Source organism: Nicotiana tomentosiformis, chromosome 1 (assembly GCF_000390325.3).
Source record: "Nicotiana tomentosiformis chromosome 1, ASM39032v3, whole genome shotgun sequence".
Classification (NCBI taxonomy): Eukaryota; Viridiplantae; Streptophyta; class Magnoliopsida; order Solanales; family Solanaceae; genus Nicotiana; species Nicotiana tomentosiformis.
This window is the reverse complement of record NC_090812.1, coordinates 145,583,036-145,655,124: the sequence shown is the minus strand read 5'-3', so window position 1 is coordinate 145,655,124 and position 72,089 is coordinate 145,583,036. Positions and strand designations below refer to the sequence as shown.

General features: G+C 38.7%; 2 protein-coding genes across 4 annotated transcripts; both read right to left on the bottom strand.

The window, feature by feature from the left end:
* Nucleotides 1–54,272: 54,272 nt before the first annotated feature.
* On the bottom strand, nt 54,273–58,980 carry LOC104085193 (uncharacterized). 3 transcript variants are annotated; one of them, XR_011412985.1, is made up of 4 exons: nt 57,751–58,134; nt 56,751–57,037; nt 54,815–56,068; nt 54,273–54,490 (listed from the first exon to the last, which is right to left on the bottom strand). XR_011412985.1 is itself a non-coding variant. In XM_070192069.1 (3 exons), exon 3 carries the CDS (start codon nt 55,880–55,882, stop codon nt 55,031–55,033), a length of 852 nt encoding a protein of 283 aa, XP_070048170.1. In that variant the 5' UTR covers nt 55,883–56,068; nt 56,751–57,037; nt 58,846–58,980; the 3' UTR covers nt 54,519–55,030. The 3 variants fall into 3 exon arrangements, 2 of the variants coding, with proteins under 2 accessions (XP_070048170.1, XP_070048167.1); XM_070192069.1 differs by lacking the exons at nt 54,273–54,490; nt 57,751–58,134 and adding an exon at nt 58,846–58,980 and having other exon boundaries at nt 54,519–56,068; XM_070192066.1 differs by lacking the exon at nt 54,273–54,490 and having other exon boundaries at nt 54,519–56,068.
* LOC117273944 (inactive protein RESTRICTED TEV MOVEMENT 2-like) lies at nt 56,477–58,908 on the bottom strand. Its single transcript, XM_070202074.1, has 4 exons — nt 58,803–58,908; nt 56,751–57,037; nt 56,641–56,650; nt 56,477–56,481 (listed from the first exon to the last, which is right to left on the bottom strand). The coding sequence occupies exons 1-4, from the start codon at nt 58,906–58,908 to the stop codon at nt 56,477–56,479; spliced, it is 408 nt and encodes a 135-aa protein (XP_070058175.1).
* Nucleotides 58,981–72,089: the final 13,109 nt, after the last annotated feature.

Sequence of the window (72,089 nt, the reverse complement as noted above, 5' to 3'; positions counted from 1 at the left end):
GGAAATCTCTGCCTGACATTGCAAGAAGTTTCATTAGCTTAAGTGGTGTTTTTTTAGTTTCTTTCCGTCTTCGTTTTAAATTGTCATCAAGATTGATTTTCCTTTGCTTAAGAAATGATTTTGGTATAGTAACAGAGATATTCCAAGGGGCAGTGGTGCAAGGTTCGAAAAATATAGACCCGCTCATCTATCCTTCTTTACTTAAATACTAGGTTATGTACGCCTAATCCACATTTAATGAAAACTCAGTTATTTGCTATTGTTCAAGTTTGGTATTCGTGCGCATTTCCTTCAATTTTATTAATGTGAGTATTTAAAATGTTACTTTGTTAGAGGTGTTGATCTTATAACCTTCTTAATTTAAATGCAAAATAGATTGGAATTTATAGTTAATCTGTAATGATCCGACCGCTCATTTTGCACTCTAGCACGTCGTTCGATGGTTTGAGGCCTTGAATAACTTCACTTCATGTATTAGGACTTGTAGGCGTAGTCAGAATTGAATTTCGGGAAGATCGGAGTTGATTTGGAAAGAAAATTCTAAATTCGGAAGCTTTAGGTTGGAAAAGTTGACTAAGGTTTGACTTTTGAGTAAACGACCTCGAAATCGGGATTTGAATATTCCAATAGGTTCGTATGATGATTTATGACTTGGGCGTACGTTCAGGTTGAGTGTCGGGTGGTCTGGAAGTATTTTAGCGCTAATTATGGAAAGTTAACATTTTGAAAGTTTAAGAATTGCTTAAGTTTGATTTGAAGTGGACTTTGGTGTTATCGATGTCCGTTTGAGATTCCAAGCTTGGAATAGGTTCGTATCATGATTTGTGACTTGTACGCAAAGTTTGGCGTCATTCCGGAATATTTTGGTATGATTTGGACGAGTTCGTCGAAGTTTGGAATGTTTGAAAGTTTAAAGGAAGGTTTCGATCGTCAATTCGTAATTTTGATATTGTTTGGTGTGGTTTGAGGTTTTGACTAAGTCCTCATCGTGTTTTGGGATATGTTGGTATGTTTGGATGGGGTCCCAGGGGCCCCGGGTGCGAATTAGATTGGAAATTGATCAAGTTTGGACTTGGAAGGGTTGCTAAGGCAACTGAGATCTGGTGCAATCGCACCTGCGTAGAAAGGGCCACAGTGCGAGCTCGTAAAAGCGGCCAAAGGGGTCGCAGAAGTGGAGGGGAGTGAGGTTGGCTGGATTCGCATGTGTGAGGAATTTACTGCACCTGCGAGCTCGCAGGTGCGGGCAATGGAGAGTAGAACGGAATAGTGCCTGGGATGAAGACGCGCAGAAGAGGAGAAAAATTCGCAGAAGCAGACCCTTATCCGCAAAAGCGAAGTGCTAGAGGCAGTGGGGTGTTTGCAGATGCGATGGTTGCACCGCACTTGCAGGACCGTGTCAAGTGGTCGTAGGTGTGATGATCGCTGGGCAGAAGGCTTTGTTAAGTACGTGGGTTTGGCTCATTTTCACTTTATTTCTTCCATGGGAGCCAATTTTGGAGAAATTTTGGAGCACCATCTTTGTCGTCAATTCTGAGGTAAGTGGTTCTTTAAAACTTGTGAGTTAAATACATGGTTTATATATGGATTTAAACATAGAAATTAGTAAAAATTTGGGATTTTGGTAGAAACATAGAAATTAGTATTTTTGAATTTTGACCACAAAATTGGACATGAAATTTGGAATAAATTATATATTTGAGTACGTGGTGTTATTGCGTAAAGTTTATCTTTGAAAATTTTTAGAATTCGGGCACGTGGGCTCGATGGTTGACTTTATCGACTTAAAAGCGGAGTTGGAAATTATTATAAATTATTAAATTGTAAGCATTGGAGTATATTTTGATTTATTTGCACGTTGTTTGACTAGTTTCGGGACGTTTGGCTTTGAGTTGAGGTGTTAGAGAGGTGTTGGAGCCAGTTATGGAACTTCGGAGCGAGGTAAGTCTCCTGTCTAACTTTGTGAGGGAAAAACTACCCCTAGGTGATGTAATTGTTATGTGCTAATAGTTGTGGGTGCTACGTACGCATGTGGTGACGAGAGTCCGTACGTAGCTAAAGCATGTTTATTTCCGGGTAGACTTAGGACTTTACCATGTAATACTTGAAATATTTGAATTCATTCTGTTGGCTTAATCAATTGAAATTATAATTGAACTTGATTCAGAAATATATACATATATATATATTAGGCTGAGCCTTATCACCTTAGGCTGTTGGCAAGTTATTTGAGAAACGGTAAAGGTTATAATCACCTTGTATTCATATACTGTATCGTAAGCTCTTATCTCGTAATTCGATAATTCTCTTCCTTTCTTGTAGAGCGGGCCGAACGCCTCGGCAGGATTATATACCACACTCTCATGGGAGCGGGCCGTTTACCTCGACAGTATAATAGATGCATCTATGGTTCGTGTCACTCGACCCTCGACAGTGTACACGTTATGATGGGATCGAGCCGATCGCCTAGGCAGTATCATACTCTTTCTGAGATCTGTTCGTACTACCTCGGTATAATCGTGCGTTATATCGCTAGTAGTCCGAATATTTGCGAGATTTTCCTTCCACTGATGCCTTTTATACGGTAGTTCTTATCCGTTTGTTATTGGCCCTTGATATTTTTCGAGCTGTTGAGATAAATACGAGATTGAGAAATTGATATCGTTAAAGAAAATTTGGAAGATTATGTTGGATACATATTTACCTCACTACTATTGTTGTACTCTTATCTATTTATGATTTACCATATTGCTTTATTGGACCACTAGTAAGTGTCGATGTAGACCCCTCGTCTCTACTTATTCGGGGTTAGGCTAGATACTTATTGGGTACGCGTTGATTTACATACTCATACTGCACTTCTACATTAAATGTGAAGGATCTGAGAGGTTCATTTGATGATCATCTTGGCGTGTAGGCACAACTGTTGAGGAGACTGCATGTGAGCTGCATTCCACGCTACACATCGCAGTCCATAGAGTCTCCATCGTACTATTTATTTTATCTTATCTTATTTATTTTCTAGACAGATGTTGTATTATTATTGTACTCCTTAGTAAATGCTCATGCACTTATGATACCGGGTTTTGGGGTTATACTAGTTGATGCTTACGATTTCGTATATTATTATCGCCTTTCATTTCTTTTATGAACTACAAATATTGTACGTTCCCGTGGATTTAGAAGTGTAAATCTCCTTTCTTATTAAAATCTATGATTTCGAAAGTAATAAAATGAGTAATTAAATTGATAAATCACCGTTGGCTCGCCTAACGGCGGCGCTAGGCGCCATCAAGACTTATAGTGGATTTGGGTCGTGACAACTTGATGTAACGACCCGACCGGTAGTTTTGAGCTCTGGCACATCGTTCCGCAATTTTAGTTCTTGAGTAGCTTCACTTCAGGTATTATGACTTGTACACATGGTCGGAATTGTATTTCGGTAAATTCGGAGTTGATCTAGAAAGAAAATTCTAATTTTGGGAAGCTTTAAGTTGAAAGAGATGACCAAGGTTTGACTTTTGAGTAAACAACTTCAGAATAGGCATTTGAAGGTTCCAATAGGTTCGTATGATGATTTTGGACTTGGGCGTATGTTCGGGTCGAGTATCGGGTGGCCTAGGAGTATTTTAGCGCTTGTTACGGAACATTGGTATTTTGAAAGTTTAAGAATTTTCTAAGTTTGGGTTGAAGTGGATTTTGATGTTATCGATGTCTGTTTAGGATTCCTAGCCTGGAAATAGTTCCGTATGGTGATTTTGGTCTTAGGAACGTGTACATGTGTTGATTTGGAAGTTCGTAGGTCGTTTCGGCGTCAATTGGCGAAAGTTGGAAATTTGGATGATATTTGGGAAGTTTGACTGGGAGTGAACTTTTTGATATCAGGGTCAGAGTCCGATTACGAAAGTGGGAGTAGGTCCGTAATATCAATTATGACTTGTGTGCAAAATTTGAGATCAATCGGACTTAATTTGATAGGTTTCGGCGTCGAATGTAGAAGTTTGAAGTTCTAAAGTTCAATAGGCTTGAATTGGGGTGTGATTCGTGGTTTCGATGTTGTTCGATGTGATTTGAGGCCCTGAGCAGGTTCGTGTTATGTATTGGGACTGGTTGGTGTGATTGGACGGGGTGCCGAGGGCCTCGGGTGTCCAATGATGGTTGTTTTGGCTGCTGCAGTTGCTGGTTTTGTCCTCCGCGAACGCGAAGGGTGTCATGTGTTCGCGAAGAAAGATTTTGGGCCATTGATTTTTATTCATCGCGAACGTGACATAGGGGTCGCGAACGTGGAGAAGGGCCTGAGAAACCTACGCGAACGCGAAGGGGCGATCGCGAGCGCGTAGAAGGAAAGGGGGGAGCTGAGCCTGGAGCAGGTTGGCCTTCACGAACGCGGCTCATGGACCGTGAACACTAAGGGGCAGGGGTCTGAGGCTTCGTGAACGCGGCGTAGGTGATGCGAACGCGATGAGGAATATTGGGGCAGTGGTGTTTGGCCTTCGTGAACGTGAGGCTTTTCACTCGAAAGCGAAGAAGGGTCGCCTGGGCAGTGTATAAGTTTGCAAAAACGGGGTTTGGCTCATTTTATCTCAAATCATCCATGGGAGCCGAGCTAGAGGCGATTTTGGAGGAGCTTCTTCATCACCCATCGCAAGGTAAGTGATTCCCACCTATTACAAGTTAAATACTTCGTTTCTATATGGATTTAAACATGAAAATTAGTAGAAATTTGGAATTTTGAAGAAAAACCTAGAAATTAGTATTTTGGATTTTCACCAAGAAATTGGACATGGAATTTGGAATAAATGATATATTTGAGTTCGTGGTGTTATGGGTAAAGTTTATTTCCGAAAATATTTGGAATCCGGGCACGTGAGCCCGAGGGTTAATTTTATCGACTTTTCGAGCGGAATTGGAAATTGTTTAAATTGATTTATTATGTTTATTAGAACACATTTTGATTAGTTTGCACGTTGTTTGAATAGTTTGGATCGACGGGCAGTGGTTTGATGTGTTAGAGAGGCCTTGGAGCCGGTTATGGAACTTCGGAGCAAGGTAAGTCTCTAGTCTAACCTTGTAAGAGGGAATTTTCTCCATAGGTGATTTAAATAAATGTTGTTTCTAATTGTGGGGGCTACGTACGTACGAGGTGATGTGAGTCCGTGCGTAGCTACTAATTATGCTTATGTACGGTAGTTTAAGACCCAAATCATGAATTACTTGTAATGTTTGCACCCTTTGTTAATTGAAGTACATGAATCATATTAGAAGTTGTTAGAGAAAATAGTAAAAGACATAAATTTCACGTACTTGAAGTTTTGTGCGAGTTACTCGACCGTTAATAGAAATTTTACTTCCTTATGTGTTAGCCTTGTGATATTTTCTCATTCCGGAGGTTCATGAAGTGTTTTCCTTTCTTATGGAGATGGCCGAGCGCCTCAGCAGTATAAATGCATCTATGGATTATGTCACACGTCCCTCGGTAGTGTACACATTATTCTGGATCGGGCCGTACGATCTCGGCTGAATCGTGCATTATACCGCTAGTAGCCGAATATTCACGAGCTAGTTTTTCCATCGATGCCCGGCATTTCATGGTATTTATTATTTATTTGGTATGGATACCTAGTATGTTCTAAGATATTAAGGTAGAACACGAGACTGAGAAAAATAATTTATGTTTTAAAAAGGAATAACTGGAAAAATTATGAAATTACAGATTTACTCCACTATTTCCGTATGCTTCATATCTGCTCACGCTTTTATTATATTTCTTTATTGGACCTTTAGTAAGTGTCGATGTCGACCTCTCGTTACTACTTCTTCGAGGTTAGATTTGATGCTTACTGAGTACGCGTTGATTTACGTACTCATGCTGCACTTCTGCACAATATGTGCAGGATCTGAAAGGTTCATTTGATGACCACCTTGGCGTATAAGCGCACCTGTTGAGGAAACTTTATGTGAACTGCATCCCAGGCTACGCATCGCAGGCTACCGAGTCTTCATTGTACTATTTTTTTTACTCTGTCTTATTACATTCTGGACGTATGTTGTATTATTATTATTGTATTCCCTAGCAAAAGCTCACGCACTTGTGACACCGGGTTTTGGAAAGTTTCCTTCGGGTTATTTATTATTGTGGTTCGTGTAAATATTGCCATTTACCTTGTATATTCTATTCTGTATTGTTCAATTAAGGAAAATTTAGATTTCAAAAATATTAAAATGAGTAAGCAAATTGGTAATTTACCGTTGGCTTTCCTGGCGGCTGCGTTTGGCGTCATCACGACCTGTAATGGATTTTTGGGTCATGATAGCTTGGTATCAGAGCGTTAGGTTCACTTAGGTCTCACGAGTCATGAGCAAGTCTAGTAGAGTCTTGCTGATCGGTACAGAGACGCCTGTACTTATCTTCGAGAGGCTACAGGGCTGTTAAGAGCACTTCCCTTCTTGATTTCCTCATCGTGCGGTTTGATTTCATTGAGGCTTGTGCCTTTATTTCCTTCCTAATCATTCTTATACGATGTTGAGCGCTCGTGTCAGTTGGGCGTCGAGAAATTGTAGTGGTACTACAGACATGGTGCAGGAAGTTTTCCCTGCGTCTTCGGGTAGGCTATTATCATCGCCTTGCGGAAGGATGTTCTTTTGTTCCAGCTCAGTATCTGTATTTTCAATGGTTTCGAGACTATGCACTAATTGCTACGATGTCTATGCGTTGTTGTCACACAGTGTTGGTGTAATGGCAAGGTGCTCAGTTGTGCGTTGAGGCAGTGAACGGCTCGAAAGAAGGGCTTTTCAGTTCATGATTTAGAGATTCAGTATTTAATTCCAGCAAAGGAAAGGCAATTTGACTAAGAATGTTTAGGTTTGGGTTGATGGAGTAACGAGACTTGGTATTTTCGAGCGTGATGGAATTTTTGTGGTGATGCAGTGTCGTCGTCCTTGTTTGAACGCATTACGGTTCGCTAGTGTTATGGTCTTCTTTGATTTTTGCCTTCGGGGCAGGGTGTGGTGAAATGGTGTCTGAGGGGCGATTGTCAAAAATAGCGGTGTGCAGCGATCAGGGTTGAATTGGTATTTTTAATGTGACGGCTCGAGGAAGAGGATCTTCAAGGAGGCTTAAAGTTAGTAGTGATTTATTAACTCAGGTGCTACAGAGATGGAGTATGATTTGATGCAACATATGGGTAATGAAGAATGAGAAAGGATATGTGGGAGGTGTCTTGTGGTGGTTGAATTACTAGTAGGTCAAGTATGAGAATCGGAAGTCGATAAGTTGCTTAAAGGAGATGGTTTGACCAAAGTGGGAGAGGCAGAATAGCATATGGGTTCTGTGGTAGGATAGCCACGTACCTTGAGAAAGTGTAGAGCGGTTTGGGAATCATGATGGAAGGTGATTTGGTCTACGTATTTTATTTGGAATGATGGTTACTGTACATAGAGAGATTGAATATGGAAGAAAGGAGTTTGCTTGAAATGAAGAGGGGTGTGAAGATTTGATTATCGTTTTAGATGCAATATGACTCGAGTTCGGATGACATTGTTGATCTCTCAGTTGATGTTGATGGGGAAAGAACGGACTTATACAGCCAGTGGGTGAGCGTCATTGGAAGATGTCGGAATGAAATTTCACGGATGGGTTATCTCCTGTGAACATGATAAAAGTAATGTGATGTTGATGAAGCTTTTACGAAGAATTTTACTTGCTACCTGGTAAGGGGTCGGATATGAGACTGTGGATGATGATTCAGAATGTTAGTGAGAAATTAACAAAACACTTCGAGAAATTTGGCGTGTTAACGATGCGAGTTCATGGTAAATGAGAATGGAGGAATCATTGTGGGCTTTACATTATGTGATGATAGCTTAAAGCTAAGTGGGGGAGCCCCACCATCTACGATTAGATCACGTGGTTGTCTTCTTGTGTGGTTTCTAGCTATCAGTGTATTGGTGAACTATTTTTGACTAAGAAAAGAAAAACATCAAGAGTAATTCGGGCAAGGAACTTAATGAATGTGTGCTAAACTTTGCCTTATCAACTCAGGTGCAGGTTTTGGGAAGACTTAGAATCTATGCTTCTTATGTAGGTTGGTGGTATGGATGTGCGGACTTGGATACCTGGGCGGAAGGTCGTGGGAGCGTGCCCTACAGGGAAATTGTATGAGTGTGACATGCTAGTCACTTGATTGTTAAAGATCGAAACCAAGTGCGGAGATTTTTTTGTACTATCGTTAATGAGAGAGTTATGCCTAGAAGGCGCTCTATTCCTTGGTTGTGAAATGTGGGGGTTGTGCCGGATTAAGACGACTTGATTGTTCGCACATGTGTTGAGGTTCCGTGTAGCTTGTGGTGTCATATGAGCAGGATGGCTCTCGATATGCGATCATTTATTGCACCTTAGTCGTGCTTGGGTTTTCTGGCACATGGCGCTATCCGTCTCCCCAGAGTTGTATTTTTGCACTTGGCATGCTTATGGTCGATATTCGGGCATTTCGTAGGTATAAAAATTATGGCTTGATGGGTATTTCCTTATTTATTGTTATGTGTAGATCAGGTGGCACGCCGCCACGGGTATGTTGTTTTGATCAGGTTGCGTGCCGCAACGGTATTATGTGTGGATCGGGTTGCACGCCGCAACAGCGAGATATTGAGTACAGTTTCCTATATCTGTTCTTGTGCATTTTGTTTCTCATCCTTTAAGAAAGGTTCGTAACACCTTTTCGGTTGTTTGATTAGTTACGTGGGCTGGATAGTTCTTTTCCAGATTCATTTTTCCTTATACATCATATTCAAGTTACAGCTTGTTGGCGCATTAATGACGTCACATAGGATCTTGGTCAGTGTTTGAGATAGCTTATTGCCTGAGTAGCTTGTACTCGGTGAGATGGGTTTTTGGGCCTAAAATTAATGCAATCAGATCTGCATAACGAATATTAAAGAACACTTATCGTTATTCAGTTCAGAATGAGGTAATGGTTCCTGTCAGGAGGGGAGACTCCAGGATTTGTTGATTCGGAAGGCTGTTATGAGTTCTACACATCTCTTCTATCGTGGCTGTATTGAAGGATTGAAAACCGAGCTTATATGTGTTATGAGATATTCTTCGGGCTTGGGGTTAGTGAAATTTCAGTTGTTGTGCTTGGAGGAGGTTGCCTTGGGCAAATGAGTTATGCGGTGCATTGTATGATGTCAGGATGGGTGCACGATTGTGAATGGATTCAGTGTGTAGTTAATTGTATGGTGTTCGTACGTTGGAAATAGGTCTTGTAAAGAAATTCGGAAGTCGGAATTTGATTTTAAGGCTTATTGGCTAGGGAAAAGGGAGGACCTTCAGTCCGACGCGAGCTAATGTGCCCAATTGGGTTGTGGTGGCACGGGTAGGTGCACAGGGTGTTGAAAAATAATTTTGGATAAATTGGGAGCAGTTCCTAGCACGTTCGAGGATGAACGTATATTTAAGTGTGGGAAAATGTAATGACCTGGCCGGTCGTTTTAAGCTCTAGCGCGTCGTTCGGCAGTTTGAGGTCCCGAGTAACTTCATTTCAGGTATTATGACTTGTACACGTAGTCAGAATTGAATTTCGGGAAATTCAGAGTTGATCTAAAAGAAAATTATAATTTCGGAAGCTTTAAGTTAGAAGAGTTTACCAAAGTTTGACTTTTGAGTAAACGACCTTAGAATCGGAATTTGAAGGTTTCAATAGGTTCGCATGATGATTTTAGACTTGGGAGTATGTTCGGGTCGAGTATCGGGTGGCCTGGGAGTATTTCAATGCTTGTTACCGAAGGTTGGCATTTTGAAGGTTTAAGAATTTCCTAAGTTTAGGTTGAAGTGGATTTTGATGTTATCGATGTCCGTTTGGGATTCCGAGCTAGGAAATAGTTTCGTAAGGTGATATTGGTCTTAGGAGCTTGTCCGGACATTGATTTGGAAGTCCGTAGGTCATTTCGACGTCGATTGGCAAAAATTGAAAATTTAGATGATTTTTGGGAAGTTTGACCGGGAGTGGACTTTTTGATATCAGGGTCGGATTCTGATTCCGGAAGTAAAAGTAGGTCCGTAATGTCAATTATGACTTGTGTGCAAAATGTGAGATCAATCGGACTTGATTTGATAGGTTTCGGCATTCAATGTAGAAGTTTGAAGTTCTAAACTTCATTAGGCTTGAATTGGGGTGCGATTAGTGGTTTTACCCTCTCATACCAAACTTACCCTTTTTCCACGAAAGCCATATTGTTCGATGTGATTTTAGGCCCCGAGCATGTTCGTATTATGTATTGGGACTGGTTGGTGTGATTGGACGGGGTCTGGATGGTCTTGGTTGTGTTTCGGGGTGGTTTCGGGCCAATGCTGGCTATTTTGGCTGCTGCTATTGATGGTTCTGGTTTTGTCCTACACGAACGCGAAGGGAGTCCCGCGTTCACGAAGAAGGATTTTGGGCCATTGATTTTTGTTCATCGCGAACGCGAAGGGGCGATCGCGAACGCGAACGCGTAGAAAGAATAAGCGAGCTAGGTCTAGAGAAGGTTGGCCTTCACGAACATGGCTCTCTCAGGTGCAGGTTGGTGGTATGGATGTGCGGACTTGGATACCTGAGCGGAAGGTCGTGGGAGCGTGCCCTACAGGGAAATTGTATGCGTGTGACATGCTAGTCACTTGATTGTTAAAGATCGAAATCAAGTGCAGAGATGTTTTGGGACTATCGTTAATGAGAGAGTTTATGCCTGGAAGGCGCTCTATTCCTTGGTTGTGAAATGTGGGGGTTGTGCCGGATTGAGACGACTTGATTGTTCGTATATATGTTGAGGTCACGTGTAGCTTGTGGTGTCATATGAGCAGGATGGCTCTCGAGATGCGATCATTTATCGTGCCTTAGTCGTGCTTGGGTTTTGTAGTGCATGGTGCTACCCGTCTCCCCAGAGTTGTATTTTTGCACTTGGCATACTTGTGGTCGATATTCGGGCATTTCGTAGGTATAAACATTATGGCTTGATGGGTATTTCCTTATTTATTGTTATGTGTAGATCAGGTGGCACACCGCCTCGGCTATGTTGTTTGGATCAGGTTGCGCGCTGCAACGGTATTATGTATGGATCGGGTTGCACGCCGCAACAGCGAGATATTGAGTACAGTTTCCTATATCTGTTCTTGTGCATTTTGTTTCTCATCCTTTAAGAAAGGTTCATAACACCTTTTCGGTTGTTTGAGTAGTTACGTGGGCTGGATAGTTCTTTTCGAGAGTTCATTTTTCCTTATACATCATATTCAAGTTGTGGCTTGTCGGCGCATTAATGGCGTCTCATAGGATCTTGGTCAGTGTTTGAGATGGCTTATTGCCTGAGCAGCTTGTACTGGGTGAGACGAGGTTTTTGTTCCTGAAATCAATGCAATCATATCTACATAATGAATATTAAAGAACAATTTAATAAAATACTAAAATGAGTAAGCAAATTGGTAATTTACCGTTGGCTTGCCTGGCGACTGCGTTGGGCGCCATAGCAACCTGTAATGGATGTTTGGGTCGTGACATCTTGGTATCAAAGCGTTAGATTCACTTAGGTCTCACGTGTCATGAGTAAGTCTAGTAGAGTCTTGCGGATCGGTACAGAGACACCTGTACTTATTTTCGAGAGGCTACAGGGCTGTTAGGAGCACTTCCCTTCTTAATTTTCTCATCGTGCGATTTGATTTCATTGAGGCTTGTGCCTTTATTTCCTTCCTAATCATTCTTATACGATGTTGAGCGCTCGTGTTAGTTGGGCATCGAGAAGTTGTAGTGGTACTGCAGACGTGGTGCAGGATATTTTCCATGTATATTCGGGTAGGCTAATATCATCGCCTTGCGGAAGGATGTTCTTTTGTTCCAGCTTAGTTTCTGTATTTTTTATGGTTTCGAGACTATGTGCGGATTGCTACGATGTCTATGCGTTGTTGTCACAAAGTGTTGGGGTTATACTAGTTCGTGCTTACGGTTTTGTATATTATTATCGTCTTTTATTTCTTTTATGAACTACAAATGTTATACGTTCTCGTGGATTTGGAAGTGTAAATCTTCTTCGTTTTTAAAATCTATGATTTCGAAAGTAATAAAATGAGTAATTAAATTGATAAATCACCGGTGGCTTGCTTGATGGCGGCGTTAGGCGCCATCGTGACCCATAGTGGATTTGGGTCGTGACATAATCAGGTTTAAATCATTAGGAATGAGATAATCTTGATACTCTTTTGTGCTATTGAATTCCATTCTGCAAATGTTAGGTTGATTATTAAGCTTTTGCTGGATATTTAGCTTTATTTTTCATGAAGAAATTATTAGTAATAAACTTAATTTGGATACAGTTTTATCCAGCTATAGTGTCATTTAGGACCAAACTTAGACGAGAAGGAGGAGATCTTCCAGGCAAGTTTTCTCTTCCAGAACCTATATTGTTTATATTTAGCCCGTATATTAAGGTAAGAGAACGAGGATATATTGCCTCTACCATCAAATGTTTTGATTTGTGGAGGTATTGATCCGTAATCCCTCTCTGTTACTCTTTGTATTCTTCTTTTGTTTAAATTTCAGCCACTTTTGGGTGATATATGGTCATCATTTCAGTAATAACAAAATCCAAATTTAAAAAACAACTTAAAAAAAGAGAAGTTTTAAGTGGGATTCGCAAACCTTCTTCATAGGGTTAGGATTAAAGAAGTCATCTTCAAGTAAGAAGTCGTCAATACATTCCATCGAGCTCTGGTGGCTAAAGCCATCGTAATCCATGCCCTATAAGACAATTTACAGAAGAAAAAGAAAAGAATAAACATCAGAAATAAAATCAATTAATGATTTTGGTTTACGAACTAACTATCGTGTACATGAAGATTTATTGATAGATTTTCAATAGAGGATAAAACAAAGAAAAGAATTTCTAAGACATCAATGAAAGATGTAGCATTTAGGAAATCAGAAACTTATATCTTTTGCCATCTCCAATACCTAGGCTATCAAGATTAAGGATTGTTCTATTTGTCATTTACTTTCTATCTGACTTGAATCACATCTTAAGTAAGGTTTACCATGAGGAGAAAGGATTCAGTTTCTGGTTACAAGTATATTTCTAAGATATCATGAATAAGTCAGTAATAATTTTTTATTTGTATTCTATGTCAGAGAAAATGCTTCTTGAGTGAGTTAATATTGTAATTAACAACAACAAAACAAGGTAAATATTGTATAGTTGGTGACAGTAATCTTATTATGAGCAGAGTTGAGGCCAAAGATTCACCTTGTACAGGAATTGATTAATATCATCTCCCTCTTAAAGAAATATAGTGAATATATGGTTTATGCTCTCTAACTCTTGCAGTTGAGTTGTATAAGTTGCTCCATTTATAAATATTGTAGTTCCCGTGATTGAGGAGGATCTACAGGTTCAATTAAGGAACCAATAGATGTTGTTACAATTTTTGTTCTATGTAGTGCTCAGAAAATAAAAGTCAGATATATTTAAGTCTCAGTAGTACTTTTTATTAATCTGATGCTATTCGCTTCTGATGTTACCTCTGCCAGCAAACTATTACTGTTTAATTCGTGTGTTTTAATTTCTATAATTGCAGTTTTGAAGGAATAATAGGTTCTGAAAAAAAAACATGTTTGCTTCGCAAGATCGGAAGCTGAGATGAAACTTAGGTGACATGAAACGTACAAACTAATATCTGCAGAAAAAAAGAAGAAGCACTGTTACTACAACGACGAACAAAAAGACAAGAGTAAAAAAGAAGTAGTCTTTGTGAGAATGTTGCTTTTCCTGGCTCTATTTGTAACTACCCGACCGGTCGTTATGAGCATTTGCACTTCGCCCGGTAGTTTGAGGGCATGAGTAGCTCCGTATGATGTATTATGACTTGTGTGAATCGTCGGTTTTGATTTTCAGGTTAATCGGAATCAATTTGGAAGAATGAATTTCACGATTGAAGTTTTAAGTTGGAAGAGTTGACCAAATTTGACATTTATGAATTTACCCCGTAACGAAGTTTTGAGGGATCCGTTAGGTCCGGATGGTGATTTTGGATTTGGGCATATGTCCAGATTAGCATTTAGATATTTCTAGAAGGATTCGGCGCTAATTGGCAAAAGTTGGAAATTTGAAGGTTTGGAAAGTTCATAAGTTTGACCGGGAGTTGACTTTGATGAAATCGGGTTCGCATTGTAATCCCGGGAATTGGAATAGCTTCGCTATGTCATTTGAGACTTGTGTGCAAAATTTGAGTTCATTCTGGATTGATTTAATATGTTTCAGCGCGAGTTTTGAAAGTTGAAAGTTCAAAGTTTATTCAACTTTGATTTGAGGTGTGATTCGTCGTTTTGATGTTGTTATGTGTGATTTGAGAACTCAAGTAGATCTGTGTTATGTTGTGGGTCTTGTTGGTATATTTAGACGGGGTCCCGAGGGACTCAGGTGAGTTTCAGACGGGGTTCAGATCATTTGGAGCTTTGTTGATGTTGTTGAAATTTTTGGTTGTTGGTGTCTTCGCACCTGCGCATAAGGGACCGCAGGTGCGTGCTCACGGAAATGTGGAGCTGGTCGCAGAAGCGACCTGGGAAAGGCTTGCTGGGGAGGCTTTGAATAAGTGGTTCGTCGTGCGCAGAAGCGCCATCGCAACAGCGAACCTGGTATCGCAGAAGCGGCCACTGCTATCCAAGGCTTTCTCGCATATGCGGCCATGTTTCGCAGAAGCGAAGGTCGCAGGTGCGACCTACAGTCTGAGGGTTGACCATTTTTATCACATATTGTGCTATAGACTTCAAAATGGGGTGATTTTGGAGGCAAACTTCATCACACGGATTGGGGTAAATGTTCTACACTCAGTTTTGATATATTTCGTGATTATATCTTCGTTTTTGGTAATTGGATTATGCATTTTAAAGAGAAATTGGGGACTTTAGCCTAATGTTTCATAGAGTGAATTTTTGAGTTTTGAACATCGATTCAGAGTCGGATTTGGGTGAACTAGTATGGTTGGACTCATATTTGAATGGGTTGTCGGATTTTATAAGTTCCGTCGAGTTTCTAGGCGCGACCTCGGGTTGGACTTTTGGGTTGATTTTGGGCTTTTGATTAAAGATTCGACATTTATCGATTGGGTTTGTTTTCATTGGCATTATTTGATGTATTTGATTTTTTTGGGCTAGTTTCGCGCCATTTGGAGGTCGCTACGCGTGGGATAGCATTTTTGGAGTATCGCTTGGCTTACTCTGTATTGGATTTGGCTTGTTCGAGGTAAGTAACACTTTTAAACTTGGCGCTGAGGGTATAAAACTCTGAATTTCATGTTATGTGGTTGATGTTAAGGTGACACGCATATTGGTGACGGGCGTGTGGGTGTGCACCGCGTGAATTGTGATTTAGTCGATTCCATAGAACTGTGTAGCTATCTTATCTGAACATTTTTACTGTACTCTATGTGTTAGAGCACATGAGATATAACTTATGCCAGAAATCATGTTTAGACTATATGTTGGTACTATTGGGACCCACATCGGCCATTCTTTGATGTTGAGTTATTTGCTTAGTTGCAGTTATGTACTCAGTCACATTTATCATTTCATATCATATCTCAGTCTCTGTTATTGTATATTATCACATCTTTTATCATTTATTAGGGCTGCTTAGCATGAGTATTGTGAGCCCGAGAGACTGGGAGGTTGATGACTGAGTGAGGCCGATGGCCTGTTGTGAGTGACATTTATGGGATCGGGATGCACACCGCAACAGGTTATATTGATTCATGCCAGTATTTGGCTTATTATAGCGCTCGGCCCCTTCGGAGTCTGCACACCTACGGTGGGTGCAATCGCTAGCAATCATTTGCATTGGGTTGGATCTGCCCGTTTCATTTGCATTGGGCTAAATCTACCCTGGTTTATTTGCATTTTGGTTCATTTGCATTGGGCTAGATCTGCCCTAGTTTATTTCCATCTTTGGGATGGATCTGCCTTAGTTTATTTGTATGTGGGCTGGATTTGCCCTATACAGTATTGAGTGACTGAGTATTGAGCATGATGAGTGAGAATACGAGACAGTGAGATTTAGTACTTTGAGAGCGTGAGTACATGAGTTCATCGTTGAGATGCATTGCATTTGACATGCGTACTTGAGATTCAGGCATATAGATGCCTTTCCTCATGCTACCCGATTTTGGTGACATTCATGATTTCATCTGTTTATTGATATGTAGGCATAGTGATGTATTTTTCTCGTGCTATCTGAAAATGAAACATCTTGTTTATTGTTGAAAGGTTTTTGGGAAAAATCACAGTTTTCAAACTTATTCATATGATTTTAGTATTTCGGTGAAAGATTTGGGATTTACTGTTATACTTGAAAAGCATGCCTATTTTTCCGTAACTGTGAACGAGTTGAGAATCTTACCTCTGAGTTATTTTCATGTTTTATTATTATTATTATGGTTGTTGCCGGTTATTGGAGTTGGACTCTGACCCTTATCCCAGCTTATCACTACTTTCAACCTAAGGTTAGGTTTGTTACTTATTGAGTACATGTGGTCAGTTGTACTCATACTACACTTCTGTACCTTGTGTGCAGATGTTGGATGTTGATGTTGATGTGCACGTTAGGAGCTGGATGTGAATATATACCTGTATTCCAGCCATAGTTGCCTCTTGATCTTGGTAGCTTTAGAATTTTAATCTGTTCCTGTATAGTTCAAACAAATGATGTACTTTATCTCATACCAGCTTTGTAAATTCTAAATCTTAGAAGCTCATGATTTATACTACCAACCCTTGGGGAGTTTTATAAAATTCAGTTATCTAATCTTTGATTCACATCAGTGTTGTTATATTATATTATTTTGTTAATTGGTTTACCTAACGGATTGAGTTAGATGCCATCATCACGATGGTTTAGATTTTGGGTTATGACAAGTTGGTATCGAAGCGCTAGGTTCATAAGTTCTACGGGTCATGAGCAAGTGTCTAGTAGAGTCTTGCACATTAGTATGATGACGTCCATACCTATCTTCGAGAGGCTACAAGGTATTTAGGATAATTTTCTATCTTTATGTCCTTATCGTGCAGAATTGATTCAGCTTGAAACATAACAATTTGAATTCCTTCCACGCATTCGTGTGCGCTCAGTATCAGTTGTGCATCGACGACTTTTGATTGCATGAATGATGGGTGAGATGTGATTTCTGTGTGCTAATGATGGACCAGTCTGGAGGACTTGAGGCCGGGTTTTGACCGTAGCTTGAGCACAGAGATTTCAGTTGTGTGAGCATATGCTTTTGGGACTTGTATGTCTGGTAACGTCCTTATGAGCGAAATTTGTGACTCGATGAGTGGTTGGATAGCTATATGATAAGTATGATGTGACTGCGGGATGTGTTCAGATGGATTGAATGTAATGAGAAGAGTTTTCTTGAGATGTAAAAAGGACTATCAGATGCTTGATTTCTGTCTTGATGTGACGTATAGTCTTGAGTTATGAGCGTATTGAAGGATCTTTCATGTTGCTTAATTGAGTGATTGCATAGTAGTTGTGGATGTGAAATGGTATAAAGAGATCTCAGTTTGAGGCTAAGCAGGTGGGTTATAACCTGTGAGGTAATCTATAGATGTGTGATTTTATGATGTTGTATGGAGGCTTTCTTTTCTACTAGTGGGCTATATTTATGCGATTTGATTTTGGATCGGTTGTAATAGTTGACACGACTGTCATGAGGATGAATGTGAGATTTGCAGATGATTTGAAGTATTAGATGGTTTGTATTACATGAGCTTATGAAGGATTTAGTTGAATCTCCCTGTGGTATTATGGTCAGAGTAGAGTATGGGTATTGTGAGTTATCGAGTGTTCTGATCTATGGCTTTGAGCCAAGTGGGGAGTTTGCTATCGACAATTTGATTGCATGGTTACGTGTTGTATTGGTTTTGGTCTGAGGCATACTTGTGGATCGACTTGCAGAGGTTGAGATCGAGGATCTAGTAAAGAAATTTCTGGATTCGGGTTGTGTTACATCTTATCGGTATATGAGAATCCTGGGATGATTGAGTGGTTATTCATGAGGGATGTAGTGCGCATGGAGTAGGTATGTACTCGGTTGTTTAGAGGTGTGAATTACTTCTTTGGGTGTTATTGTACTAATAGGGCACAAGTCGTTCGGCCCGTTTGGGCGGTGCAATTGAGATTTGAGCAGAGTAGATGACTTTCGAGAATATTCTAATAGATTCAAGGTTTATATGTAGCAATCAAGAATTTTCCCGGATTTGTACATGGCTAGGATTTGAGATCTACATTGGATGGTGTCGAGATTCTATATCATTATTGATTATACATTTCAGTATCAGGAAGGTGAAATTAACGGCTTTAGTTTCACAGAAGGTCTCTTTAGAGGGGGTGTCTCGGTTGTGGTACTTTTGGGGGGGGGGTGCTAAAGAGGGAATAAAATGGCATATGAGCTTTAGGGCATGTGGTTTCATGTTAGGTCCTCTTGTGGTGAGTTTTGGGTAAGGATCATGGTGTTCTGGCAAGGAGAAGTATCAACTGGTAGGCAATTTGGAAGGAACTCAGAGAAATAGGGCAGCTTGGTAGTAGGTTGGATCAATATGGCAATGGTATGCTCGGTTCTTTTGGGTTCTTATGAAGTGGTGAGTCTCTACAGGTGTTTCGTGGCAATGCTCTTGGGTTTTGGTGACTTGCGTATCCTAGTTATGTGCAAATGGATTCCAAAGAGTTCTTAATGGTTTCTACCACGGTTCAAGGTGCATATTTCATACTGGCATGAAGAACATGTTGTGTATGGTGATTTTCTCTTGGATGGGATCAATCACGACCCAGAATCCCAACTTGTTGTGATGACGCCATCTCGATGCTAGGCAAGCCAATAATCTCAATAAACCACAATTTTCTTTTAAGTTTGAAAATATAATACAAAATCCCACAAATACTTATACGAACACTCCTCGATACCTGGTGTCGCGGAGTACATGAGCATCTACTATGGATACAAGAAAAGAAAAATGGTCTATAATAGTCTAAGACCAAATACAGTAAAAAAGGAGATAGGGAAGAAAAGACAAGGTTTGTGAAACACGACAGCTACCTCTGAATCTCCGGAAAATCAACTGCGCGAGAGAATCAATGCCCGCTACGTCCAGAAGCACCTGGATCAGCACACGAAGTGCAGGGTGTAGTATGAGTACAACCAACTCATCAAGTAACAATAATAAATAAGGAATTGAAGATAGTGACGAGCTACACAGTTATAGTTCATTTTCAATAATTCCAACAGAGAATAGACATGCTTTCAAATCCAGCAGTTTAAGTCAAATCAATTTATGCAGTTCAAGTTCATGTAATTCGGATATAAAATCTTTTAGAGAATTTACAACAATGACAAATAGCAACTAAGTGCAACAACAAATGAAAAGCAAGTACAGCCTCCCAGGGCAACAGTCACTCCACTCGTCATAACAACTCAACCACTTGGCTCTCAGCCCTCAGCACTCACACTCAATGGGTACCCGCGCTCACTGGGGGTGTACAGAATCTGAAGGGGCTCCTACAGCCTAAGAGCCATAATCCGAACGGACAACTCACGTGATATAGTATCATGCATGGACAACTCACGCGCCATAATATCCTTACCTTACCGACATGCCCTCGGCCTTACTCAGTCCTCAACCTCTCTAGTCTCTCGGGCTCTCAGAAATCACAAAGATCAGCTTAAACAAAGATAACATAGTGTATCAACAAATATCAAAAAAGACTGAGGTATGATGCGCAAGTAAAATCATGACTGAGTACAAGACAACAATTAGCAAATAATTCAACAAGTACGCGACCTCTGTGGGTCCCAACAGTACCATTACATAGCCAAAGCATGATTTCTAACATGATTTACAGTCAAATTTCTTCAATACATAGAGAGCATATAGCTAACAACAAGTTATTCAACTTTACAGTTTCACTTGATGGACAAAGTAACAATCCCCTCGGTGCACGCCCACACGGCTGTCACATAGCATGTGTGTCACCTCCAAAATAATCACATGGCACAAATATCCGGGGTTTAATACCCTCAGGACCAGATTTATAACTGTTGCTTACCTCAAAACGTGAAATTCTTTACTCTGCTATGCCTTTGCCTAGCCAATCGGCCTCCAAACACCTCGAATCTAGTCACAAATAATTTGATTCAGTCAATAAAATTAATTGGAATTAATTCTATAAGAAAATGCAAGTTTTCCACAAAATTTCGAAATTACACTCCAAATATCACCCGTCGGGCCGACGTCTCGGAACCCGACAAAAGTTACAAAATCTGAAAGCTCATTCCACCACGAGTCTACCCATACTAATTTTACAAAAATCCGACCTCAACTCGACCTCCAAATCATCCAATCTTATTTCCAAATCCCTAAGTTTAAATCCCCAATTTATACCTAAAAACATGTAATCTAGTCGGATTATTCGATGATAATTCAATATTATGGAGTGGAAAGGATCACAAGGGACTTACCTCAAATATTTCCCATGATTTCTCGCTCAAATATCGCCTCACCCGCTTTTGGAAATGTCAAAAATGACAAAATCTCAGGCTCCTCTGTTTTTAAAATTCTGACCAGGAGTTTCGCACTTGCAGCTCCATTTTCGCATCTGCGATCAAAGCTCCACTTCTGCGGAAAATCACTTAACCCTGCCTCCGCTTCTGCGATCAAGGGACCGCATATGTGCTCATCGCAGGTGCGGAATTTCCCTCACACCTGCGACCACTGCCTCACAGCCCTCTTTCCGCATCTGCACTTGCCAGGCTCGCTTCTGCGAGCTCGCACCTGCGATGGAATTTCGACAGGTGCGATTGCATCAGATGGCAGAAACTTCAGCTTTTTCTTCTAAGTCCGAATTTGATCCGTTAACCATCCGAAACTCACCCGAGGCCCCCGGGACCTCAACCAAATATACCAACAAGTCCTAAAATATCATACGAACTTAGTTGAACCTTCAAATTACCTCAAACAACGCTAAAACCATGAATTATACCCCAATTCAAGCCTAATGAACTTTGAAATTTCAAGTTTCTTCAAACGATGCCAACCTATCAAATCGCGTCCGATTGACCTCAAATTTCGCACACAAGTCATAAATGACATAACAGAGGTATTCAAATTTTTAGAATCGGATTTTGACCCCGATATAAAAAGTCAACCCCAGTCAATCTTCCCAAAAATTCGACTTTCGCCATTTTAAGCCTAATTCCACTACGGACCTCCAAATATTTTTCCGGACACGCTCCTAAGTCCAAAATCACCATATTGAGTTATTGAAATTATCAGAATTTGAATCCGAGGTCGTTTACACATAAGTCCACACCCGGTCAACTTTTCTAACTTAAATTTTCCATTAAGAGACTAATTGTCTCGTTTCACTCCGAATTCCTTCCGGACCCGAACCAACTAACCCGGTAAGTCATAAAATAACTGTAAAGCATAAATTGAGAAGTAAATGGGGGAACAGGATTATAATACTCAAAACGACCGGCCGCGTCGTTACATTCTCCCCCTCTTAAACAAACGTTCATTCTCGAACGAGTTTAGAATCATATCTGGAGTCTAAAATAGGTGTGGTTATTTGTTCCGCATCTCCTGCTCAATCTCCCAAGTAGCTTCTTCGTCTGGCTGGCCTCTCAGCTGTACCTTCACTGATGCTATGTTCTTTGACCTCAGCTTTCGAACATGCCAGTCTAAAATAGCCACTGACTCCACATCATAAGTCAAATTACCGTCCAGCTGCACTGTACTGAAATCCAGAATATGAGACAATCCCCGACATACTTTCGGAGCAGGGATACATGGAACATTGGTTGAACACCTGATATACTAGGTGGAAAGGCAAGTTCATAAGCCACCTCTCCAATCTTCTTAAGTATCTCAAACGGCCCAATATACCGAGGGCTCAACTTTCCCTTCTTCCCGAACCTCAACACACCCTTCACGAGTGAAATATTGAGTAGAACCTTCTCCCCAACCATGTGAACAATATCATGAACCTTCATGTTGGCATAACGCTTCTATCTAGACTGTGTCGTGCGAAGCCATTCCTGAATCACTTTGACATTCTCTAAAGCATCGTGAACCAAGTCAGTACCAAATAGCCTAGCCTCACCCGGCTCAAACCAACCCACCGGGGACCGACACCATCTCCCATATAAAGCCTCATACGGAGCCATCTGAATACTCGACTGGTAGCTGTTATTGTAAGTAAACTCCGCGAGTGGCAGAAATTGATCCCAAGAACCCCCAAAATCAATGACACAAACACGTAGCATATCCTCTAATATCTGAATAGTGCGCTCGGGCTGTCCGTCCATCTGAGGATGAAATGTTGTCCTCAACTAAGGCTGGTAAGTGGGCCGGTCCAGGCCCGGGACCGCGGGCCAAATGGCTAAACGGGCCAGGACCGTTTGGTCCAGTTTTAGCGGGCCTGGTCCGGTCTCGTAGGCCGGTCCTATGATTTGGGCCCGTCAGGCCCGGGATCGTCTGGCCCGCCAGGGCCCGGGACCGGACCGGTCCCTTAGCGGGCTTAGCGGGCCCAATGGCAATTTTTTAAATTTTTTTTTTTTTAAAAAAAAAAAACGTTGGGCTGTCAAAAATAGCTGTTGGGCTATTTATGAAATAGCCATTTAACCCCTCAACTTCGTTTTAATCCCAAACTTTTTATAATTACACTTTTTCCCTATTTTCAACTATAAATACCCCATCATTATTTCATTTTTTCTTACAAAATCATCAATCTATCACAATCTCTCTCTAATTTACTTCTATAATTGCTACTATTGCTTACTTTATTGTTATAATTTGTGAAACAATTGTGAAGTTGGTGAATTGAAGTCTTCAACGATAATCAATTTCCAACAAGTTGTTCGTCAATTCGGTAAGCTCGTTCCAACTCTTAAGTTTTAATATTATAATTTTGTTTGTTTTATTTACTTTGCTTGATTAATTAAGATGGCTTATTTCTTAAAAAATATGTTTAGTAAAAATAAGAAAAAATCGAAGAGTGGTGAATCTAGTGGCCAATATGTTCCTCCTCCACTTCCCCGGCTCCCCGACCCAAACATGTTACCCGTCCTACACCTCCTATTCTTGATAGCGATAATAGTTTATTACAATTTATCGAGAGTCAATTTTTCCATAATAGTGCACCCGGTGAACAATTAAACCATGAATATATGAATGCTCTTAATGGTAATCCAACTATTGATGAAAATGATGATGAAGAAATAGATTTTGATGAAACGCAACCGGATGATAATACACCCACTAGTCCTGCTCCTGAAGTTAACCCAACTAATAATAATCTAGATGATCCCCCGTCTGACTCTCCTATTAGTGCCCCTACGTTTTCTAGACAACCTCCTAAACGGGCAGAAACATCTCTTGTTTGGCAATTTTTTACTCAACTAAGAGAAACAAAATAGGGCTAAGTGTAAAACTTATGGCAAAGAGTTAGTTTTTTAATATGTTGGAAGTCGGGGGGGGGGGAGGGGGGGAAGTTTGATATAACTATATATATACTATAATATACTATATATATACTATAATATATATACATAGTTTATAAGTCATATTCGATAGTATACATCTTAAGATATACTATATATACATCTTACTATATATATATATATATATATATATATATAGCTTATATATCTTAAGATGTATATATATCTTAAGATGTATATATATCTTAAGATCTACTATACTATACTATATATATATATAGTATATCTTAAGATGTATATATAGTATATTTTAAGATGTATACTATGTATATATAATATAGTATATATATATATATTTTAAGATGTATATATAGTATATAAATCGAATATAGCTTATATATCTTTATTACTATTTTTTTCTCTAACTTCTATAAAAAAAAATTAAAAATACAAAGTTTCTGTTGGGCCCGTTTAGGCCCGGGACCGGCCCACTTAACCCGGGACCGTTAGTTTGTGGTCCCGGTCCCGAGCCGGTTCCAGCAATAAGCCCGCGAAGCCCGGGACCGTTTAGGACCGGACCGCATAGGACCGGCCCCGCGAAGCCCACTTAGGACCGGGCCCGGCCCACTTGCCACCCCTATCCTCAACTGAACCTGTGTGCCCAATTCTCGTTGTACTACTCTCCAAAACTGTGTTGTAAACTGCGTGTCCCGATCTAAAATGATGGACACTGGCACACCGTGTAGGCGAATAATCTTGCGGATATAAATCTCAGCCAACCACTCCGAAGAATAATTAGTACCAACTGGAATAAAATGCGCGGACTTAGTCAATCTATCTATAATCACCCAAACCGCATCAAACTTCCACAAAGTCCGTGGAAGCCCAACTACGAAGTCTATGGTAATACGCTCCCACTTCCACTCCGAAATTTCAAGTATCTGTAGTAATCTGCCCGGTATCAGATGCTCGTACTTTACCTGTTGATAATTTAAACACCGAGCTACAAATCCAACTATATCTTTCTTCATTCGCCTCACCAATAGTGCTGCCTCAAATCCTCATACATCTTCGCGGCGCCTGGATTAATATATTACCGCGAACTGTGAGCTTCCTGGAGAATCAACTCACGTAAACCATCTACATTAGGCACACATAGCCTGCCATGCATCCGTAATACACTGTCATCTCCAATAGTGACTTCCTTGGCATCACCGTGATGAACCGTGTCCTTAGGAACAAGCAGATATGGATCATCATATTGGCGCTCTCTGATGCGATCATATAAAGAAGACCGAGAAACCACACAAGCCAAAACTCGATTCGGCTCCGAAACATCCAATCTAACAAACTGGTTAGCTAAGCCCTGAACATCCAAGGCTAAAGGCCTCTTTGCTACCGGTAAGTATGCTAAGCTACCCAAACTCTTCGCCTTACGACTCAAGGCATCGGCCACTATATTGGCCTTTCCGGGATGATAGAGAATGGTGATATAATAATCCTTAAGTAATTCTAAAAACCTCTGCTGCCGCAAATTAAGATCTTTCTGTTTGAACAGATGTTGTAGATTTGGTGATCGGTATAAACCTCACAATGGACGTCGTACAAATAATGCCGCCAAATCTTCAAGGCATGAACAATAGCTGCTAACTCAAGATCGTGGACCGGATAATTCTTCTTATGTACCTTTAACTGTCTAGACGCATAGTCAATCACAATACTGTATTGCATAAGCACTGCGTCGAGACCAATACGCGGTGTGTCACAATACACAGTATAAGACTCTGAACCTATAGGCAACACACATACTGGAGTTGTAGTCAAAGCTGTCTTGAGCTTCTGAAAGCTCTCTTCACATTCATCCGACCACCTGAACGGAGAAGCTTTCGGGTCAATTTAGTCATAGGCGATGCAATAGACAAGAAACCCTCCACGAACCGACGATAATAACCAGCCAAGCCGAGAAAATTCCGAATCTCAGTAACTTAAGATGGCCTGGGCTAACTCTGAACTGCCTCTATTTTCTTCGGATCCACTTTAATTCCTTCACCGGCCACTAATGTCCCAAGAATGCCACCGAACTAAGCCAGAACTCACACTTAGAGAATTTGGCATAAAGTCTTTCATCTCTCAGCCTCTGTAATACAATACCCAAGTGTTGTGCATGCTCCTCTTGGCTACGTGAGTACACTAGGATATCATTAATAAATACTACGACAAATAAATCAAGATATGGCTGGAATACACTATTCATCAAATGCATAAATGTTGCTAGGGCATTGGTTAGCCCAAAAGACATCACAAAAAATTCATAGTGGCCATAACGAGTTCTGAATGCCGTCTTTAGAATATCTAAATCCCGAATTTTTAACTGGTAATACCCAGATCTCAAATCAATTTTGGAGAACATCATCGCTCCCTGAAGCTTGTCAAATAAGTCATCAATACGTGGCAAATGATATTTATTCTTGATTGTAACTTTGTTCAACTGCCTATAATCGATCCACATCCGCATAGTACCATCTTTCTTTTTCACAAACAGATTCGGTGCACCCCAAGGTGACACACTAGGCCTAATAAGACTTTTTTTAAGGAGTTCCTGAAGTTGCTCCTTCAATTCTTTTAACTTAGTTGGTGCCATACGATACGGAGGAATAGAAATAGGCTAAGTTCCCTGCACCAAGTCAATACCGAAATCAATATCCCTCCCGGGTGACATACCCGACAGGTTCGCAGGATATATATTCGAAAAATCTCGCACGACCGGTACTGAATCAATAATAGGAGTATCTGCATCCACATCTCTCACAAAGGCCAAATATGACAAACATCCCTTTCCAACCATGCGTTGGGCCTTCAAATAAGAAATTACTATGCTAGGACCAAACTCTAGAGAACTTCTCCATTCAACCTTTGGCAACCTTGGCATTGTCAACGTCACGGTTTTTGCCTGACAGTCCAGAATGGTATGACATGGAGACAACCAATCCATACCCAGGATTACATCGAAACCAAACATACCGAGTAATAAGAGATCAACTCTATTGTCCGATTACCCAATAGTTACCACCCACGACCGATGTACACGGTCCACAGTAATAATATCGCCCACCAGTGTAGATACACAAACAGGTGAAACTAAGGACTCACAGGGAATATCCAGATAATGAGCAAAATACGATGATATAGTCAAATAATATAGAAGCCTTCCTGTGGCACACTGAAACAATACTTCTGATCACAACATCTGAAGCAACAACATCTGGCATGGCAGGAAAAGCATAGAATCGGGGTTGATCGCCACTTGACCGACCTCCCCCTCTTGGGAGACCCCTAGCTGCCTGACCCCCACCCCGAGCTGGCTGGGCGGGTGGTGTAACTACTGGTGCTGGAGCCGTTAGTCAAGAACATTGTTGTAGAGCCCCACTCAACAGCCTATGACAATCTCTCTTGAAATGACCCAATTCTCCGCACTCGAAACAACCCCTCATCTGACGGAACTGTTGCTCCTGATAACCCGAAGAATTACATGTAGAACCCTGAGCAGATGAGGCATGATGAGAACTTTGCACTGGTAGTGCACTGAATGAAGACTGGCCTGAGTGAGCACTTTAAGAATCGTGGCTAGCTAATGCACCATGATGAGCGGGATGACCCGTCTAAGTATGTCTGTAAAAATGACCCCTACCGCGGTAAAACTGACCCCCTGAAGGAACACCGCTGAAATCACCTGAACCACGAGGCCTCTTAGCCTCCCTCTCAACCCGTTCTTGACTGCGAACCATCTCAATCTGACGAGCAATGTCGACCAACTCATTGAAAGTAGGACCAGACACTCTCTTTCTAGTCATGAGTAATCGCAGTTGAAAAGTGAGGCCATCTATGAACCTCATGATCCTTTCCCTGTATGTGGGAATCAACCAGATAGCATGACGGGCCAATTCTAAAAATCTCATCTCATACCGTGTCACAGACATATCACCCTGACGAAGCTGCCCAAACTGCCTGTGCAACTCCTCTCTGCGGGACTAAGGCACGAACTTCTCCAGGAATAGACCGGAGAACTGCTGCCAGGTAAGGGGTGCTGTACCGACCGCCCTACACCTCTTGTAAGCCTCCCACCATCTGAAGGCATCCCCAGAAAACTTAAACGTAGTGAATGAGACCCGATTAGTCTCTAGAATACCCGTTGTCCGAAGCATCCGCTAACACTTATCCAGAAAACCCTGAGCATCCTCTGACTCAGCATCGCTAAATGGTGGAGGTCGAAGCCTATCAAATCTCTCAAGTCTCCTCTGCTCATCATCTGCCATAACAGGAACTACCGGGGCCTGAGCAGCTGCAACCGACTGGGCTGGTAGTGCTCCCGGTATATGAAGTCCCTATACTACCTGGTCTGGAGAATAGGCAACAAGGGTATGAGTCCCTCCCCCGGCCTGAGAAGTGGCAGGTGCAGCATGAGCCGAAACCACCTGAGCAAGACCAGTACAAACTGTCAATATATGGGCCAGAGCCTTCTCAAGGACTGGAATCACAATAGATGTAGCTGGTGCTTGAGCTGGTCCCGCCGGCTCAACTGTATCCAGAATCTGCTCCTGAGCTGGAGCAACTGGTGGTACTACAGGTGCTGCTCCAACTGCTGCACGAGCTATACCTTGATCTCTACCTCGACCCCCTACCTCTACCACAGCCCCGGCCTCTCGCGGCCCTAACTGGTGGCACTGGTGGTTGACCATCCGATCCGGTAGTGCGTATCCTCACCATCTGTGAGAGAATAGAATAACAGAAATTTAGTTTACAGAATCAACAATTTCGCACGATAGAATACAAGAAATTGAAGTTTTCCTAAGGGTTCTACAGCCTGTCGAAGATAAGTACAGATGTTTCCGTGCCGATCTGCAAGACTCTACTAAACCTGCTCATGACTCGTGAGACCTATGCAACCTAGGCTCTGATACCAACTTGTCACGACCCAAAATCCCAACCTGTCATGATGGCGCCTATCTCGATGTTAGGCAACCCGATAATCTCAATAAACCATAATTTTCTTTTAAGTTTGAAAATATAATATTTAAATACAATACAAAATCCCACAAATACTGATACGAATACTCCCTATAACTTGGTGTCACTGAGTACATGAGTATCAAATATGGATACAAGTCAAAAGCAAACGGTCTATAATAGTCTAAGACCAAATACAGTAAAAAGGAGATAGGGAAGGAAAGACAAGGTCTATGAAACACGGCAACTACACAGTTATAGTTCATTTTCAATAATTCCAACAGAGAATAGACGTGCTTTCAAATCCAGCAGTTTAAGTCAAATAAATTTATACAGTTCAAGTTCATGTAATACGGATATAAAATCTTTCAGAGAATTTTACAACAATGATAAATAGCAACAAAGTGCAACAACAAATAAAAAGCAAGTACAACCTCTCAGGGCAACAATCACTCCACTCGTCATAACAACTCAACAACTCGGCTCTCAACCCTCAGCACTCACACTCAATGAGTACCCGCGCTCACTGGGGGTTCACAGACTCCGGAGGGGCTCCTACAGCCCAAGCGCCATAATCCGCATGGACAGCTCACGTGTTATAATATCCTACACGGACAACTCACGTGCCATAATATCCTTACCTCACCGACAGGCCATCGGCCTTACTCAGTTCTCAACCTCTCAAGTCTCCTAGACTCTCGAAAATCACAAAGATTAGCCCAAACAAACATAACATAGTGTATCAACAAATATCAAGAAAGACTAAGGTATGATACGCAAGCAAAATTATGACTGAGTACAAGACAACAATTAGCAAATAATTCAATAAGTACGCGACCTATGTGGGTCCCAACAGTACCATCACATAGCCTAATCATGATTTCTAACATGATTTACAGTCAAATTTCTTCAACACATAGAGAGCATATAGCTAACAACAAGTTATTCAACTTTACAGTTTCATGGGACGGACCAAGTAACAATCTCCTCGGTGCACGCCCACACGCCCATCACCTAGCATGTGCGTCACCTCCAAAATAATCACATGGCACAAAAATCCGAGGTTTAATACCCTCAGGACCAGATTTATATCTGTTACTTACCTCAAAATGTGAAATTCTTTACTCTGCTATGCCTGTGCCTCGCAAATTAGCCTCCAAACGCCTAGAATATAGTCAGAAATAATTCGATTCAGTCAATAAAATTTATTGGAATTAATTCCATAAGAAAATGCAAGTTTTTCACAAAAATCCGAAATTACACTCCAAAAATCGCTCGTAGGGGGCCCACGTCTTAGAACTTGACAAAAGTTACAAAATCCGAAAGCCCATTCCACCACGAATCTATCCATACTAATTTTACCAAAATCCGACCTCACCTCGACCTCCAAATCATCCAATCTTATTTTTAAATCCCTAAGTTCAAATCCCAATTTACACCTCAAAAACATGTAATCTAGTTAGATTATTCGATGATAATTCAATATTATGGAGTGGAAAGGATCACAAGGGACTTACCTCAAACATTTTCCTTTATTTCTCTCTCAAAAATCGCCTCACCCGCTTTTGGAAATGTCAAAAATGACAAAATATTCGACTTCTCTGTTTTTAACATTCTGACCAGGAGTTTCGCACCTGCGGCTCCATTTCCGCATCTGCGATCAAAGCTCTGCTTCTGCAGAAACTCACTTAATCGTGCCTCCGCTTCTGCGATCAAGGGATCGCATCTGCGCTCATCGCAGGTGCGAAATTTCCCTCGCACCTGTGACCATTGCTTCACAGCCCTCTGCCCGCATCTGCGCTTGCCAGGCTTGCTTCTGCGAGCTCGCACCTGCAATGAAATTTATGCATGTGCAATTGCATCAGATGGCTTAAACTTCAGCTTTTTCTTCTAAGTCCGAATTTGATACTTTAACCATCCGAAACTCACCCGAGGCCCCCGAGACCTCGACCAAATATACCAACAAGTCCTAAACATCATGCGAACTTAGTTGAACCTTCAAATCACCTCAAACAACGCTAAAACCATGAATCATACCCCAATTCAAGCCTAATGAACTTTAAAATTTCAAGTTTCTTCAAATAACGCCGGAACCTATCAAATTATGTCCAATTGACCTCTCATTTTTCATACAAGTCATAAATAACATAACGGAGGTATTTAAATTTTCAGAATCGGATTTCGACCCCGATATCAAAAAGTCAACCTCCCGGTCAAACTTCCCAAAAATTCGACTTTCGCCATTTTAAGCATAATTCCACTACGGACCTCCAAATAATTTTCCGGACATGCTCCTAAGTTCACAATCACCATACAGAGCTTTTGGAATTATCAGAATTCGAATCTAAGGTCGTTTACACATAAGTCCATATCCGATTAACTTTTCTAACTTAAATTTTCCATTATGAGACTAAGAGCCCGTTTGGACAATACAAAAGTTTTCCTTTTTTCCAAATATTTTTTTGAAAATAATGTTTGGTTATCCCATTCTTACCAAATTTTCCAATTTCAGTTGAAAATCCATTTTCAAATTTGAAAAACTGGTTCTGACCAGTTTTTCAATTGAAAATGAGAGTTTGCTAGTTTTTAGTGTTACAATTTACCCTGTATTTTTAAAATTTATAAAATAACCCCATCAGTAGTTCATATTTATGTTGTTTTTTGCTTAAATTCCTTCTCTGTGTATTAGTAGAATTAGAAAATGTGATATTGATTTTGCATCTTTTGTGTATTGCAGTAAAGTAGAATATGATAACAGTTAAACTATAGCATTTTGATTGTTTATTTCAAGTAGGATAATCAAATTGGGGTGGTTTTGATATTTTATAAGTTATGGGTACAAATCATGTTTTATAGTTTTGAAAAAAACACATCCAAATATGTTACAAATATTATAACCAAGCACAACTTCATCTTCAATTGAAATTTTAGTGAAATTCCAAATTCCAAAAAAAGAAATTTGGAATGTATGTCCAAACGCCTACTAAGTGTCTCGTTTCACTCTGAATTCCTTTCGGACCCGAACCAACTAACCCGGTAAGTCATAAAATAACTGTAAAGTATAAATTGAGAAGTAAATAGGGGAACGGGGTTATAATACTCAAAACGACCGGCCGAGTCATTACATTCTCCCACTCTTAAACAAACGTTCATCCTCGAACGAGTTTAAAATCATACATGGAGTCTCAAATAGGTGTGGATATTTGTTCCGCATCTCCTGCTTAATCTCCCAAGTAGCTTCTCCGACTGGCTGGCCTCTCCATTGTACCTTCACTAATGTTATGTTCTTTGACCTCAGCTTTCGAACCTACCAGTATAAAATAGCCACATGCTTCACATCATAAGTCAAATTACCGTCCAGCTGCACTGTACTGAAATCCAGAATATGAGACGGATCCCCGACATACTTTCGGAGCATGGATACATGGAACACTGGAGGAACACTTGATATACTAGGTGGCAAGGCAAGTTCATAAGCCACCTCTCCAATCTTCTTAAGTATCTCAAAAGGCCCAATATACCGAGGGCTCAAATTGCCCTTCTTCCGGAACCTCAACACGCCCTTCACGGGTGAAAGCTTGAGTAGAACCTTCTCCCCAACCATCTGAACAACATCACGAACCTTCATGTCGGCATAACTCTTCTATCTAGACTGTGCCGTGCAAAGCCGTTCCTGAATCACTTTGATATTCTCTAAAGCATCCTGAACCAAGTCAGTACCCAATAGCCTAGCCTCACCCGACTCAAACCAACGCACTGAGGATCAGCACCGTCTCCCAAACAAAACCTCATACGGAGCCATCTGAATACTCGACTGCTAGCTGTTATTATAAGTTAACTCCGAGAGTGGAAGAAATTCATCCCAAGAACCCCAAAAATCAATGACACAAGCGCATAATATATCCTCTAATATCTGAATAGTGTGCTCATACTGTCCGCCCGTCTGAGGGTGAAATGCTGTCCTCAACTGAACTTGTGTGCCCAATTCTCGTTGTACTGCTCTCCAAAACTGTAATGTAAATTGCGTGCCCCGATCTGAAATGATGGACACTGGCACACCGTGTAGGCGAATATTCTCGTGAATATAAATCTCAGCCAACCGTTCCGAAGAATAATTGGTACCAACTGGAATAAAATGTGCGGACTTAGTCAAACAATCTACAATAGGAATAAAATGCGCGGTCTTCCATTTTGAGTACATTGGTGTTGTTTCTTATTGGTGCACCGATTGCACGGGTTGTGATTCTAGGTAGGATTGGTGTGGAATGTCAATAGGATAGATGTGCTTGATAAAGTAAGGGCATTGGACCTAGAATGGGTGCTATCAGATTTGTTTGTGGTATATTTGAAGGGATGATATCGCTGATCGAACCTAGAATAGCATTGGACCTAGAATGGGTGCTATAATTCTTGTAGAATGAAAGGGAGATCCATGACTTGTTGATCTGATGAGTGGTTATGAGTTTCTGCGTGTTTCTTTCATCATCGGCAGTGTACGAAGGTTTCGGAATGATGTTTTATTTGATACGAGGTTTATTACCTGTATTGGGTTATTTTGAGCAACTATTGTGACCGAAAATTTTCTACAAGTATGCGAGTCGTATGGTATGTCATGTGATTACATATTAGGTTATGGCTTGAAACAACTTGTTCAGACTTATACAGTATGTAGATGTGAGGTTCAGGTTTTGTAGTAATTTTGAATGTTTGAAATTAGATTATGTGGTTTACGAGCTAGGGTTGAAGTAATGATCTTCATTATGTTGTGTTGTCGGGCCTATATAGAATAGGGTGACATGGAATCACCCCCGGGTATGTGCATGGTAAGGTTACATAGTGGTTTGATGGCTTTTGAACGACTCTCGGCATGTTCGAGGACGAACATATGTTAAAGTGGGAGAGGATGTAACGACCCGACCAGTCATTTTGAGTATTTGCACTTTGTTCGGTAGTTTGAGGGCATGCGTAGCTCCATATGATGTATTATGACTTGTGTGAATCGTCGGTTTTGGTTTTCAGGTGAATCAAAATCAATTTGGAAGAATGAATTTCATGATTGCAACTTTAACGTGGAAGAGTTAACCAAGTTTGACTTTTATGGATTTGACCCCGGAATGAAGTTTTGAGGGCTCCATTAGGTCCGAATGGTGATTATGGACTTGGGCGTATGCCTGGATTTGCATTTGGATATTTCAAGAAGGATTCAGCGCTAATTGGCGAAAGTTGGAAATTTGAAGGTTTGGAAAGTTCATAAGTTTGACCGGGAGTTGACTTTGATGAAATCGGGTTCAAATTGTGGCTCCGGGAAGTGGAATAACTTCGTTATGCCATAAGGGACTTATGTGCAAAATTTGAGTTCATTCTGAGTTGATTTGATATGTTTCGGCACAAGTTTTGGAAGTTGAAAGTTCAAAGTTCATTTAAGTTTGATTTGATGTACGATTTGTTGTTTCGATATTGTTATGTGTGATTTGAGGCCTCGATTAGGTCTATGTTATGTTATAGGTCTTGTTGGTATATTTGTATGGGGTCCTGAGGGGCTCAGGTGAGTTTCAGACGGGGTTCGGATCGTTTGGAGCCTTGTTGATATTGCTGAAATATTTGGCTACTGATGTCTTCGCACCTGTGCATAAGGGACCGCAGGTGCGTCCTAGTGGAAGCGTGGAGTTGGTCGTAGAAGCGACCTGGGAAAAGGCTAGCTGGGAAGGCTTTGCAGAAGCGGTTCGTCGTGCGCAGAAGCGAACCTGGGCATCGCAGAAGCGACCACTATTGGCCAAGGCTGTCTTATGCGACCTTGTTTCGCAGAAGCGAAGGTCACATGTGCGGCCTACTGTCCGCATATGCAAAAACACTGGGCAGAATGCTTTATGTTCGAGGGTTGGCCATTTTTATCACATATTGTGCTATAGACTTCGGAATGGGGCGACTTTTTAGGCAAATTTCATCACAAGGATTGGAGTAAGTGTTATATACTCAATTTTTATTATATTTCGTGATTCTATCTTCATTTTTGGTAATTGGATTATGAATTTTAAAGAGCAATTGGGGATTGTAGCCTAAAGTTTCATAGAGTGAGTTTTTGAGTTTTGAACATAGATTCAGAGTCGAATTTGGGTAAAACTAGTATGGTTGGACTCGTAATTGAATGGGTTGTCAGATTTTATAGGTTTTATTGAGTTTCGAGGCGCGGGCCTAGGTTGGACCTTTGGGTTGATTTTGGATTTTTGATTAAAGATTCAACCTTTATTGATTGGGTTTGTTTTCTTTGGTATTATTTGATATATTTGAGTTACTTTTGGCTAGTTTTGAGACGTTCGGAGGTCGGTACACACGAAATGGTATTTTTGGAGCATCGCTTGGCTTACTCGGTATTAGATTTAGCTTGTTCGAGATAAGTAACACTTCTAAACTTGGTATTAAGGGTATGAAACCCTGAATATCGTGCTATGTGGTTGATGTAAAGGGGACGCGCATGCTAGGTGATAGGCGTGTCGGCGTTCACCGCGTGAACTGTATTTTAGTCGATTCCATGGAATTGTGTAGCTATCTTATCTAAACATTTTTACTGTACTCTATGTGTTAGAGAACTTGAACTGTAATTTATGCCATAAATCATGTTTAGGCTATATGCTGGTATTATTGAGACCCACAACGGTCGTTCTTTGGTGTTGAGTTATTTGCTTAATTGTAGTTATTTACTCAATTGCATTCATCATTTCATATCGTATCTAAGTCTCTGTTATCGTATATTGTCACATCTCGTATCATTGATTAGGGTTGTTTAGCATGAGTGTTGTGAGCCTGAGAGACTGGGGAGGTTGATGACTGAGTGAGGCTGAGGGCCTGTTGTGAGTGACATTTATGGGATCGAGCTGCCGCAGCAGGCTTTATTGATTCATGCCAGAATTTGGCCTATTATAGGGCTTGGGCTCGATCGGCCCTCCTGAGTCTGCACACCCACGGTGGGCGCAATTGCTAGCAATCATTTGCATTGGGCTGGATCTGCCCTCGTTCAGTTTCATTAGGCTAGATCTGCCTTGGTTTATTTGCATTTTTGTTCATTTGCATTGGGGTCGATTTGCCCTTGTTTGTTTGCATCTTTGGGCTAGATCTGCCTTGGTTTATTTGCATGTGGGCTAGATCTGCCATGTACAATACTGAGTGATTTTGTGTGCAGAGTATTGAGCAGGATGAGTGAGAATACGAGACAGTGAGATTGAGTACTCTGACAACGTGTGTACATGAGGTCATCCTTGAGATACATTGCATTTGACATGCGTACTTGAGATACAGGCATAGAGATGCATTTTCTCATGCTACCAGATTTTGGTGACATTCAACATGTAGGCATATAGATGTATTTTCCTCATGTTATCTGAAAATGAAACATCTTGTTTATTGTTGAAATATTTTTGGAAAAAATTATAGTTTTCAAACTTATTCATATATTTTTGGTGTTTTTCGGTGAAAGATTTGGGATTTACTATTATACTTGAAAAGCATTCCTATCTTTCCGTAAGTGTGAACGAGTTGAGCATCTTACTTTTGAGTTATTTTCATGTACCATTTTATTATTGTTGTTATGACTGTTGCTAGTTATTGGAGTTGGACTCTGACCCTTGTCCCACCTCGTCACTACTTTCAACCTAAGGTTAGGTTTGTTACTTTTTGAGTACATGGGGTCGGTTGTACTCATACTACACTTCTGCACCTTGCCTGCAAATGTTGGATGTTGATGTTGTTGTGCACAATGGTAACTGGATCTGAAGATGTACCTGCGTCCCGGTCATAACTGCCTCTTGATCTTGGTAGCTTTAGAATTTTAATTTGTTCTTGTATAGTTCATATAGATGATGTACTTTATTTCATACCATGTTTGTAAATTCTAAATCTTAGAAGCACATGATTTGTACTACCAGCTCTTGGGGAGTTGTATAAAATTCAGTTATCTCATCTTTGATTCACATCAGTGTTATTATATTATGTTATTTTGATAATTGGCTTACCTAGCGGGTTGGGTTAGGTGCCATCACGATGGTTTTAATTTTAGGTCGTGACACTACTCCAACTGTAACTGAGTTTCAGCAACAAAATGTTCCTCTTAGGGGCTCCTCTTTTGTTTCAAAAACAGGCCAGAACACATCCATTGTTATTTTATTTTTTGTATAAATGTCCATTCACGCTCTTTGCATGCGAGTATAATTAAATGATGCTAAATGTGTGTTGTGTTCCCCTATTAGCTAACGAGCATCGTGTTGATGCTTTACCAGTTACATTTGAAAGCAAAAGAGTATAATGTATCCCTTCTACTCTTTTGAAGCCGGCAAGTATCGAGGATGCAACATTGACTTTTACATAATGTCTTTATTTATTGCTAATCTATTACTGTTTGGCGTTAGGCTCAACGTCACATGCAGCTAATGAAAACAGTAGTATGAACTCAAAACTGTTAGTATAAAAACGTTGTACATACGTAGGTCAGTTACAATCTGATTATGTTCCCTTTAAGACTGTTCCTAATTGTTAGTTTTGTGGTGCAAAAAAAATTGAATATGAACCACATGAATTTTGCTGTAACAATGATTCGATCAAGTTAGTTTCACATGAGATGCCTGCTGAACTGCAAAATTTATATTTAGGGATTACTGAAGAATGTAAATATTTTCGAACATTTATCAGAACATATAATAATATGTTTGCATTTACTTCACTTGGTGTAAATTATGACAAAGAATTAGCAAAAATAAATTGTGATATTTATACATTTAGAGTTCAAGGGAGGATGTACTATTTTATAAATGATTTACTACCTCCGAGTGGAATAGCAATAAATCTACAACTATACTCTATGGCAATGATAACGAATTAGCTAACAGAATGGCTTGCTCTGAAAAAATCCATGAATCAATAGTCAAAAACTAATGCATATACTGAGAATTAATCCATACTCTATTTTCTTAATATCCCTAATAGATATTCCAAATCTATCAAACTACAATATTGCACTTAAATCTGACTCAAGTTTGGATCAACATGTATATAATCTTCCTACTACATCAGAAGTTGCAGGAATATAGGTTGAAAAAGAAATCACTGAAGTTAATTATGTACCTCATATTCGAATCTACACTCATAGCAACAGATCTCAAAAAGTGAACTACTATTACGGATGTTATGATCCGTTACAGTACCCACTATTGTTTCCATATGGTCAAAGTGGATGGCATTGTGACATTAAAAAATTTATACAACCAAAAGATACTTCTAAACGTCGAGCCTATTATGAACACGAAGAATTACAAAGTATTAGAAATATGTGTTCTGTTGATGGATACCTTGACATGAAAGTGCAAAACTTTGAAAAAGGAAAATGAAAAAGAGATAATATCTATGTTCGTGAATATTATTGTTATAAATTCCAAATGAGAGAAGATGAAACAAATAAAACTTTGTATTGTGGAAGATTATTTCAGCAATATTCAGTGGATGAACACATAAAACTTGAAACACAGAGATTGGATTTTTTTTTCATTCAACCCATATCTCTTAAGAATAGAAATGCTACAGGGACTCATTGATGTTTTAAGACTTGGAGAGAGAGACACTTCAAATATAGGAAAACAAACATTCGTTCGTGTTACTTTTATAGGAGGACCAAGAGACATGCATCGACACTACATGGATGCTATTTCTTTAGTACAACAATTTGGAAAACCCGATCTATTCATAACAATGATTTGTAACCCATCTTGGCTCGAGATAAAAGAGCACTTGCTATCAACTGATGAAGAACAGAATAGACCCGATATAATTAGTCAAGTATTGGTCGAATTGTTAGAGCAAAGATAGAAGAACTAAAAACAGATATATTAAAAATAAATATCTTTGGAAAAGTTGCAGCTTTTATGTATACTATAGAATTTCAAAAACGTGATTTACCACATGCTCATTTCCTTATTATATTTACTAATGCATACAAACTAATTACTCCAGAATCTTATGACAATATTGTTCGTGCTGATTTACATGATTGTAATGCTGAAGAAACCTTATATAAACTTGTTTTCCAACATATGATGCATGGACCTTGTGATAAGTTAAATCCTACAAATTCATGTATGCAAAAGTAAAAAGGTAGTTGCAAATTCAAATATCCAAGAAGCTTTGTTGATCAAACATCAAAAGAAAAAAATTCTTACCCAATTTATAAAAGGCGAAACAGGAGACTTGAATAGTCAATGATCACTATTTCGATAACTCATGGGCCGTCCTTTATAATCCATTCTTACTTGAAAAATTCAATTGTCACATAAATGTTGAAATCTGTTCAGATATTAAAGCTGTTAAATATATTTATAAATACATGTGCAAAAAGGACATGATAAAATCGCATTTCACATCCATGACAATGACGCAAATGTTGAAGTAGATGAAATAAAAGAATATAAATATGCCTGATGGGTATCACAACCAGAAATGGGTTTTAAATTTTATAAATGTGGATCAAAGAAGTAATCCCAACTGAGATAGTGTTGTTGGACCCATGTTAAATTTGCGGGACGTAGAATCACCCGTGAGTATGTGTGGAAGAATACACTCAGTAAATTAATGTCCTCAGAAAGATTATTGGCACGTTCGAGGATGAACGTATATTTAAGAGGGGGAGAATGTAACGATCCGACTTGTCATTTTAAGAATTAACGCCCCCTTCAGTGACTTAAGGTCTCGAGCAACTTCGTAATATGTATTATGAATTGTGTGTTTGGCTGAGTTTGGTTTTTGGAAGGTTCGAAATTTAATTGGAAGAAAACAATCCTTAACTTTTGAAGCTTAAATGAAAAGAGTTGACCGGAGTTTGACTTTTGAGAAAACGACTCCGGAATAGGATTTTGATGGTGTCAATAGCTTCGTATAGTGGTTTCAGATTTAGGCGTATGTCAGAATGTTGATTTGGAGGTCCGTAGGTCATTTCGACGTAAATTGGCAAAAGTTGGAAAATGGAATTTGGAAGTTTGACTGGGAGTTGACTTTATCAATATCGGGGTCAAAATCTGATTCCGGAAGTTGGAATAGATTCATAATGTCATTTATTACTTGCGTGTAAAATTTGAAGTCAATCAGAGTTATTTTGATATAAATCAGCATCAATTTCGGAATGTGGAATTCATAGTTCATATGCTTGAATTTGGGTTGCAATTAGTAGGATCGAGGTAGTTTTGATGTTGTTATGTGTAATTTGAGGTCCTGAGTAAGTCTGTATTATGTAATGAAACTTGTTGGTATATTCGAACGGGGTCCCGAGTAGTTTGGGTGAGTTTTGGGAGTGTGTTATGCGATCACGGAGGTCTGGGACGTGATCGCAAAGAGTAAAGTGCAATCCAGGCCTTGTGAATCGCGATCGCGGAAGGAAGGCCCGCGATCGCCTCGAAGGAACTTCTGATGCGCTGACCCAACTTTGGAAGCTTATTTCTTGCAATCTATAAGGAATTTGGAGTTGATCCAAAAAATAAAAGTTGTAGCCCTTTGTGTATAGTATTACAAAATGTTATGGCTATTACATTAAATGCTATTTGGGAAGGATTTGGAAATCGCGAAGAAGAAATTTATGTTACACAGGGTTTACTTTGGAAGCTTATATCTTGTAATCTATAAGGAATTGGAGATGATCAAAACATAAAAGTTGTACCCTTGATGCCTAGTCTTCCTAAAGTTAAACCATTTGTCATTTGGAGTTTTGTACACAAATATATGGCTATTACACTACATGCTGTCTGAGAAGAGCTTGGCAAGAGTTAATAGAATTTGTTCATCGCGAGGGACAGTGGCTGCGATCACATACAGTAAAATTGTTCTGGAAAATATTTGTGCTTTGCGACCGCAAAGAATTTTCCGCGATCGCAAAGGTTAAATCCCTGGACAGAACATATATTCGGGGGTTTGGTCATTTTCTTTATTTTTGAATTTTTGGAGCTCGGTTTTGGGCGATTATGGAGAGATATTTCTCAAGCTTGATTGGGGTAAATGCTCTATATATGAAAGTGATTATATTTCATGATTATATGGTTATTTTAATCCATTATTAGTGAATCAAATGGAAGAATTTGGGATTTTTGCAAAATATTTCAAAAACAGAAATTTAAGATTTGGAGGTTGATTCGTTATCGGAATTTGGTAAAATTGGTATGGTTGAACTCGTATCAGAATGGGTGTTCGGATTTTATAAAAATATTGTCGGGTTCCGAGAGGCAGGCCTCGTGTTGACTTTTGGTTGACCTTTTAATGTAAAACTTTAAGTCAATGTTTTATTATCTGGAATTCTTTCCGATAAATTTTAATTAAGTTATACAATTAATTTGGATAGATTTGAGCAGTACAGAGGTCAATTCAAGCAAGAAGGCGATTTTGGAATATAATTATTTGTCGAGTTTTTTTTATTTGGAATATAATTATTTGGCGATTTTCGCAGCAAATCCTCTACTTGCCATGCCTCAAATCCTTATTTGTCGAGTTTTTTTTATTTGATAATTTGGTGTGATTGTCACTTGACTTTTATCTGGATTATGTGTTCTGTTGAGTTGCCATTTCATGGAAATAAATTCGTTGGTTAAAGAAGGCGTTGTCCTATGCTGAGTTACTTTTCCATCTCTATTTTTTTTTTGAGGTTTTATATTCATTGTGCGGAGCCTTAGGCTATTTGCTGCGAAATTTATTAATTTTTTGTATCTTTGGAATTGGCTGTGGCCTATGGGCAATTTGTGATATGAATTATTGTATTGTGTTGTTGTGATAATACTCCGTATAAATTGTTGTGTGATTTAGTTACTGTTATGCGGTGTATAAGGGTGGCATTCTATTGTTGATATTATGTGGGTATAAGGGTGGCATTTCACTGTGGTTATGTGTGTTGAGATATTGTCAGGGCGGAGAAAAAATAGTGGCTATTATTATGGACGGATACGGGTGGCTATAGGAGAGATAAGGGTGACAATTGTCAGGGATTATACATGATGATATGGGATTATTGTGTTGGTGATTTTTATGTGATGTTGTGATTTTCCTGGTGTTTAATTTCATCTCTTGTGCAACTTGTTTTGTTGTTTCGGTAAGCTTAAAAATAGACTGATTCATGTTGAAATTGTGAGCGTGTGGCTATTGCCGGGTGGTTTATATTATTGGCACGTGAGTTGTCTATACGGTTATGAAAGAAATATGGGCATGAGGTACCGGAAAAATATGACGATTTAATTATTGGCACGTGAGTTGTCTGTGCGGTTATGAAGGAAATATGGGCACGAGGTGCCGGGAAAATATGATGATTTAATTATTGGCACGTGAATTGTCTGCGTGGTTGTGATAGAAATAAGGGCACGCGGTGCCGTGAAAATATAAAAGTGGGCTGATATAACGACCCAACTGGTCGTTTTAAGCATTTACACTCCTTTAAACTATTTGAGGTCTTGAATAACTTCCTACGAAGTATTATGACTTGTGTAAATTATCAGTTTTGGTTTTAAGGTATTTCGGAGTTAGTTTGGAAGAATAAATTTCATGTTGGAAGTTTAAGTTGAAATAGTTGACCGGATATTGACTTATGGGTAAACGACACCGGAATAGAATTTTGATGATTCTAATAGCTCTGTATGGTGATTTTGGACTTAGGAGCATGTAAGGAAAATTATTTAAAAGTCCGTAGTGAAATTATGCTTGAAATGGCGAAAGTCGAATTCTGGAGAAGTTTGACCGGGGATTGACTTTCTGATATCGGGGTCAGAATCCGATTATGAAAATTTTTATAGGACTGTTATGTCATTTATAACTTGTGTGCAAAATTTGAGGTCAATCGGACTTAATTTGATGTATTTCAACACAAGATATAGAATTTGAAAGTTCAAAGTTCATAAATTTTGATTTGAGGTGCGATTGGACGTTTTGATGTTGTTTGATGTGATTTGAGGCCTCGAGTAGGTTCGTGTTATGTTATGGAACTTGTTGGTATATTTGAACGAGATCCCGAGTGGCTCAGTGAGTTTCGGGGTGAGTTTTGAGCGATGTCCGTGCATTTCAGCAATCAAATGTTGTTCTCAAATTGTTGCAAAAGTGCGGACCGCACAATTTTGAGTGCGGCCGCACTTCAGAGGAAAAGTGCGGATCGCAAAGGACAAGTGCGGACCGCACAATTTTGTGTGCGGCCGCACTTCTGGTGATTTCTGCAGGTTCACTAGTCCGACTTCAGAAACTTATATCTTTTGATCTGCAAGGAATTTGGAGATGATTAAAAAATGAAAGTTGTAGCCCTTCGTGTCTAGTTTCAGAAAGGTAAAGAAATCATCATTTGGACATATTTAGAGAAAGGTATCGCCGAGTTACTGAAGCCTGGTAGTGGAGAGACTGCAAAATGCGGACCGCATAATTTTTGTGCGACCGCAGAAGCTAGGATGTGAGACCTCACTTGAAAATGTGCGGACCGCACATTGGGAGGTCAGAGGGTGTACTATATAACCGAGGCCTAGGGTATTATTTCATTTTTGGGACCTACAGAGCTCGGTTTGTGACGATTGCACGTGGATTTTTCAAGAAATTCATCGAGGTAAGTGATTCTAACTGAAATTTGGTTAACATACATGAATATATCGTTGTTTTCATCATGTAATCAGTATTTTGAGATAGAAATTTGGGAAAAATTGTAGAAATTTCATAAAACATATTTTTGGGATTTGAACACCGATTCAGAGTCATATTTGAGTGAAATTAGTATGGTTGAACTCGTAATTGAATGGGTTGTCGGATTTTATAACTTTTGTCGGGTTCCAAGACGTGGGTCCCACGGGCGATTGTTGAGTTAAACTTCGAATTTTAATGGAAAAATTGCATTTTCTTATGGAATTAATTCTAATAAATTTTATTGACTGAATCGAATTATTTGTGGCTAGATTCGAGGTGTTTGGAGGCCAATTCACGAGGCAAAGGTTTAGCGGAATAAGAATTTTATGGTTTGAGGTAAGTGAAAGTTTTAAATCTGGCCCCGAGGGTATGAAACCCCGAATTATTATATTATGCGAGTATTTTAGAGGTGACGCACATGCTAGGTGACGGGCGTGTGGGCGTGCACCGTGAGAATTGGGACTAGGTCCATTTCGTGAAACTGGAAAGTGAATAAGCTTGTTATTAGCTATGTGCCCTTTTTGTGCTATAGAAATTTGACAGTGAATCATTCTTAGGCTATGTGTTGGTGCTGTAAAGACCACATAAGTCGTATACATGTTGAATTATATGCTAAATTGTTGTTTTGTACTCAGCCGCAGTTTTTTTGTTTATTTTAATTCAATCTCTATTGTTCATTATTGATGCATCATATTATTGTTGTTTGGGTTGATTATCTTGACTATTGAGAGCCCGAGAGACTGGAGAGATTTATGACTGAGTGAGGCCAAGGGCCTGATTGTGAGATATTATACTATAGCATGTGAGTTGTCCGTGCGAATTCTTATATTATACTATAGCACGTGAGTTGTCCGTGCAGATCCAGATATTTATACTATAGCACGTGAGTTGTCCGTGCAGATTATAGCGCTTGGGCTGTAGGAGCCCCTCTGGAGTCTGTACACCCTCAGTGAGCGCGAGTACCCATTGTGTGTGAGTGTTGAGGGCTGAGAGCCGAGTGGTTGAGTTGTTGTGACGAGTTGAGTAGTTGTTGCCCTAAGAGGTTGTACTTGCTTTTCATTTGTTGTTGCACTTAGTTGCTATTTGTCATTGTTGTGAAATTCTCTGAAAGATTTTATATCCGGATTACATGAACTTGAACTCTATAAAATTGATTTGACTTAAACTGTTGGAATTGAAAGCATGTCTACTCTCTGTTGGAATTACTGAAAAATGAACTATAATTGTGTAGCTCGTCACTATTTTTAGTTCCCTATTTATTATTGTTACTTGTCGAGTTGGCTGTACTCATACTACACCCTGCACTTCGTGTGCAGATCCAGGTATTTCCGAACATAGCGGGTGTTGATACTTTCGCACAGTTAATTTTTCGGAGATTTTGAGGTAGCTGCCGTATTTCGCACACCTTGACTCTCCTTCCATATCTTCTTATTTAATGTATTTGGTCTCAGACTGTTATGGACCGTATTTTTCAAACTTGTATTCATATTAGATGCTCATGTACTCAGTGATACCAGATTTTGGGAGTGTTTGTATCGGTATTTGCGAGATTTGTGGATTGTGTTTAAATATTATATTTTCAGACTTAAAATATATGGTGGTTTATTGAGATTGTCGCCTTGCCTAGTATTGAGATAGGCGCCATCACGACGGGTGAGATTTTGGGTCGTGACAACTGAGACCCATAATTTTTATGATTGTGAAATGAGGTGTCACATGGTGACTTTTATTTGAAAAAATTATATTTGAAAGATTTTATTTGAAAGAATTATATTCGAAAGATTTTACTTGAAAGGAATTATATTTGAAAGAATTATGATTGAAAGATATTTGTTTGAAAGTTGATTATTGTTTCTATCACTTCTATTTGTTTTATGTTATTTTTGTATGTTATATTTCATACGTTATTAGACTAGTGAGTGTCTTGACTATACCTCGTCACTACTCTACCGAAGTTAGTCTTGATACTTACTGGGTACCGACTATGGTGTACTCATATTACACTTCTTCATATTTTTGTGCAGAGCTGGGTACTAGAGATATTGGACTCGAGCAGAGTTAGTGTGTTGATCGCAAGAATTCAAGGTAGAGTTGCTTGGTCATCGCAATCCCTTGGAGTCTTCCCATTTAATTTTATTGTTAATTATTATTCGAACAGTATCGTATATTCGATCCTTGAAATCATTTCATGTATTCAGTTAGAGTTCATGACTCAGTATTACCAGTCTTGGGAGGTTGTTATAATTATTTCCGTTGTTGGTTTCAATTATCTATATAAAAAAACGGCTTGAATTGTTATTAAAATCGGCTTACCTAGTCTCAGAGACTAAGTGCCATCACGATACATGTGGTGGAATTTTGGTTCATGACATTCAACTTGTTCCAATTAACCTTTAGATTTTATTATTAATTTTTAGCACTCAAAACATTTATCTAATTAAAAGTTTTATAAATTTTTAATATTATTATTATTAGTCTTTAATGTATGATTTCCGTAATATATCTTTCACTCACCAATCAAATATCAGAAAATATTTTGTAGAACAAAACGTTTTTCATGACAAATTGCTTCAGTCATACCAAACACAGTATAATCAACTCTATAGTATTTTCATGAATGTTTATATCTTTTATGAGTAATTGGACTATTGCACTAGGAGTAACATCTCTTGTATTTTTGAATTTTAATGATTACAAATGGAAAAGAAAATATTGTTAAGGAAGTGATTGAAGCCTTCGATCATCAGAAAAAATCAGTTAGTGTGAAAGTGATTGAAGGAGATTTGTTAGAGTTGTATAATTACTTCACTATTATCACATCCAGTGAAGATCAGTGGACTACATGGACATTTGTGTACGAGAAGAAAACTGAAGACACCCCCGAGCCCCTCACCTTCATGGGTGTAGTCCTTGATTTGACCAAAGATATAGATGCCCACCTTCTCAAGAAATAAAATATCTACGTTGTTATATATATACTGTGTGTTTGTGTTTGTATGATGACTATTTAGCGATATTGGCTAGTTCTAGTTAGCGTGTCACGACCCGAAATCTCAACCTCGGGGTCGTAATGACGCTTAACATCTACTTACAAGGCAAGCCGACGTTACATCATTAACTATCCATTTTTAGAATTTAAAATAGCATAACAGTAATAATTAATTATTGACAAAACTTAATTGCATAAGTTAAATCCATATTATAACACGGTCTAGTCTAATCAAAACAATCTGGTGTCACTGGTACATGAGTAGCTAGAATACTATAAAGTATGATCTGAATGAAATACAACTGTTTGAAATAAGATAAACAATAAAGATAGAGTAGAAAGGGTACTTCAGGAGCTACGAACACCAGAAGCTCTACCTCAAGACTCCTGCGGTAAGTCGATACGGGCAAGAACTCCTCTACACGTTGTTGGGACTAACAATGGTATCTGCACAAGAAGTGCAGAAGTGTAGCATGAGTACAACCGACCCCATGTACTTTGTATGTGCCGAGCCTAACCTCAACAAAATAGTAACGAGGCTATAACAAGACACTCACAATAAACCTGTACGAATAATAATAATAATAATAATAATAATAATAATAATAATAATAATAATAATAGAATACAGAAATATAAATAAGCAGTAACTCATATAAACGACCCCGAAGGTCATCTACCATAAAACCCCAGAATAACATAATCTCAAATCTCATATCATAATACTGAGAATAAACTCTGCAGCCACAACCAACTACAACACATCAAATCCATTGCAACGTGCAACAGATCCCAAGTTTTAACACAATATCTTTTACAGCGTATAACTCAATTCCAATATCATATCATATCATTTGATATTGTGGTGTGCAACCCGATCACCCAATATCAATTATTTTCAGTATCGTTGCGGTGCGCAACCCGATCCCTCAATATCAATTATCAACATAAACAACTCAACACCACTATTTTTTATTACTCATTCACCCCGAAGCTCGGTTATGTGATTTGGTTTGAAATCTGACCTCAATTCGAGGTCTAAATTTTAATTGTACGAAATCCCCAATTTCTACCATTCAATCATGTAAATCTTAGATTTGATGTTAAAAACTCATGAAAAGTAATGGGTAATTGAAAGAAAGTTGATTAGAGTCACTTACCAATGATTTTAGGAAGAAAATCTCTAAAGAAAATCCCCTCTAGAGTGTTTAGGGTTAAACAATGGTGTAAAATAAGCCAAGTCCCATTTTTTTCCTTTTACCTAACTGTAGGTATCACAATTGCGAACTCTTGTTTGCAATTGCAAAATCCGCAAATGCGGTCAGCGCGTCTGTAATGACAAGGCCAGTCGTTTTGAGTATTTCAGCCGCGTTCTCCATTTTCTATTCAATTCACGCTTTGCAGTCGTTATGTGACTTGTCGGGGTAATTGGTTCGGGTCCGGTGAGGTTTTGGAATGAATTGTAATATTTAGTTCCAAGGTTTGAAACTTAAGTTAAAAAAGGTCGATCGGATGTTGACTTATGTGTAAACGACTCTGGAATAGAGTTTTGATGATTCCAATAGCTCCGTATGGTAATTTTGGACTTAGGAGTGTGTCTAGAAAAATTATTTGGAAGCCCATAGATAAATTAGGCTTGAAATTACTAAAATAAAAATTTAAGTTTGGAAGTTTGATCGGGGAGTTGACTTTTTGATATTGGGGTCGGAATCCGATTCTGAAAATTAGAATATATCTGTTATATCATTTGTGACTTGTGTGCAAAATTTGAGGTCAATCGTACTTGATTTGTAGGTTTCGGCATCGAATGTAGAAGTTAAAAATTCTTTGTTTCATTAAGCTTGAATTGAGGTATGATTCATGGTTTTAGTGTTGTTTGATGTGATTTGAGGTTTTGACTAAGTTTGTATGATATTTTAGGACTTGTTGATGTATTTGGTTGAGGTCTCTGGGGCCTCGGGTGAGTTTCGGATGGTTAACGGATCAATTTTGGACTTGGAATTATGTTGGAAATTTTCTGATGTCTGAACCTGGTTTCCTTGTACGCGATTGCATGAACTTGTCCGCGAACGCATAGGCTTGTTTGGGGCAGTGATGATTTTTGTTCTATGCGATCGCGAGTGGGTAGGGCTGCATTCACGGAGAGGAGGTGAGGCAGCTGGGGTTCGCGAGCATTGTTTTATGTGAACGCTTGGGCAGTCCGCGATCGCGTAGGCCTAGGAAGCTCGTGCTTTGCGTGTGTCATGGTGCGGTCGCCTAGAGGAGTTTGGGGGGAGGGGCAGTGTATTTTGGCCTTCATGATCGCATAACATTGTCCGCGATCGTGTAGGGTTATTTTGGGCAGTGGAAATATTGTGCTTCGTGATCGCGGGACTTGGTCCGCAATCACATAGAAGACATGACTGGGCAAAGAGTTTAAGTTCTGTCCCATTTTCCATTTTTACCGATTTGGAACTCGGGAAGAGGCGGTTTTTGTGAGATTTTCAAGAAAAATAACGGGGTAAATGTTCTTAACTCAATATTGATCAAATTACCCGAATCCATGGTTGTTTTTAACATATAATTGATGAATTAAGTTGGAAAAATTAGAAAACCCTCTTGGTTTAATTTGAAGATTTGAGGGTCGAGTTGATGTCGGAATTTGGTAAAATTTATATGGTTGTACTCGTGGTTGAATGGGCATTCATATTTTATAACTTTTGTCGGGTTCCGAGACGTGGTCCCCACGGGCGATTTTTATGTGTAATTTCTATTTTGTGGGAAAATAAGTATTTTGATATGGAATTAATTCCTATAATTTGTGTTGACTGAATCGAATTAATTGTGACTAGATTCAAGTCGTTCGGAAGTTGATACGCGCAGAATGGAATTTCTGGAGCATTGTTTAGCTTGCTCGACATTGGATTCGGCTTGTTCGAGGTAAGTAATATCTCTAATATTGGAGCTGAGGGTGTGAACCCTGATTATACGTGTTATGTGAATTGTTTGGAAGTGACGCACATGCTAGGTGATGGGAGTGTGGGTGTGCACTGTAAAAATTGAGACTCAGTTGATTCCGTAGAGCTGTGTAGTCAATTAACCTGTATTTTTTCATGTATTTTTTATGTGTTAGAGAAACTGAGTTGTGACTCATGTTAGAAATCATACTTAGGCAAATGTTGGTATTATTGGGACCCACTGAGGTCATTTCTACTGTCGAATTATATGTTTAAACTGTAATTTCATACTCAGTCATATTCATTCATTGCATATCATATCTCAGTCTTTATTGTTATTTATGGATACATCAAATTATCATTTTGGGCTAGTTTCATGACATTGTGAGCCCGAGAGATTGGGGAGATTGATGATTGAGTGAGGCCGAGGGCCTGATTATGAGGATAATTATGGGATCGGGTTGCACGTCGCAGCAGGCCATATTGGCTTATTATAGCGCGTGAGTTATCCGTGCAGCACGTGAGTTATCTGTGCGGATCCATATATTGATACTATAGCACGTGAGTTGTCCGTACAGTACGTGACTTATCCGTGCGGATTCAGATATTGATACTGTAGCATGCGAGTTGTCTGTGCAGCATGTGAGTTGTCCGTGCGGATCCAGATATTGATACTATAACACGTGAGTTGTCCGTGCAGCACATGAGTTGTCCGTGAAGACTATAGCACTTGGGCTGAAGGAGCCCCTCCGGAGTCTGTACACACCCCCAGTGAGCGCAGCTACCTACTGAGTACGAGTGCAGAGCGATTGGAAGGATTGAGTGACTGTGAGGACTGATTGACTGGGAGGAATGAGTGACTGTGAGGACTGAGTGATTGGGAGGACTGAATGAATTGATACTCTGAGAGTATGCATATGGTTTTATCACTGAGTTGCATCGCATTCGACATGAACACTTGACATACATGCGTAGAGATGCATTTTTCCTCATGTTGTGCGGTATCATGCCATTCACGGTTGTACTCATACTACACTTCTGCACGTTGCTGCTGTACATGGCGGGAGCTGGATCTAAAGATGTACATGTGTTTCAGTAATTATTGTCTCCTGTTCATGTTAGCTTTAGAATTATAATCTGTTCATGTATATTTCAAACAGATGACGTATTTTTATTTCACAATAGCTTTGTAAATTCTAATCTTAGAAGCTCATGATTTGTACTACCAGTCCTTGGGGAGTGTATTAGAGTAGTTAAATGTTATTTGAATCAGATATTTGTAAATTGTCTTACCTAATGGGTTGGGTTAGGTGCCATCACGGCTAGTCGAATTTTGGATCGTGATAGCGTCAGAAGCCTAGAAGTCGCAAATGCGACACTTTTATCGCAAATGCGATCCCCCCCCCCTTCCCGCAAATATGGATATCCACTTCGCATTTGTGAAGATGCCCTAGATGCTCAGTGGTCGCAATTGTGACCAATTAGTCCGCAAATATGACTTTCCCCAATCAAAAAAGCGAACTCTTCCTCGCAAATGCGAGGTCTCCCAGCCCAAGACCAAGCTCACAAATCGATGGTTTGATCGCAAAAGCGAGGCTCGCATTTGAGAGATATGCAGATCAACGCCATAACCCAAGCACACCAGCTAACTCATATCATCCAAAATGCATCTGATACACACCCGAAATGTGATTTTCAACTTGAAAACTTGAAATCTGATTTTCAACCTGAAAATTCATTTTTATAATTTTTCATATAATTTTTCAACTTGAAAATGCATCTGATACACACCCGAAATCTAATTTTCAACTTGAAAACTCATTTTTATAATTTTTCATATAACGCGCTGAAATGTGCTCGGGTCAATCCGGACCCCAACCAAAAGAGAGTATAAGTCCAAAAACATCATACGAACATATTAGAATTGTCAAAATACTAATCCGGCGTCTTTTACCAAGAATATTGACCGTGGTCAATTCAAGTTCCATCTATTCCAACATCCTTAAGATATTGTTGATTTTAGGTAAGATCTTATTAATTTCATTCTAAAAAAATATTTTCCATTTATAGGAATTATCAACATGTTTCTATGAGCAAGATAATATAGACATGTGAAAACAAATCAAATCATTTTATTCCATGGTATTTGTCATGACCCGGAATTCCCACCTTCGGAGCCGTGATGACGCCTAACATTTCACATGCTAGGCAAGCCAACATTAGAGTAATTCTTTTGCCAATTCTAAACACTTTGAATAATTTAACCAATCCGACATAAATGAAGCTAAAATGAAGTACGAAATTGCAGATAATCTAACATCTAGTACAACCCGGATCTGGAGTCACAAGTACACGAGCTTCTAGAGGTTCTACATACAGAGTCTGAAATACCAAAATGCTAATCTGAGTTGATGCATCTCACGTACAGTTGGGACCAGTACCAAAATCTGCACAAGAAGTGCAGAGTGTAGTATGACTACAACTGGCCCGATGTACTCCATAAGTGTCGGGTAACCTCGACGAGGTAGTTACGAGGCTATGACAAAACATCCACGTAATTAAACCTATATAGACAAAAATATACGCACAACATAATAACAAATAAGGATTTAACATGTACTATTAGGGGGATGTGCAAAAGGGGTGTAGAATACGGTAACCACAACAGGGAATGACAACATGAAATAGTCAATAAACCTTTAGCTAATGAAACGGATAAACATAATGAATATAAACTTCACGGCATCAACCTTCGTGCTTTTACTCTCAACCTCACCGTGAAACAGTAATAATGGCAAAGCATCACCCTTCGTGCTTTTACTCTAAATCTCTCCATAAAATGATAAATACGGCACGACATAACCCTTCGTTCTTCAACTCTCAATTTTATCATGAAATGATAAATATGGCACGACATCACCCTTCGTGCATTAACACTCTCTCACTTACCATGAAGCAATGAATATATAACATTTGGGAGAAAGAATGATCAAGAATAAACTTTATGTTAACAACATTTCCACAATATCGATCCTCAACTTCCAATAATATTCAATTATCACAAATAATTTATAAATGCGAAAAGAATGATCAATTAAGTAATAAACTACTCTAGACGTGGATATCATAATCAAATAAGGAAATAAATCACGAGAAACAAGTTTCAACCGCATGCCTTAACCCAACAACAACGCATAAGTACTCGTCACCTCACATATACGTTGTACCCAACATTTAAACACGTAGCAAATAGGAAAACAAGTCCTAATCCCTCAAGTCAAGGTTAATCATGATACTTACATCGCTTCAAAAATCAACTAAAATGTCAACTACGACTTTGCCTTTCGAACAAGCCTCCGAGGCAACCAAATCTAGCAAATTATCAACCAACGACTCAAAATAAGCCTTAAGAACTATCCACGAATTAGAAAGGTTCAATTTAGGTCATTACTGAAAAAGTCAACAAAAGTCAACTTTTGGGGCCGCTAGGTCTAAACCCGAAATTCGGACCAAAACCCGATTACCCATTCACCCCCGAGCCCCGTTATAGAATTTGTTTCGAAATCCGACCTCAATTTCAGGTCGAAATTTCAATTTTACAAAAATTCTTAATTCTACCCAAATCCCCAATTTCTACCATGAAAATCCTAGATTTTAAGTTGAAATCTTATAAAATGTTATGGATAATTGAAATAAAGTAGGTTAGAATCACTTACCAATAAATTGGGAAAGAAGAGCTCTTGGAAAAATTGCCTCTAAGGTTTCTAGTTTTGAAAATTTGGAAGAATGAACAAAATCTCGTCTAACTCAGCTTAAGTCCAGGCGCAAATGTTACAATTGCGACCTAGGGTTTGCAATTGCGAACCCCGCAAATGCGAAAAATCCTTCACAAATGCGAAGGTCTCACACTTCTGTTGCCATCGCAAATGCGATGGTTTGTTCGCAAATGCGAACTCGGATTCCTCGCAATTTCGATCATTTTGATCGCAAATGCGAACTCTGCTCCCCCTACTTCGCATGGCGAAGTAATTGTTTGCAAATGCGAACCATTAGTTCCCAGCTATTCTTCGCAAATACGAGGAAGTAGCTCGCAAATGCGAACTTGACAGGGAGACTGCCATATCGCAAATACGAAGACTGAGGCCTACACCAGAAACAGTAGAGCACTAGCTATTTTCTTAAGTCTAAACCACTCTGAAGCCTATCCGAAACTCACCCGAGCCCTCGGGGCTCCAAATCAAACATCCACACAAGTCCAAAAGCCTTATACGAACTCGCTCGCGCGATCATATAGCTAAAATAACACCTAGAACTACGAATCGGGCACCAAATCAAAGAAAATTTTCAATGAAACTTTAGAATTTCTATTTTAACAACCGGACATCCGAATCACGTCAAACCAACTCTGTTTTTCACCAAATTTTGCAGACAAGTCATAAATATAGTAATGAACATATACCCTGCTCCGAAACTAAAATGCGGACCCGGTAGCAATAAAGTCAAACTTTTGTCAAATCTTTAAATTCATTAAACCTTTAACTTCAAATTTTCGACAAAATGTGATAACTCGAGCTAGGGACCTTCGAATTCGATTCTGAGCACGCCTAGGTCCCAAATCACGATATGGACCCATCAGGATGGTCAAAACATAAATCCGGGTCCGTTTTCTCAAAACGTTGACCGAAATCAACTCAAATGGATCTTTAAGGCACAATTGCACATTTTATCAATTTTTAACATAAAAAACTCCCGAAAAAAGACACGAACTGCGCATGCAAATCGAAGAAGGCTAAAATGAGATATTTGAGGTTTCAAAATACAGAATTAATGTTTAAAACTCTAGATGACCTATCGGGTGATCATAGTATTGTAATTAGAGGATTATATTCTAATTTTAGTTTTGTTCCAAAAATAAGTCTAAAAGATCAATATGGAGCTAATTAGATCAAAGTATGTTAAAAGCCATTGTAAATCATCCTCACGACATTCTTCTTTCTCTCTCAATATCAATAAAGAGTTATTCTTTGTGTGGCCCTGGAGTAGGCAAAAATTGTCGAACCACGTAAGTCTTGTCTTGTCTTGTGCAATTTATTATTTTCTCTTTTTAAATATTTTTCCCTTCTATTAGCCTGACACGCTTCCCAACAATTCCTCATATGCTACCAACAGGGCAGAGGTAGAAGCCCATACACTGGTTTGGCCAAATTTAATAGCCTTTGATCAAACAGAGCGTATGTGTTTTGATATTCATTACATATGTAGAAAGAAAAAATTTAGACTCCAATTATTACCTATTGAAATTGTCGTTTTAAAATTCAAAACTCATAAAATTGAAATACGGAAATACTAGCTTTGTGCCACGTCATGAGCTTCGCCCAACACTGTGGATTCACCGGCCTGGAAATCACAATGGACGCAGAAGAGGTAATTAATTTCAGAACGATCATCCACTGTATTCTATTAATATATTTCATGATTGCAGGTATCCAAATGCCTTTTTCTCTGATCATAACAAATTGAGAGATTACATTTCAGAATAAACCTTTATACGTTCTATTTACAATCACAGCAAAGGAAATACATAATATCCCAACATTGAAATTTGAATTCCAAGAAAACAAGCTAGTCTCATTCTTTAGCATTCTTGGGAGATTTCATCACATTGATGACATAGCGACCGACACCAAGAAACAACAGAGCAACCAGGGTCATGTTTATCACCTTTGCGAACAAATCACCGGCCGACCCCAACTTGTTTGGAACTTAGGAACTGTTGTTATTGTTATTGTTATTGTTATTGTTATTGTTGTTGTTGTCGTCGTCGTCGTTATCTGGTTTAACTCTTGTTTGTTCACTGGTTCTTGAACTAGTGATCCTTTTTTTTTTCTTAATTAATTATATCCAAGCAGCTTAATGTAGAATTAACACAGGGGTTTATCAATGGGACCGGTAATAACTCTCCATCTTAGATACAATCGGATTCTTAAGCTCCTCGCTTGCTAACCCATTGTATAAGATAACATTCTCCTCTTTGGAGGGACCGTACAGCATTGCATTGATTGCTTTTCTATCTGACAAGACACTCTTCTTTGTCAGATTTAGCTCTTGAATGGCGACATTAACAAAAGTATCCTCTTCCTCTGAGAAAGCAAGTCCAGTTAGATCAATATTCTCTAACTTATCAGGAGTTATCAATGGCCTGATGTCATCCATTGATTCACGTTTATTTTCATGTATTGGATGGGACTTAATAGTGGCTGGAGCGCGATAGGGTTCACTAGCAGCTGGTTTTCCGACATCAACTTTCCCAAGAGTACTCGAAATCACCTCCCCCCTGTCTTCCCTTTGCTCGTACGGATCATATTCATTCTGTCTCAGGATAGTCTCCTCTATCACCTCGGGAATCTCAGATGAGAGCTTTTCTATAAAGGATATATTCCCTGACTCTACCTTGAGTCTTGTCTCTTCTATCTGTTTCTGAATCTTAACAAGTTTAGAGATTTCCTGAGATAATGATGACATGGTCTCTCTCAAAACTTGCTGATTACTATACAATTTTTCTGCTCTCACTCCAAGGACAAACATCCTTAGGCCCTTTCTCGTTAGTGACCCATCTTGAGTGCTCATCTCTCTTATCAGTAGGTCTTTATATTCATTAGCTGGGATAATACCTTCATCCTTGCACATCTGAGTCAGCATCTTTACAAGCTTGTCGGGGGATGAGATGCCTTCTTCGTTATTGCCCTTGGGTTTTACCACAAGGGAGCTAGATGCCTTTTTATCTGCCATTATCTGGACCTTAGGTTTCCAGTCATTCCCTCGAGGAAATACTGTCTGATATGTGGTAAATGAACCTGTTGTTTTTCCATCTTCTGAGGTGCTTTTTGGTTCTGTTTGTTCATTAGTTTTTGGACTATTTGTCTTTGGTTCTTCTTTCAGTACTGGCTCTTTTGCAGGAGCATTCTCAACATTATCCTGTTTAGTAAATTCATCTCATTAGGATGTGTTTCGTATGAAGAAAGTCATTTTCCACGAAATACCAATGATTTTTATGGAAAATTTTCAGGAAAATGTTTAGTTGGTGAGTAGAAAACATTTTACAAAAAGAAAAAATAAACTATACTATATTAAACACTAATAGCACTTAACTAGTAAAGTTGTTTCCATGTGACTAGGAGATCATGTGATTGAGCCGTGAAAATAGCCTCTTACAGAAATGCAGGGTGAGACTGCGTATAATAGATCCTTGTGATCCGGCCACGCATAACAGGAGTTTAGTGCAACAGACTGCCTTATATATATAAAGACTAATAACAATATTAGCAAATTGAAGAGTGTATTGATGAATTTTTTGAGTCTTAAAGATTAATACACAATACTTTCTTAAACTGAATAGGAGCAAATAATTTGAAGTTAAAAGTTATGATAGTGATAAGGATTTAAGAAAAATGATTTCTGCCGATAAGTGAGGATGTTATTTTCCACCTTTCGGTGTATTCCTTGAAAAATATTTTCCTGAAAACTAATTTTCGTCGTGCCAAACTCACCTTTTTGATACTGGTACCAATATATTAAGAAAAGAAAAGCACTAAGGCAGTGCAAAGCCATATGTACAAGGGGAAGATCAAATCTGAACCACCAGACGTACCAAACTCACCTTTAAAGTGGTCTTTTGGCTTGTAGCTTGTTCTTCCTTTTTCTGCCGTTCACTAACTGAGGCGGGCAACTTTTTATCCTTTTTTCCTTCTGAAGTGATTAGTTTTGGATATTTAACACAAAGAATATTGCCATTTACAAACCTAGCACTTATATTGCTTTTGTCACAATTTTCTGAAACAAGAATGTCCTTCTGAAACCTCTGCCATTTATAAACTGGCCTTTGTCCACTAATCTTCAGAATTCCTAATTTGCACAATTGAACCTTGACTTGTTCTTTCTTGAAACCTGCAGAATTCCAATTTCATTAGGATATTTCAAAGTATATAGTCAAAAGTTAAAAGCGCAAAACTAGAGAGCATTGGTGAGCTTTATTAAGCGCAAAGGCGCCAATGAAGAAAAATAAAAAGGTAGAAATCTAATGCAAGAAAATTTAACTATAAACACAAACAATAAGTAATTGGGGAAAAGAATGGGAAAATTATAATTAAGTTATTTTTTATATATGTTGTTGTGCTCTTAAAGACAGACTATTGGTGAAGGTGCACATGCCTTATATATTAGCACGCCTACAGTAAAGCGCCAGTTAAGTGAGGCAGAGCGCATAACTTGGGCTTTACCGAGTTTCAGGGTTTACGCACTTTAACCAAGCCTTTAACAACACTGAGGCAACTATACATGAAAACCACTCAAAATTTATTTTTTATGTGCTCGCGAATTTTCACATATTCTTCGGATGAAAACATTATCTCCTTGATGTTTGCATGAACTTTGTAAGTTTTCATTTATTTTCAAATTTACGCTTTTCGTTGTTCTTTTGGATATTCTAACTAGCATCACATTCTTCCTAATTCCACTGTATATTTACTACTTTAGATCAGATATAGGAGCGCCCTTCCTTAACAATTCTGACTACTATCTAGTCTGTTGCTAGTTATTAAACGGATAGCAAAGATTGAAAAGTTATTAAACGGAAAGCAAAAAACTCATAGAAAACTTACAAGTTTTTAACAATTGTAACCCTAAGAAGAGGAACTTCCCAGTTGAAACTGATGTGCACCAGACCCAAATAAAGAGGTTTTTGACTTTTGAGAAGACCAATTAGAAGAAATTAAGCATCTCCATTGGCAATTTTCACAAAATCTACCCTAATCTTCTTAACTAGATGAGTAGAGCCTGTTTTAGGGAAGAAGAAATACGGAAGTTTTCATATAATTTGGGTAAAAGTTAACTTAGTGGGATAGTTTTGGGCATAATTATTTTTTTGGGGGAGAAAAGATTTAGGGGGGAAAAGGATTTAGGGAAAAAGTCTTAGCTGGAATCTTTAGGGAATTATTAGGAGACGCGGGGTAGCTTATACAAAGTTAAATTACCACGCCCAATAAATATTGTATTACATTTGTGTAAGCGTAGATAATGAAATTAAGCATACATGACTTCTCAATATTTGATCTGATTTCATTGATTTTTTGAGAATTTTATGGTGAGAATAATAAACTTTGAATTTGGAATTTGCCTTCATATATGAAAATATGTCACATAGACAATATAGTAAAATTTTCTCTTTTGAGTCAACTATAATTTATCAAGAATAGTTAATATCACTCTCCCATTCATGAATTGCCAAGTAATATTTCACACTCCATTTGTTCTTATTATTTGTTTTTCTTTTTTTCTTTGGGGGAACATTGACAACCAGGACAGTCTGGTGCACAAAGCATTCTGGGTTCACGTAGGGTCCGAATAAAGACCGCACCCAAAAGCGGTGTAGCAACCGGAATTTTGCGTAATTGGTGTCGGCCTATTGTTACAATTCAACTTGTAGGCATGTTAGTGTCTAGAGTTCTAAGATTTTATTTCTTGTTCATAAAATAAAATATGCATTAAGTTTTTTCATGTTGTCGTCCTATAATATATATATATATATATATATATATATATATATATATATATATATATAAAATAAAAAATATTTTCGACGAAGCAGAGTCAGATGACACCAATTGGTTTAAGGCGTTACTGCTACCGGACAAAAAGAATGAGAAGAACTCGCCTGAAAGATTAAAGAGAAGAGTGTCATAGTCTTTTTCACGAACCATCATTGATGTTGGCACAAAATCTTCATATTCTTGAGCAGCTGCAACTCTCTTTATATCCATTTTCTATGTTTCTTTTCTTTCCTTTGCAGATATTTATAATATTTCCTTTTAAGGCTTTTCTTCTTGTTGAGATATAGAGAGGATGGAAGTTTGTTGATTATATATATATATATATATATATATATATATATATATATATACAAGAAAATCCTCACAAAGTATTTTCTTGAGATGCTTTCTGTGTTTACTTTCGAATTAAATATTCCTTAAACATAATTCCATGCCTTTCTTTTGGTGAACTTTTGACTACGTATTCTTTTCTGCATGGGAATGAGATATAGATTCCTTTGAAACATTATTAAGAATATATTCAATTGTTAACAGAGAAGTTGGGATAATTATATTCAAATGTGAACTGCATGTCTCGTTTCTACATCCTATTCTAATTTAATTTTACAAAAAAGAATTAGCTTGTTCTTCTGTTTAACATAAGTTGCACATTTAAAATTATTTGAAGTTTATTAACTCTGAACTAGCATCGAAATTATAATTCGTTTTAGTTATTTGTAGTTAAATATTTATATATGTCTAATAAATTTCTTAATACAAATACATAGTCTAAGCAAAAGTGTCACGACCCGAAATCCAACTAGTCGTGATGACACCTAACCCAACCCGCTAGGTAAGCCAATTGACTACAATCCAATACCAATGAGACTTACTAAGAGAAATTAAGATAATAAATCAGACTTTAATACACTTCCCAAATACTGGTAGTACAAATCATGACCTTCTAAGATTCAGAATTTATAAAGCTAGTGTGACATAAAATACATCATTTGTTTGAAATATGTATATGAACAAATTAATAATTCTAAAGCTACCAAGAACAAGAGGCAATTGTGGTTGGATCGCAGGTAAATCTTCAATGCGAGATCCCGCCATACGCAACAACATCAGCATCCAAAATCTACACGCAAGGTACAGAAGTATAGTATGATGTCAGGACCCAAAACTCCCACCACATGCTTCGTGATGATACCTAGTCTCTAAGACTAGGTAAGCCGATTACAATTACATTTCGAGCCATTTTTTTTAAACATATAATTTAATACAAGTGTCGAAACCAACATCGAAAATAATAATAATAACCTCCGAAGACTGGTAATACTAAGTCACGAAGTCTAAGTGAATACATGCAATGATCACAAGAATCGAATATACAATACTATTCGAATATGAGTTGACAGTACAATAAAATGGAAAGACTCCAAGGAAAAACGATGACCAAACAGCTCTACCTTGAATCCTTGCGATCAACATACTAACTTTGTCCGAGTCTGATATCTCCAATACCTCGCTCTGCACAAAAATGTGCAGAAGTGTAGTATGAGTATACCATAGTCGGTACCCAGTAAGTATCAAGACTAACCTCAGTGGAGTAGTGATGAGATACAGTCAAGACACTCACTAGTCAAATAACCTGTCAATATAGGAGTATACAATAGTACTAAAAAATAACTAGCAGTGATAGCAACAAAAATCAACCAGTGATATAAACAACAAGGCAACAAAAATACCATAAATATTGCCAAAACGAATAATGAACACGGCACAACCAATTAATCAAGTCCTTCAAAATATATATCTTTTATCTATAAGTCTTTCGAATAGAAATCTTTAGAATTTAATCATTTCAATTAAATATCTTACGAATATAATTCTTTCAAATAAAAGTCTTTTGAATATAATTCCTTCAAATAAAACCGTTCGAATATAGTTCTTTTAAATAAATATCTCCGAATATAATTCTTCAAATAAAATCTTTCGAATATAATTCCTTCAAATAAAATATTTCGAATATAAATTCCTTTCAAGTAAAAATCTTTCGAATATAATTCTTACAAATAAAATCTTTCGAATATAATTCTTTCAAATAAATATCTTCAAATATAATTCTTCAATAAAATCTTTCGAATATAATCTCTTTCAAGTAAAAGTCACTATGTGACACCTCATTTGATAATCATAAAATTACGGTCTCAGTCCACTTTTATATTTTCACGACACCCCGTACCCATATCTCTATCACACGGACAACTCACGTGGCAGAAAACAAAATAATATAATGGAATGGCTGAGAAGTGAACAGTGAGAAATTACAGAAATATAACAACACAACAAATAGAGGTAAACAACAGGGGTTCTCCTGAGGTATCACCTCATAGTCCCAAAAGTAAATACGCAATAGGGGGATCTCTCGAGGAACCGCCTCGTAGTCCCAAAACTAAATATGCAAACAGTGGGATCTCCCGAGGAACCGCCTCGTAGTCTCAAAAGTAAATATGCGAATAGGGGGATCTCCCGAGGAACCGCCTCGGAGTCCCAAAAGTAAATATGCAAACAGGGGGATCTCCCGAGGAATCGCCTCGTAGTCCCATAAGTAAGTATGCAACCGCAAAGATGGAAGGATAACTCAACAAGAACAATATTTTCTTATTTTTTTCCTCTCTTTTAAACCCCTCCCGAATTAGGAGGAACTATAGTGTTTCCACACTTCCCCTCCAGCGTGACTCGAACCTAGGACCTAACAGAACAACCTCTTCTTAAATCCAAATTTTTGATAAATATATTAACGTCTCAATTTAAACTTATTTAATTTATTATTTGCATATGAAAAATCCATAATGTAATTATTTCGAGAAAATGCCAACTCAACAAGTACATGGAATTCACATAAAACTCAATGTAGCAATTACAGCAAATTATCATATAAAACAAATTCAACAAATAAAGAACTGGATATGACAAATAAGGATTTAATAAGAGCCAGTAATTTTCAATTTAATATCTTAAAAAAATGCCTACGACCTTAAACCAATAAAATTTGCACATATAAGACTGAGTACGTACTCGTCACCTCGCGTACACGACTTTCACATTTTACAAATGGCACATATGACTCAATGCCTAAGGGGTTATTTCCCCATTCAAGGCTAGGCAAGATACTTACCTTTTTGAAGTTATGCTGATATTCCAAAATAGCCTTCTTGCTTGAATTGACCTCCGAACAGCTCAAATCTATCCAAATTAATTGTATAATTTTATTAAAATTCATCGGAAATAATTCTGGATAATAAAACGTCAACTTAAAATTTCACATTAAAAACTCAACCAAAGGTCAACGCAGGGCTTGTCTCTCGGAACCCGATAGAATTTTTACGAAATCCAAACACCCATTCCAATACGAGTTCAACCATACCAATTTTATCAAATTCTGATACCAAAATCTCGATCAAAACCTTAAAATTCGGTCTAAGAACTCAACACATTTTTCCTTCAATTTCTCAACTCAATTCCTTAATTAAACGAAGCAATTAATGATAGATTAGTAGAATATAATAAAATATTAGTCAAAAATCCTTACCCAAATGTTTCATCTGAAAATCCCTCCAATTCTCGCCTAAATCCGAGCTCTCAAGGTCTCATAATGAAAATGGGAGAAAACCCTCATTTTTGAAAGTTAATTTGCTGCCCAGGTGTTTTCTTCTTCGCGAATGCGGAATGTGCCTCGTGTTCGCAAAGCATAAAAATTTGTAGTTTCCCGATTCCTTTTCGCGAACGTGAGCGCCCTCCCCCCCACGAACGAGATGCATGTTGAGCCCAGGCCTTCACGAACGCAACCCCTCATACGCGAACGCAATGAACAACTTCCAACACCTTCGCGAACGCATGTCCATCTTCGCGTAGATGAAGAACAAACCTCACCTGCCTCCCAGTTACCCTTCGCGAACGCAAAGCCTCTCTCGCGAACGCGATGAAGGAAACCAGACACCAGAATCTGTAGCTTCAGCTAATCTTCCAAGTTCAAATTTTCTTCCGTTAACTATCTGAAATCCACCTGAGGCCCCCGGGACCTCAACCAAACATCTCAACAAGTCTTAAAACATCATACGAACTTAGCCTAGCCTTCGAATCATATCACACAACGCTAAAACCACGAATCGTACCCTAATTCAAGCTTAATGAACTTTAAACTTCTACATCTGATGCCGAAACCTATCAAATCAAGTCGGTTGACCTCAAATTTTGCACACAAGTCATAAATGACCTAATGGAGCTGTTCATATTTCCGAAATCTAAATCCAACCTCGTTATCAACCAATCGACTTACGTTCAAATTTAAGAATATTTAAGAACTTTATTTTCCAACTTTTCACTGAAATGTGCCGAATTGTTCTGCGGACTTCCAAATCCTGACATATGCCTAAGTCCGAAATCACCATACGAAGATATTGACATCATAAAAATTACTTTCTAGAGTCGTTTGCTCAAAAGTCAAATTCCAGTCAACTCTTTTCATTTAAGCTTCAAAAAATAAGAATTGTTCTTTCGATTTAATTCTGAACCTTCTGAAAACCAAACTCGACCTTGTACGCAAGTCATAGCACATATTACAAAGCTGCTCGAGATCTTAAGTCATTGAACGGGATGTAAATTCTCAGATTGACAAGCTGGATCGTTACATATGAGTACAACCGACCCCATGTACTCAATAAGTAACAAACCTAACCTTAGGTTGAAAGTAGTGACGAGCTTGGACCAAAGTCAGAGTCTATCATCAACAATCAGGAAACAATTTATAACAACATAAATAAAACAATACAAGTAATAACTCAAGATATGATGCTCTGTTCATTCACAATTTTCGGAAAAATAGACATTGTTCTGTTTTCAAAGATGACGGTAAAACTCATATCTTTTCATCAAATCGTCAAAATATGAGTGAATTTGAAAGCTTTGGCTTTTTTTGTCCAAAACCTTTCTTCCACCATAAAGAATTTCATTATCAAATGTCATGAGGAAAGTACATCTCTATGCCTGCATATCAATGTACATGTCAGACCATGAATGTCACAATACCACATAGCATGAGGAAAAATGCATCTCTATGACTATATGCCAAGTATGCATGTCAAATAAATGATTTCATGATGATATTCCCAGGCACTCTCTCCCTCGACACACTCAAATTGTCTGCCTCAAATGCCCACTTCGGCACACATACACACATAATCCCTCAGAACTTTATAGGTGTCTGGCTCATAAGCCCCTCACTAAAGCAAGTGTGTGTGTATATATATATGTCATAGTGTTTGCACTCACTGCTGGTATGTTAGACTCTCGAGAGGCGGATCCTGCCCAAGCTCTAATATAAGCCAATTTGGCTTGCTGCATCGTGCACCCCGATCCCCTAATAATAAAGCCTATAAGGCATGTTGCGGTGTGCATCCCGATCTATATAATAATAGCATATATAAATCCAATATGGCATGCTACGGGCATGAGCCGGATCCCATCAATATCACTCATAATTCGGCCCTCAGGCCCCAACTCAATCATCAATCTCTCCAGTCTCACGGGCTCACTATGTCATGAATCATTCCAAAATGATGATATGATATATCAATAAATAGCAACAGAGACTGAGATATGATATGCAATGAATAAATATGACTGAGTATGAAATTATAATTTAAACATAAAATTCAACAACAAAAATGACCTCAGTGGGTCCCAATAATATCAGCATATACCTAAGCATGATTTCTAACATGAGTTACAACTCGGTTCTCTAACACAGAGAAAAATACATGGAAAATAACAAGTTATTTGACTACGTATCTCTACAGAATCGATTGAGTCACAATATATACGATGCACACCCACAAGCCAGTCACCTAGCATGTGCGTCACCTCCGAACAAATCACATAATACGTATAATCAGGGTTCATACCCTCAGCTCTAAGTTTAGAAGTGTTACTTACCTCAAACAAGCCGAATCAAATGCCAAGCAAGCTAAAAATACTTCGAAAGATTCCATTTAGTGCGTATCAACCTCCGAACGCCTTCTTATCTCCTCAATTCTAAGCCAAACGATCTGAAACTAGTCAAACAACGTGCAAATTAATCAAAATACACTCCAATGCTTACAATTAAACAATTTATAAAAAATTTCAACTCTGCTCGAAAAGTCAACCAAAAATCAACAGTGGGTTCCATGCCTCGGAACCCGACGAAACTAAAAATATTCAACAACTTATTCAATTACGAGTCCAACCAAACTAAGTTTGCTCAAATCCGACTCCGAATCTATATTCAAACTCGAAAATTCATTTTATGGAATTATAAAATATTCCTCCAATTTCTCTTGAAAAATCATTAATCATACGCCAAAAATGAAGATTAATTCATAAAATATATTCAAAATCGAGTTAAGAATGCTTACCCTAAGTCGTGTGGTGAAATTCCTCTCCAAAACCGCCCAAACTGAGCTCCAAAATCCCAAAAATGAGAAAATGAACCAAGGCCTCAAAATTATAGGTTCTGCCTAGCGTTTGTTCGCATTTGCGAACCAGTTTTCGCTTCTACGGAATCGCACGTATGGCCTAGCCTCCGCTTCTACGAACAGGACCAAAGTCAGCTGATATCGCACCTGTGATCATTTTCCCACTTCTGCGGTCGCGCTTCTGCGCAAAATCTCCACATTTGTGATCCCTCACCAATAGCCCATTTCCGCTCCTACAATGAAGTGTCTGCATATGCGCCTTCGCATATCGGACGAAAGCTCTACATTTGCAGACTCCTGCCCAGCAGTGCTCTTCGCTTTTGCGCTTATGGGCTCGCTTCTGTGACCATCGCACATGTGCAATACCAGTCGCATGTGCGGAATACCAGAACCAGCAAGCCCTCAAAATTCAACTTAGTCCAAAAATTATCCGAACGTCGTCTGAAACCTAACCGAGCCACTCGGGACCTCGTCCGAATATACCAACAAGTCCCATAATATAATACGAACTTACTTGAGGCCTCAAATAACACATAACAACATTGAAATGACAAATCGTACCACAATTCAAACTTAATATTTTTTTTTCAATCCTTCAGTTTCCAAAACTCGTGTCGAACCATATCAAATCAATTCGGAATGAACTCAAATTTTGCGTACAAATCATAAATGATGTAATGGAGCTATTCCAATTTCCAAAACCACAATTCGAACCTGATATCATCAAAGTCAACTTATGGTCAAAATTATGAATATTCCAAACCTTCAATTTTCTAATTTTTGCCAATTAGCACCGAAACCTTCTAGAAATATCCAAATGGAATTCCGAGCATACGCCCAAGTCCAATATCACCATCCGGACCTAACGGAATCATCAAAACTCCGATCTGAGGTCAAATACTAAAAAGTCAAACTTGGTCAACTCTTCCAATTTAAAACTTCAAACATGAAATTCATCCCTCCGAACTAATTCTGCAACACTTAAAAACCAAAACCGACGATTCACACATGTCATAATACATCATATAAAGCTACTCAAGACTTCAAATAGCTGAACGGAATGCAAATGCTCAAAATGACCATTCAGATCGTTACATTCTCCCCCACTTATACATATGTCCGTCCTCAACGTGCCAAGAGTTGTTCCTAGGCCTTCAAATCACTATGCCCACTTACCATGAACGTACCTTGGGGTGATACCACGTCACCCTTTTTAATATAGGCTTGAAAAAACAACATAATTGAATATCATTAATTCAACCTTAGCCTATAAGCCTTGGAATCCAATTTCCAACATCCAAAATTTCTTTTCAAGACTCGAATCTCACATCTACACACTGTATGAGTCTTAACAAGATGTATCAAGCCATAGCCAAACCCAAAATATAATCACATGATATACCACACAACTCGCATACTCGTAACAATAGTTTCTAATCACCGTAGCTGCTTAAAAACAAACCTGATACCGGTGATAAACCTCATATCAAATAAAACCTCGTTCAAAACCTTCGTACACTACCGATGAAGAAATAAACACGCAAAAACTCATAAACCACTCATTGGATCAACTAGTCACGGAGCTCTCTCGCCCCAACCCAATTATATTTACTTTCTAAGCCGACTTTCGATATTATCCTCTCAAATATACTGTAATCAAATCCGATAGTATTTATTACAGGTCCAATGACCTCATCTCATCAATCACAACCACTTTATTTACATGCAACCCCAACACAACCTAAGCCACAAACCATGCAATCCATGCACCAATAGGCAACAATTTAAATGTATTTAAACATGGAAAATGGCTCAAATGAAAGAACTGTCCCACAAGTTCAACAAGCACCACCACAGCCAAAATTCTACGAACCCATCATATGTAGTAGAACCAAGACACACAAGTCTAACACAAATGATAATATCACAACACAAATTTGTTGCAATGTGTGACCCTTCCAAGCACCGATCTAGTAATGGTAACCATCTCTCCTAGAGCTCACATTAACATCAACCTCAAGGACAACTCATGTGCTATAGTATCAATATCAGAACCCACACGGATAACTCATGTGCTAATAACATAATCTGCCCGATATAGTCCCAAACATCCAGTCCAATCATATCATACATGAGCAATTAAACAAGTACACATGTATATGATCATGGAATAAGATTCTCATGCACCTGGACTAGTATATATAATACGCCATAGTATAGTCATGTGTAAAGTGTGCTATCACAGCTCAAATCGGCAAGGTATCGTAGAAATAGTAACTACCAAGTTTATTCAGGGAATTAGCCTCTTCGTAACCTCAAGTATGGCTCAGATAGTTCTCAACAAAGGTATGAATATGAAAACGTTATAACGTTATGCTTAACAGTCAACTCTAGGCATATCATAGCCTAATCATTTTTCTCAAGCATGAATAATTGCCTCGGTGCTCGCACATGGCTCAAATGTAATGACTCGGCTTGTTGTTTTGAATATTACAGCCTTGTTTCCCCTATTTACTGCTCAATTAGTGCTTTAGAGTTGTTATGTGACTTGCTGAAGTAATTGGCTCGGGTCCGGTGAGGTTTCGGAATGAATTGAGACACTTAGTCTCAAAGATGAAAACTTATGTTGAAAAGGTTGACCGGATGTTGACCTATATGTGAACGACCCTAGAATAGAGTTTTGATACTTCCAATAGCTCTGTATGGTAATTTTGGACTTAGGAGTATGTCCAAAAAATTATTTGGAAATCCATAGTTAAATTAGACTTGGAATGGCGAAAATAGGAAATTTAAGTTTGAAAGTTTGACTGGGGAGTTAGCTTTTTGATATGGCAATTGGAATCTGATTCTGAAAATTTGAATAGGTATGTTATGTTACTCATGACTTGTGTGCAAAATTTGAGGTCAATTAGACTTGATTTGATAGATTTCGAAATCGAATGTAGAAGTTGAAAATTGTTAGTTTTCATTAGGCTTAAATTGGGGTATGATTCATGTTTTTAGCGCTATTTGATATGATTTGAGGTTTTGACTAAGTTATTATGATATTTTAGGACTTGTTTGTGTATTTTGTTGAGGTCCCAGGGGCCTCGGGCGAGTTTCGGATGGTTAACGGACTGACTTTTGGACTTGGTGTTTTGCTGAAGTGTTTCTGGTACACAGGTCCAGTTTCCGTCTAAGCGATCACATGAGAAGGTCCGCGATCGCGTAGGCTTAGATGGGCATAGGAGAATTTTATTCTACATGATAGCGAGAATGTAGTTGCGATCACGTAGCTTTGGACGCTAGTGCATCGCGAACGCGTTAGGCATGTCGCGTTCGCATAGAGTATAGAAGGCAGAAGCTGGGGCCACGCGCTTTGTTCTTTGCGATCGCGTAGGTTTGTGGAGTTGTGCTTCGCGATCGCGTAGGTCTGTGGAGTTGTGCTTTGCAATCGCGTGTAGTTATCTGCGATCACGTAGGGTTATTTTTTGCAGTGGAAAACTTGTGATTCGCAATCGCGGGATTTGGTCTGCGATCGCCTAGAGGAAATGACTGGGCAGCAGATTTAAGTTCTGAAAATGGGACTTCATTTTTAACGATTTGGAGCTCGGGGAGAGGCGATTTTCGAGAGATTTTCAAGGGAAGCAATGGGGTAAGTGTTCTAAACTCAATTTTGGTCAAATTACACGAATCTATTTCTATTTTTAGCATTTAATTGGTGTTTTAAGTTGTAAATATTGTGAAATCCCTTAGAGTTAAATTTAGGATTTGAAGGTCGAGTTGATGTCAGAATTTGGTAAATTTGGTATGGTTAGACTCGTGGTTGAATGGGCATTCATATTTTGTAACTTTTATCGGGTTCTGAGATGTGGGCTCCACTGGCAATTATTGAGTGGAATTTTGGATTTTGTGAGAAAATTAGTATTTTTATATGGAATTAATTCCTATAATTTGTATTGACTGAATCGAATTAATTGTGACTAGATTCGAGGCATTTGGAGGCCGATTCGCGAGGTAAAGGCATACTGGAATAAAGACTTACACGGTTTGAGGTAAGTAACATTTCTAAACTTGGTTCTAAGGGTATGAATCCCTGAATTACGTGTTATATGAATTGTTTGGAGGTGACACACATGCTAGATGACGGGTGTGTGGGCGTGCACCTTAGAAATTATGACTTAATTGATTCCATGGAGTTGCATAATTAAATAAATGTCATTATCCACATATTTTCCACGTGTTAGAGAAATTGAGCTGAAACTCGTGTTAAAGATCATGTTTAGGCTACGCGCTGAAATTTTTGGGACCCACATGGGTCGTGTTGCTTTTGAATTATTTGTTTAAATTTTAATTATGTACTTAGTCACATCCTTCATTTGCATATCATATCTCAGTCTCTGTTATCATTCATTGATACATCATATCATCATGTCGGGTTGACTTTCATTTCATTGAGAGCCCGAGAGACTGGAGATTTTGAGTGATATTTATGGGATCGGGCTGCACGCTGCATCATATTTTATTTATTTATGCATGGATCTGGCTTATTACAGCGCTTGGGCTGAAGGAACCCCTCCGGAGTCTGCACCCTCTACAGTGAGTGCAGTTTTCTTTATATTTGGGATGGAGTTCCCTAGGAATGGAGTTTCCTTATCTATTTATATTTGGGATGGATTTCCCTAGGCATAGAGTTGCCTTATTTATATACATTTGGGGATGGAGTTCCTTGGGGCGGATTGGCCTTTACAGTACTAAGTGACTGACTGTTATGTGTGTGTGTGTGTATGTGTGTATATATATATATATATATATATATATATATATATATATATATGTGTGTGTGTGTGTGTGTGTGTGTGTGTGTGTGTGTGTGTGTGTGTATTTGGGATGGAGTTCCCTGGGCTGGATTAGCCATATACAGTACTGAGCGATTGAGTATTCTGAGAGTATGAGTACACGAGGTTTCTATTATGGTACATCACAAATAACATATGTTTTGGCATATAGATATAGAGATGTCATATTCCTCATATCATGCAGAATTTATCTATTTTACTTGTATTGAGTTTAACTGTTGAACTTGAAATCATTCCTACATTTATGTACTGTTATTTCTATACTAGACTGTACATGTTGACCTCATCACTACTTTCAGCCCCAATGTTAGTCTTGTTACTTATTGAGTTGGTTGTACTCACACTACACCCTGCACCTCATGTCTAGATCCAGGTACTTTCAAATATGGTAGTTGCTAGATTTGGGGATCCATCTGTTGGAGACTATCGAGGTAGCTGCTTGGCGTCCGCAGACCTTGACTCTCTCCCCTTTTCTGTTATTGTATTATACTATATTTTCAGATAGTATTTTTATTTGTTAGACTATGTTATCATTTAGATGTTCATGTACTCAGTGACACTGGATTTTATGAGTGTTCTTTTAGCAAATATACCACTAGGTTATTCACCTAGTAGATGTTATATATTATAAATCCCAAATTGAGTCAAAGTTACACACCGTTCAAGTGAAACATAAAAATACGACAAAGAAATCCAAAGGCTATTTCTACCAAATACATTGTAGCAGTAGCAAAATGAAAGATGAGAAGTACAAAGCAAGAAATTTGAAACGTCAAATTGTTGTTGATGACAATTAATTCACACACCAATTGCAAACAGTTTGTTGTAGCACCTACAAAGCTCTCACCAGGCACCATTTGTTGCAATCCAAAGGAATAGGCATGTATAAATTTACTAGTTGCAAAACAAAGTTCGGACATCTTCACTTTGGGGCCGATGAAATGAAATTCCAACTTCAATGTTTGTGGATAGTACAGGTGTATGATGTTGTTTTGATTGCGACATATTATGTAGTGACTTATTTCCCCTAACCAAACAGTTAAAACCAACAGTCGATCCCTGAACATGCCAAGCAATTCCTTTCCAGTAATCTGGGAAGTTCCAGTGAAAGGATATGTCCTAACTTTTTGCAATTGTTATATTCCTGAAGCTTCCTTGTTGAGTTGCTGTTGAAAGTTGTTGTACAGCCCCGAGAATGAGCGTGGTAACATGCTAATACCACTAGAAAGTTGAACGTCAATAATCAAACAGAAAGCATCTTCAAAATCAAACATGTAACAATAAGGTTTTGTGCCTATATAGTACAGCCTGATCAAGCTGTGAATTGTTGGTCTGTTATTGCCTTTGTCAAATCACTGTTGCAGTTGTAGATTAAATGAGAACGTATGTATTTGGGCTGCTAAAATCAACCATCAGAGGAGGATCTCATCGATGTGTTTCTGCAGATGCCTCAAGTGTATGAGCTTATCTCTGGAACCTTGATGACGTTGAATAAGAATAGAAGTTATTCTCCAGATTTGTTGTTGCCAATGCACGCTGCCCCTCGAACCAATTTTGATTTCTCTCCAAATGATCTCCAGTTCTGTTGTTGCCAATGCACGCTGCCACTCGAACCAATTATGATAGATTTCCAGTTATAAATTCCAATTTGTCAAACAACTGTTGGTCATGTGCAGCCTGATTTTTCTGTGGAAATATCCTCAGTTGATGTATTTTGAGATGCTCAATTGCAGTTGCGAAATGTCAAAAGGATCCACTCCATGTAGATGCATTAAAAACTGAACCTATATCTAGAACCTGTAAAATGTAGCAAACATGTTAGGAGGAAAGATTTTGCTTCCAGGTTCTTGTGTGTTCTGGAAGCAGTGAAGAATATTGGTTTTTGAGTGTTGAATGAATGTTGTGGATGTTGTCTTGTTGGTATATTATTGTTGTATATCACCAAACCATCCCCAGAATGAGCATGATGTTATGCTAATACCACTGGGAAGTAATTAGATGGCAAACAACCATGCAATACTTCCCAAACCACAGGATCAGTAGTCCAGCTGTA

What these genes read in the sequence shown, in the direction of transcription:
- LOC117273944 (XM_070202074.1), bottom strand. Translation starts at nt 58,908, where the DNA reads ATGGATATAAAGAGAGTTGCAGCTGCTCAAGAATATGAAGATTTTGTG. An exon ending in TCTTCTCTTTAATCTTTCAG is followed by an intron (nt 57,038 to 58,802) that starts GCGAGTTCTTCT and finishes GGAATTCTGCAG; the next exon opens with GTTTCAAGAAAGAACAAGTC.
- LOC104085193 (XM_070192069.1), bottom strand. Translation starts at nt 55,882, where the DNA reads ATGGCAGATAAAAAGGCATCTAGCTCCCTTGTGGTAAAACCCAAGGGC.